The sequence below is a fragment of the Mytilus galloprovincialis genome, chromosome 6, assembly GCF_965363235.1.
Source record: "Mytilus galloprovincialis chromosome 6, xbMytGall1.hap1.1, whole genome shotgun sequence".
NCBI lineage: Eukaryota > Metazoa > Mollusca > Bivalvia > Mytilida > Mytilidae > Mytilus > Mytilus galloprovincialis.
The window spans coordinates 36,817,077-36,889,165 of record NC_134843.1 but is presented as its reverse complement, the minus strand read 5'-3'; the positions used below and the strand labels follow the sequence as shown (position 1 = coordinate 36,889,165).

The 72,089-nt window shown below is 30.7% G+C and overlaps 3 protein-coding genes and 1 pseudogene across 4 annotated transcripts; 1 reads left to right on the top strand and 3 right to left on the bottom strand.

Moving 5' to 3' along the window:
- Positions 1-25,592: 25,592 nt before the first annotated feature.
- On the bottom strand, positions 25,593-32,050 carry LOC143079497 (uncharacterized). Of its 2 annotated transcripts, none has more exons than XM_076254860.1 (2): positions 31,828-32,050; positions 25,593-31,126 (listed from the first exon to the last, which is right to left on the bottom strand). In XM_076254860.1, exon 2 carries the CDS (start codon positions 31,115-31,117, stop codon positions 30,023-30,025), a length of 1,095 nt encoding a protein of 364 aa, XP_076110975.1. In that variant the 5' UTR covers positions 31,118-31,126; positions 31,828-32,050; the 3' UTR covers positions 25,593-30,022. The 2 variants fall into 2 exon arrangements, with proteins under 2 accessions (XP_076110975.1, XP_076110976.1); XM_076254861.1 differs by having other exon boundaries at positions 25,593-31,120.
- On the bottom strand, positions 28,438-29,601 carry LOC143078584 (uncharacterized). The gene has a single exon (XM_076253440.1). The coding sequence runs from the start codon at positions 29,599-29,601 to the stop codon at positions 28,438-28,440; it is 1,164 nt and encodes a 387-aa protein (XP_076109555.1).
- A 6,909-nt stretch (positions 32,051-38,959) lies between the features above and the next one.
- Positions 38,960-41,255, bottom strand: LOC143078583 (uncharacterized; annotated as a pseudogene).
- Positions 41,256-41,784: 529 nt separating this feature from the next.
- Positions 41,785-47,168, top strand: LOC143078582 (uncharacterized). The gene is made up of 5 exons (XM_076253439.1): positions 41,785-42,127; positions 42,792-42,977; positions 44,645-44,849; positions 45,910-46,052; positions 46,462-47,168. The coding sequence occupies exons 1-5, from the start codon at positions 41,785-41,787 to the stop codon at positions 47,112-47,114; spliced, it is 1,530 nt and encodes a 509-aa protein (XP_076109554.1). The 3' UTR covers positions 47,115-47,168.
- The last annotated feature ends 24,921 nt before the right edge of the window (positions 47,169-72,089 follow it).

Sequence of the window (72,089 nt, the reverse complement as noted above, 5' to 3'; positions counted from 1 at the left end):
AATTATTGTCATTTTGTTTGTCTTAATTTATTATATTTTTATACTTGGTAGTGAGATCGTCAAAAACAATTTCATAATAGATATAAAAAAAATGCATTCTAAAGCGTGAATTATTTAATAGAATATAAATCAACAAAAACTTGACATAGTTTGCTTTAATTTCAATGGGGCATATACAGTACAGCCTGTGACATCTCTTAATTATGTCCGTCCTCTTGCATGGTCAACATCCAATGGTGACCATTTATTGGGGTAGTCAATCTTGAGATGTTGGCCATTTATTGGGGTCAAAAAACATAGGTTGATGTTTTTATCTAATGATGTTACCTGTTGTATCAGGGTTGAAGTTTTCAACTTGTATGTTTCTTTAAAATTTACCTGTACAGGTAACTTAGGTTTCTTTCAAAATTGACATTTCACCTTTTCTTTGAAAATGTAGAATAAGACATTGTTTTAGTATTTGTTAATTAATATTATTTTTTTATTTTTCTGTCTTTTGAATTTATTCAAATTTATTTTTTTTTAATTTTTTTATTTGTTTTTATTCATTTTTGTATGATTTTGTTTCTTATTCTGTTAATGTCTTCTAAGTAAGAATCTTGAGAAACAAAAAGACAAAAATGTCAAAGATAAAGTTATTGACTAGCATTTAAAAGACTACAGACTTTAATTATTTTTTTTTAAAAGTAAAAAAAAATAAGTAATGTACATGAGGTTTATTGTATTTAATTGTTTATTTGCATTATTTAATGAGTTATCATTAATAATAACTATTAATCAAGCAAATGATATTTTTAAAGAAACACGAAGGAAGTAATTTGTAGCAAGCCATTTTTCTTAGGCCAAATAAAAAAAGTATGTGTGGTTCCAGTTACATCTGAAAAAAAGTTAGGGTAGGAAGGTAAGGTTTTTTTTTTTTATTTTATGTTGTTTTTTTTTTACACTATGGGAGCAACATTCTGACTTTAACAGTGCTTAATGAAAAATGACAATACAATCTTTAGGGTAGACTATCTTTAACGGTAGGGTTACTGGAACCACACATATATTTTTATTTGGCCTTAACTAAATAAAATGATCAGACAATATCAACCCTCTTATAATAAATTTTTATAACATCTATTATTATTCAGGAAAACTTCAAATATCATTATACGGTTTTAATAGGAAAAAACTATTTTTGTCTATCTGTTTTTTTTTTAATCTGAAATCAGGAGTTAACATAATGGACATGTTGAAGAGACTTATTTTCCAAAAAAATATTTAAAGAAAGAAACTGTCTTGCTTTGCCTTTTTGAAACAAATGTAAACTTATTAAATATGACATCTTCAGTTTTGCTAATATCTGTCAGTTAAAAGCCAAAATTTGACAAAATACACTTAATATATAGATGGTTATACTTTTATGGTCTTTTAATTAAATAAATTTTTTCTGTGTACATTTATATTGTTGGAAGTGCTGGACTGGTATGCTACATATTCTTGGTATTCATTTGCAAATATTTCCCTAAGCCCAGGCCTTTAAGATAAAGCTAACAATTTCAGGGACTTGAATGAATTAAGACTTTAATAAAACCCTTGATGAAAAATCAATTTAAAGAAAAATATAAGAACATTTTTTAGAATAGATTTAAGATTAAAACTTTGGTAAAAACTGTATACTCAAATGTGTCACATAGAGAGTTAGTGGTCATAATTTAGAAATAGAAAATAGTGGACAATATAAAATTCCTAGAAAAGATAGAATATGTAAACTGTGCCACTTGCTGGACAATGAAGACCATTCTTTCCTTAATTGTAAAATAAACAAAACAACTTGAGATAACCTATTTGAAAATTGTTTACCTTCTCATAATATTGTCTCTTATCCAAGAACAAAAAGTGAAAGAAATGCTAAACCTTTATTACATGAATATGTTGAAAATATTGGCTCCCTTATTAAATAATCATTATTAGAACTGAGTGAAGAAACCTAAAAAAAATCCATGTGTTTTAATTTCTTATAGAATTGTTAATTCTTTGCATTATAATTGTTTTTTTGTTTGTTTGTTTTTTTTGTCACAAACTAAATACCATATGTTTATATGACAATACAAGTATTATCAAATTTTGTCAATAGAGAAACAATGAATTGCCTAAATTTTATTTAGAATAAGTTCTAAAGACAATCTTTTACATTTGGAAAACAGTATTGAATGCAGATAAGTCTATCGACTATGATTTAAGTATAAATCATTTTGATTTAAGAAAATTAATTTGAGAAGCAACTTTTCAATAGAAAAAGGCAGGCATTGGGAAAGTTTACATTATATTAGAAGATGATATTCATTTATTCTTCACTTACCATAAAGTACATGTAAAAAATAACCTAAATTGATTAAAAAGGTATAATGTCAAAACAAATAGTCATGAGTCAAATTAAAAAAAAAAAATCAGCTATTTATTCAACTAGTTATATTATTTCATTTTAATTTTGAATTTTCTTGTCATAATCACAGTAATTAAATTTCACAAACACATACATGTATATTTTACCTGAGACACATGACCTGTAAGTTATGTAATTTTAACACTTCAATGCAGTCAAGATTTCCCTTTATCCTTGACTAGTTTTTGATTAATACCTTGTGTATTATTTAAGCGACTGGGGTATAATGATGGACATATAGGGCCACCATGGTGGACATAATATTTATGGCCACCATGAATAAGATAATGCCACAGGTAGTACTGTATATGTGCCAGTTGAAATAAATTTTGGTTTCTCTTTCTAATTAATTAAGCACTGTATTGTTTCGTTCATACAAAAGAGATTAATAGTAACATACAATATTTATATTCTAGCTAATTTGATATTTTGCGTGGCATTTTTATTCAATTTAAATTGATAGTTTGTGTTATTGTTTCGTTTTATTAGTAACGACATTTATCCTCATTTTGAAATATGCTTAAGTGGTCCTAAAATACATTTGTACTCGTGTTTTGACATTAAGTGTAGAAAATAAACAAAAAATGCAGATTTTTAACGATAAGCTTCAAATCTGAATAATGAAATACGAAAGGTTTTATTGATAAACACAAAAAGAAAAGGCAAATGTGTCTTAAAAATCAACTGATATAAAAGGTTGCATAAAACTACTTAAAGTTCACTTTGTGTCAAATATAAAGTATTTACTTTAGTATAAATTTGTATGGGTATTACTGAAAGAAATATAATTTCACAGGGCATGAACAAATTTTTAACATGCCAACTTCTAGGTTAAACTTATTTTGTTAAAACTTTCAACATAACTTTATGCAATACTGAATAGATTTCATTTGGAAATGTACTTTTACCATTGAATTGGCATTATTTGTTAGTTATTTCTAATCAACGTACAGCCCTTGCATGGTGTAAACTTCCCCCAACAAAAACGTGTATCGTGTAATGGTGTATGGTGTAAGGGGAATGATGTAAGGGTGCAACGTGCGATCGAGAATCGTGTGAATAAATGGTGTACGACATTAAAACTATGCAAAATATTGATAAGAAATAATTTTTACTTTTATACATCAGTTTATAATATGGTGATCAAAATTCATTTTTTTAGAATAAAATAATATTTTGTAGTCCCACGCTTTCTTCAAAATTAAATTGCATTATGATATAACATGTGATTGTGTGATCAAAGGTGTAATGTGTATGGTGTGATGGCACAGGGTGTATGGTGTAATGGTGTATGGTGAATGGTGGACTGCTTCATGGTGCTAGTGGGAAGTTAACACCATCCAAGGAGGTACATGTACATGTTATACACGTCCTCAATATTCTTTGTTGATTGTTTTCTATAATGTGACAATCTACGACTTCAGAACACGTGATTCGGTTAGCTACCTTATTTTCACATCAAAACAGACCAAGAGAAAACATTGACGATTATACAATATGGAAGTAAAATTATTTGTCACCAGTCACATTTTTTATATGACTTTAATAAACAATACGAAAATACCTTAAGTTTACAAACTATCTTATGAAAATAATAATACTCAGTTGTTAATGCTTGTATCCAAAATACATCTAATAAGGTGCCTTGCAAATGTATAAAACTATCTAAGAAAGCAAATTAAGTATGAAATTAACATGCATTGTTTGATTCGTTTTTTGTTTGTTTTCATGTTACTTAGTCTGTATTTGACTTTACAATATATTTGTATTGTTGTCATTGCTCAGTATATCTTTTACAGTTTATCAGGAAGATAGCATTTAATAATTATATTTGTCATAGTAAACAGTGTAATACCAGTAGTCAGCACGTTTTGTTCTGACATGAATTGTCATTGATATGGTTATATTTATAAATTTACTGTTTACAAATTTTTGAATTTTTTGAAATACAAAGGCTTTTCTACCTCAGGCATATACATGTATTACCTTTGCTGTATTTGGCAAAATTTTAGGAATTTTGGTCCTCAATGCTCTTCAACTTCGTACTTTATTTGGCTTTTTTAACTTTTTTGGACTCGAGCGTCATTGAAGAGTCTTTTGTAGACGAAACGCGCGTCTGGCGTATATACTAAATTTAGTACTGGTATCTATGATGAGTTTATTTACAACCACTGGGTCGATGCCACTGCTGGTGAAGATTTATTTCCCCGAGGGTATCACAAGCCCAGTAGTCAGCACGTTTTGTGCTGACATGAATTGTCATTGATATGGTTACATTTATCAATTAACTGTTTACAAATTTTTGAATTTTTTAAAATACTTACTAGGCTTTTCTACCTCAGGCATAGATTACCTTAGCTGTATTTGGCAAAACTTTTGGGAATTTTGGTCCTCAATGCTCTTCAACCTCGTACTTTATTTGGCCTTTTTAACTTTTTAGGATTCGAGCGTCACTGATGAGTCTTTTGTAGACGAAACGCGCGTCTGGCGTATATATTAAATTTAGTCCTGGTATCTATGATGAGTTTATTTACAACCACTGGGTCGATGACACTGCTGGTGGAGATTTATTTCCCCGAGGGTATCACAAGCCCAGTAGTCAGCACGTTTTGTGGTGACATGAATTGTCATTGATATGGTTATATTTATAAATTTACTGTTTACAAATTTTTGAATTTTTTGAAATACAAAGGCTTTTATACCTCAGGCATATATTACCTTTGCTGTATTTGGCAAAACTTTTAGGAATTTCGGTCCTCAATGCTCTTCAACTTCGTACTTTATTTGGCTTTTTTAACTTTTTTGGACTCGAGCGTCATTGAAGAGTCTTTTGTAGACGAAATGCGCGTCTGGCGTATATACTAAATTTATTCCTGGTATCTATGATGAGTTTATTTACAACCACTGGGTCGATGCCACTGCTGGTGAAGATTTTTTTCACCGAGGGTATCACAAGCCCAGTAGTCAGCACGTTTTGTGCTGACATGAATTGTCATTGATATGGTTATATTTATAAATTTACTGTTTACAAATTTTTGAATTTTTTGAAATACTAAGGCTTTTCTACCTCAGGCATAGATTACCTTAGCTGTATTTGGCAAAACTTTTAGGAATTTTGGTCCTCAATGCTCTTCAACTTCGTACTTTATTTGGCTTTTTTAACTTTTTTGGATTCGATCGTCACTGAAGAGTCTTTTGTAGACGAAACGCGCGTCTGGCGTATATACTAAATTTAGTCCTGGTATCTATGATCAGTTTATTTATATACATGTTCAAAATACCACAATGACGCTTACGCATTTGGTGCACACATTGGTGTGTTAGTGCTGGCAAACTATACTAAAAACTACATCATGGTAAAACTAATGACTCAACATAGATATAAATTGTTTTCAATAAGTCCAAACTAATCAACATATATCTTATGGTAATAAGTTTGAGAAATGAGTTAAAAGTATCAATGTACATAACAAGAATAAGCTTTACAAAGAATAATCAATAAGCAACTGTCACACGGTTTACAAAATGAAAATAATATGTTATATAAAAGTTCTTGCATCCGACGGGCTTTTCTGTATTTATTTTCGTCAGTTAAATTGTCTTTTAAAGAACAGAAGGACACAAAACAGTGTAGGGTCATTTAATATACTGACTGTCAACGTGAAAACTAATGGAAAGTCCATAGGAAATTAGAGTATAACTTATTTACATTTCGACAACACAATAAAAGATTAAATACATCACCATACAAATCTAAATATAAAGACAGTTTCCACATGTTGAACAAGATCTGCTTACCCTCTAAAGCACCTGCATTTAATCCCGATTTTTGTTTTAATGTGACAAAGTTTATGTTGTTCAGTCTAAAATTTTCTATGTAATACATCTTGGCGTAATAGGTATACACATTGGTGCATTTGGTGTTCTATAACGGTGTCAACCTACAGCCATAGAAAATAAAACATATGTTACAGTATAATACCAAAATGTTCCCTGGTGAGATTGACCCTTGTAATCAGTTGCATTGAGACACAAAAGGTTACCAGATGTTTTTTTTATTTTTTTCAGAACAAAATTGTGCCTAACCAATACATTGTATGTCAAGCTTTAACATCTTCTGGTTTATCCTTCGTTTCACTTTTCAATGACTGAACACGTCAATGGTATGTGTTACTCATATTCAACTTAACTTCAAGATAGGGTTTTATGAATACGGATTCAAATGAAGTTGAATTATTGACTTGTAAGCAAATAATATATTTGTGATGTTTTTATTTACCTTATTTTTACAAAATTTAATCTAACTGACTGCTAACTGCTTGTCATTGTTTCATCATTCAGTGCTTACTAACTAGATAAAGGAAGATGTGGTGTGAGTGCCAATGAGACAAATTTCCATCCAAATAACAATTTTAAAAAAGTAAACCATTATAGGTCAATGTACGGCCTTCAACACGGAGCCTTGGCTCACACCGAACAACAAGCTATAAAGGGCCCCAAAATTACTAGTGTAAAACCATTCAAACGGGAAAAACAACGGTCTAATCTATATAAAATAAAAAAAAACGAGAAACGAGAAACACGTATAAATTACATAAACAAACTACAACTACTGTACATCAAATTCCTGACTTAGGACAGGTGCAAACATGTTTGAAACACAACACAAGCATTTCATAGTGCCCTTATCAGTATACGTGCAACACGATTATAGTTATATGCTGTAAGTTAGTAAGTGATCATTTTCCCTTTAGAAATCTACTGTTAGCGTTTTTATTGAATGAGACTGTCTTTATTTCTGTAAAACGTGGTTACTGTAAACAATAAATGTACGCATTGATATGAATAATGACCTCTAATGTATTATATTATTTCTACCAGTTTTGAAGATTACTTGAAATTATATTATGTTTACTTAACATATATCTACATTTCTTTGATTCATTTAGTATACACATATCTTGTTGCACTATGACGGAGAAATGAGATATAACTATCAGTCAAAACAACAAGAAAAGGCTTTATAAAACTCTCATCGGTCGATAAGCGACACTCACAAATCTCAATGATTTATTTAACAACGAGAAAAAACATTCAGCATATTGTGATTTAATATACTGACTGTCAACAAATGACAAATAGCAAGTCCCTAGGTAATTAGAGCATAAATGAATAAGAAAATGTAGTATGAGTGAACTTTCGAAATGATTTAGCAAAACATCAATATAAATCAAATGAAAAACTAATTCTAAATTTGATGATAGGATAGACTGGTCCCCTTTGAATATTTGGAAATGTTTTACTGCCTTTTACTCTTTTCATACTTTTTCTGTATGCATTATTAAAAGAAAACATAATATGTTATATAACTTTATTCTCTAGCGACGTGTTTTTGTATTCTTCGATATTCAAATAACAAAATGTCTACGTAAACTTCGTTATTTGTACGGTTGAATTTTGTTCCCATTTGTGACAACTTAAATCAATGTAGATGTGCATGCATGAAGGGTCTGAATGTAGTAGACGCTTGAAAAAAGTGTGTTATCTGTAAATCACCGGAGTTAACAATTAATTTTCTTTGTGCATCACAGCGTGTGATAATCCTAGAACTAAAACAAAACTGCAAAAATATAGTACCTTACGTGACTTCTGTCCTTGACTTCAGTATAGCGTTAGACTTATCAATTTGAACGGGGACAAATGTTGATATGATTATAACTGTCTACAAAATGTATGCAAATCTATAAAGCTTGAAACTATTGAACAGAAATACCAATAGATTCTGAAATGGGATGTAAATGTTACCTTCTATGTTTTAGCTCTTTATGAATGACTTTCACTTAGCTTAGGGTACTACTAGCTAATCATAAGTGTCTAGCCATTTCAAAATTATTTTGAAAGCTTATTAGTATTTTGTGTTGATACATAACTGTTCCAATTTGAAACAACTGAAGCAAGCGGAACAATAAGAGATATTATAATTGCAAATTTGGTCATTGCTGACAAACCTTTTTCGCTATTTATAGTTTATTGGTGTTCACGTATCAAATTGATTACAAAGGGACAAAAGGACAACTTAATTCAAGAGTCTATGTGCTGACTGCTGAAATAACATTTCCTCACTCAAGTCTGAGTCATACATATAATTTTTATTAAATAAACTATTACGCATATTCATTTCGATTGTTTCATCCGTGTTTAGACATACTCTGTGGTCAAAAAGAAATATTTCATTCTTGTTCATTAGAGCTGTATAATTTAGAAGTATTGACTTGTGTGCACTAGTTTAAGACACCATTGATAATGAAAAATGTTACAAATTACATAGAAGGATTGTAAACAACAAGCTAAGAATTGGTACAGTATTGTTATCTTTATAAACCCGACACTTCAATAACAGTTCAGTATACATTCGTTAGAAAGCCATGAAATAAAATTGAGAATGGAAATGGGGAATGTGTCAAAGAGACAACAACCCGACCAAATAAAAAACAACAGCAGAGGGTCACCAACAGGTCTTCAATTTAGCGAGAAATTCCCGCACCCGGAGGCGTCCCTCAGCTGGCCCCTAGACAAATATATACTAGTCCAGTGATAATTAACGCCGAACTAATTTCCAAATTGTACACAAGAAACTAAAATTAAAATAATACAAGACTAACAAAAGCCAGAGGCTCCTGACTTGGGACAGGCGCAAAAATGCGGCGGGGTTAAACATGTTTGTGAGATCTCAACCCTCCCCCTATACCTCTAACCAATGTAGAAAAGTAAACGCATAACAATACGCACATTAAAATTCAGTTCAAGAGAAGTCCGAGTCTGATGTCAGAAGATGTAACCAAAGAAAATAAACAAAATGACAATAATACATTAATAACAACAGACTACTAGCAGCTCCAGACTTCAATTAAACTGACTGAAAGATTATGATTTCATCATATGAACATCAGGCACAATCGTTCCCGTTAGGGGTTTAGTATCATACCATCATAACATATATGAGAAGAACATAACCCGTGTCATGCCAATAACTGTTTTTAGAATAAATGTGTTTAGTTCCGATGCAAAGACCTTATCAGTGACTCAATATTAACGCCAAAATATGCAATCTTTAATGACTTGACAACAGTATCGTAATTATATCCTTTCTTAATAAGTCTATTCAAATGTTTTGTAAGTTTCTGAGGTGAATACTGACACCTTTGTGCTTTATAAAGAATATTTCCATAAAAAATTGGATGTGAAATACCTGAACGTATTAGAAGTCTGCATGTTGAGCTATATTTACGAATGATGTCTTTATACCGATGATAAAATTTAGTAAATGTTTTGACTAGTTTGTGATATCGAAAACTCTGGTGTAATAATTTTTCAGTAATACATAAATTTCTCTCGTTAAAATCTAAAACATTGTTACATACACGACCGAATCGTACAAGTTGAGATATATAAACACCGTAAGATGGTGACAAGGGAAGTACAGTTTTACTTTATTTTATCATATATTTAGTACAAAATACAGCAATTTTGTATATCTGATAAAGGTACTTTTTTCCAGTCTGTATCACCTACCCTGTATCGTATACCCCGTATCGCATGGCTAAACCCGTATCGCATACCCCGTATCGCATAGCAAAACCCGTATCGCATACCTGGTGTGACGTCATAATTAGAATGACGTCAACGTTTGATCTATGACGTCCAGTATTTCCTGACATGGGAAAAAATGAATTCCCCCCAAAAAATAAGATGTAGAAATATTTTAAGTTATACATAACGGTTTATTTGGTTATAATTTTCGTGAAGTTTGTTTTCATTACCTGATAGATTAAATACAAATACAAAATGTTCACGATTTTAATTTGGTAACAATAGATAGCAAACTTTTCAAGAAATTTTTTTCTTGCTGTTCACCTCGTCAGACAATAGAAATGATCATGAATAATATAATCGCCAAAAAAAAAAACAACAAAACTTTAAACATTTCTACATCTTATGATATGTATTTGATAGATATTAATTTTAGTTGAAATAAAAGGACAGTATCGTTAGTAGTGCATTTTAATACATGGTCTAACGTATATTGAGAATGTAATAAGGTTATAGGGGACATTACGATTTGTATTTTAAACAAATAAGGAAGTCTATGTAAAAAAAAACAAGTCAGCTGGAAAAATACAGGAAAATCATAATGTTCTTTTCTAGCTTTTTATTTCAGGCGATTAAAAAAAGGACATACCAAGAATCCGATTGTATTAAAGTATATGATAAACAGAATATTACATGGCAAAATCCGTATCGCATGCTGTATCACCACTCGACCAATATCAGCCCTCGGGACCTTCGGCCCTCGGGACTGATATTGGTTTCTCGTGGTGATACAGCATGCGATACGGATTTTGCCATGTATTATTCTATATGTATTTAAGTCTGTCATGTTCTACCATTTACCATTTTTATTGGTACATATTTCCATAATTGTATGTATTTGAAACAAAACACAAGGACCTGATATGTTAAATGGATATAGTAAGCTCATTTAAAGTTAGTGTGGTTTGGTATTTTTCAACCAACTTTCAAACATATGTTTTTGAGCACGACAAGGTAAATCCAGAAACCGCAACTTAAAAAAAAATAAAACGTGCAATACGGACCTGCGAAATGTTTTTAAGCAGTATGGAAAACGTATTTCACAAAAAGAAACCATCCGATTCAAAGCGTAATGATGGAAAAAGACTGAGTAAGATTTTCTTAAATATATCGGTCAAAATCATGATAAAAATCTGATTTTTTTGCAATAATTCTTTCCGTTTCTAATATATTAATAAACAAAAAACAAAAAAAATCACTCCAGTTATGTTCATGTTCCGCTATATTGACAATGTCTTCTTATTGAATAATACAAAGTTGAGTGACTACGTTGAACGTTTACTGAGATGAAAGACACAATTGATACATCTGCTTCATATTTTGGTTTCATTCTAGAAATCAACAATTTGGTCGGTGGAGATTTTTTAAACTAGTTATCAAAAGAGAAGATTTAAATTTTCCCATTGTGAACTTTCCACTACTCCGTAGAAACAGTCTAAAAGGGCCTACATATGGAGCATACGTTATTAGGGTTATAATTCAGTCCAGAACTGACTGGGTTTCTTGATAGAGAACTGCTGCTTGAAAACCTATGGAACATACCTGTAATAGCCCATAACTCTTTTTCTCTATTGTGACATCAGAAAATACGATTTATGCATTGATGAACTAGGACTGGTTACCCTCCCGGAGACATTGGTATCAATACAGGTTGGTTGGTTTGTTGGGAGGGGGGATGTGTTAAACATTATTGATACGTTTTGGTATGTAATTATTGTTTGTCTTATCACTTTTAACTGGGATTGTCATGTTATTATTTGTTTTCCTTCGACCTTCCGATTTTTCCTTTAAAATTGTTATCATTTTTGTTAGTTATCGACAGATACGAAATGTTTAGTTTCAAAGGAGTTTATTGCCACTTACCTTTGATAAATTTTAAACGAATGTCAAGCTTAAAAAAGAACAATTTATTATAATTGTAAACCTTCATTACATTTAAAATCATATGTTTAATTCAACATTTACTGTTGATATTTGTCATCAAATCGTTATTCACAAACTTCAACTAAAAGTTACACATGTTAAGATAATTTACTTTGTTCCATGATAATGTATGGACTAACTTTCGTCCCGAACACGAAGACATTATAAAAGCCTGGCAATCTTTATAAACAAGAGATGCCTACGTTGGTATAACAATAAACGTTTAGTGGAAATACAATTGAAAATAACAACTAAAAACACGTTTCAAATTCATTTGTTGGTTTTCATGATGATATCTGGATTAACCTTCGTTTAAAACGCGAAGAAATCAAAAATGCCTTATTATTCATAACATGTATAGTATGTAGTTGAAATGAAATTGGATATGACACATATAAATTTGAATGCCACATTCGTGTAATCATTAAGGAAAACTAAGTTATATATTTATGCAAATATCAATCTTATTGTTCCCACCTAATTAATTTGTTGTATATGTAAATAAATTCTTCAAACTAAATTTTTGTCATGGTGGGTTAATGACGACAGCAATCTAAAACGGTATCCATATTACACATTCTTGAGAGTAGTTTTATTGGTACCTTATGATCCTTTACTTTTACATTAAAGTTCCCTTTATGTCAGTTGACTGCCATCATTACGTTAGCAGATACAGCTTTACAATGTTATAACAAAAAAATTTAGTCCTCTATAGGATTTGTTTCTTTATTATTTCTAATGAACGTGACTGTCCATAAGTGTTTTACTGTTTAACTTCAGCAAGTTACTAATGTTTTTACGAGTCTCGTGCTGATGAAAGGTGCTTCTTGTGTACTTAATTGTAAGCCTAAAATCTGTGATGACATTTGTGGTCTATGAAAATTATAGCTGGGAACTTGTTTTGTAGAAGACAAGTAATTATTATTATGTTCCACCTTTCGTATTTGTTTTTGTGTTTCTTTAGACAACAGTACAAACACTAAAAATTTAGTTTGTAAGAAGTCCTAGTACGATATCAGAATAGTTGACTGATCTTTAAGTTATCCCGTCATGAAAATTTGTCTGAGTTAGGATTGTTATTTCGGGTGCTGCTGTATACAAACCAGAATACGCCTACCCTGTCGACTTTTTGTATATAGCTAAATCTCGTTCCCTTTGGACTTCACGCAATTCTCTAACATTTTGTTGTTTATTTGATTTGTATATATGTTAAACATATGTTTACGACATTTGACTTTTTTATTTATTTTCATATTAAGGGATTATTATAGATTCAGATTTACGATTACAACTTATATAACATTCACTGATCCTAAAGGGACATTGTTTATTGATAAGAACATACACTGTTGCAACATTCAAGATAGAAATGGAAATGGGGAATGTGCCAAAGAGACAACAACCCGACCATAAAGTAGACAACAGCAGAAGGTCACCAACAGGTCTTCAATCAACGAGAAAGAGCTTATTTGTAACAATTTACATTTGAAAAAGTGTCGTAAAAATTACATTTGAAATACAAGATAATGTTTTCCTCATCTGAAGAGGTTGGCATATAGCATGTTGAAATTGATGACTTTCTATCATTTTGTAGGCATCTCTGATTGGAGTAACATTCGGATTTTCGAAAAAATACATTTTAAATAACGACAGTATACAACACTTATAATTTCTGCTTTAAACAATTAAGGTAACGTTAAGTTGATGAACAAATTGATTGTTTTTTGCTGTATTTCTGGTTGCAAATATTTGAGGCATATTCAGGACAAGAGGAGAAGTTGGATAGATGTGGACGAAATTATCATCATACATCCCTTGTTTTGGACATGATCGTTAATATGTAAAATTCTGTTTAAATAATTATATGTGTACAAGAATCATGTCGATGAATATTTTATACTTACGTTACAGAATCGGCCTTTTTTATTTATTTTTTTTTGTGTTCTGTTTTTCTGATTTCATTTGAGGAATCCACGTTCATCTATATATCTTTTTATGTTTTCCAAACAGGATCAATAATTGTAAGTGTACTGTAACGAAAATACATAATTATGTTTACTTTATTATGTGTATATCATGTATTGTATTATCATAGTTTAACTATATCTTAATTTATATAGTTTCTATGTTTGTTGTCGAAGGCGTCAGATTTTGGAAGTTGATATGGACTGGTGTACTTTTCAATATGTTTTTGTAAATATAGTTAATTTTCTTCTGTATTATCCTAAGCTTGCAAGAGATAATTTGGTGTCATAATGATTGTCTTTTAACGAATAGTTCGTCAGAATACATTTTCTATCTATATAGATTATTATCTCCTGTGACAACATACCAGATTTTAAATAATGCATTATTTCCCGAGAGTGGTATAACATTGAAGGCCGTAATTTTCAGGATTATAACGAATCTAACGACATAATTCTATAACAAATACATTGCATAATACAACAGCATCGTAATTATAGAATTGTTAAATAAACTCATCAAAGATACCAGGATTGAAGATTTGTATTAGCGCCTGACACGAGCTTCATCTGTAAAAGACTCATCAGTGACGCTTGAAAAAAAAAATAAAGTACGAAGTTAAAGAAGACTGAGAACAAAAATTACCTAGAAGTTATACTAAATACAATTAAGGCAATCTATTCATGAGGAATATGGTTTGTAAACAAACGATTAAAAAAAATTCATCAGGCAGAAACAAAACGATTTATCGAACGGTAAATTTAGGTATGTAATTCAGATTCCTAGTTTCCAATTGTTGTTTGTTTTGATACCATATACCATAATGACAGTATGTTGTTCGTTGATTTACATTCGAAACGGTTAGTAAAATTCTTTTTGTTTTATGTATCGTATGAAAGATTGTAAAATTCGAGATTTCTAACGATGTAATAAATCAAAACTGATCATATATGTAATGAAATTTTTTCAAAGATACCAGGCTTATAATTTCATAGCTGTATAAATTTTTTGTTCTCATGTTTAAAATATAAATCATGAAAATGCAATATCGAAGAACGACCAACTCAGCAGATAAGACCCAGCAGACACACAGTTTCTGACTGTTCCTATTAAGTTGTAGTTATAAAAAGAGCCAGCTATAAGAATTCTTTTGAAAGTGATGAAATTAAAACCCTTTGATTATTGTGTGTCCTCTGTTTATTGTTGGTAAACAATGTTACATATATACATGCAATTCACTAACTTAAATCAATGTTTGCTGGGTGTTTTACTTGTAATGAAATGAACGAATTCATTGATACTAATTGTGCAATGTCGTGTTACAGTAAATGGTTTTCAAAATACAGAATTTCAAAGTCGGATATTGATTGTGTAAGGCAAACAGTTGATTCGAAATCGGGGTAAAAATGTATAAACAATGCTTCAAAAGTGTTGCAATTAGAAGCATGCTTACCATTTTGTAAACATTGCTTTAAATTTATTGCTATTTTAGTGGGTTTTTTTTTGTATTATTTGAAACTGGTTTCAAACTCATGTTCGAGTTATGTTGATGATTATGCTATTTTTTTTTATTGGAGTGTATCGTTCCATTCTTATAGATCAAAGGAGTTTTTAGATTTGTGTAGTTTCTATCCGAGGCTAGGTTAAGAGGAGATTGGTCGCCAACAAACATGCTGAACTCTGCCGTTTTATTTATGTCCCTGGTTGTTTGTATGCACTTTTTGTATTTTTTAGTATAAAACAGGACGTTGGTTTTCTCCTGTGTGTGTTGTACATGTTGTCATGCCTGAGCCGTATATATATTACTATGATGTAGTGTTTGTGGTCATCGTTGAAGGCTACACGTCACCAGTAGTTATTTAAATCATCTTTATATTGTATTTGATGGATATTTGTATCATTGACAAGTTACACACTCAAAATGGAATTTATATTCATAATGTTCTCTATCAATGAATTTAATGCGAATCTGACCGAGTGAATAAATGTTTCGATAAGCCAAACGTTGATCGAATTATCACTCGAATCTATTTGGAATATTATACTTGAAGATTGTCATTATACCATTTTATTCCATTAATTTTTATATTCATCTACACTAGATTCATTTAAAGTGTTAATCGTAAAATGCTCTGAAAGAGTTGCATTATACATTTTGAAAATTAAAATAATTGAATTGCATGAATATAATTTACAATGGGGTAAAATGATAAAATTTTAATACAGTCAATTAATTAAAAATGGAATATTTGTAACGATTTTATCAAAGTAATTTAGCGGGAAAAACAGGAAGAACCCTTAAACATTTCTATAGGGTTGAAAATAAAGTATTAATCATTCTTTCAAATTCAATATGTAATTTTGAAATTAAATTTAGTCTAGAAATAGCTTACGATGTTATAGATTAAGATTAATCTAAAAGATAGACTTGATAAATATGGTAGTGCAAAATATTGCTATTGTTCTGTTTATTGGATTAGTAATGTTAGAAAAGGACATTGCCGTCATGTCGTCATTAAGTGGGAAACACAATATTAAAAGGGAGAAATTGAAGATATACAATATTCAATTTTAAGTTTAAGGTGTTAGTTTAAATAGCGTTATGTAGGCGGTTCTAGAATAACATAATTATTTAGATATCCATTGATTGCAACAAAAAAAACATTCACATATAAATTATTCTACATATTTCCTGCATGAATTTGTCGTTAGACATAAATTCTGAAAACAGAAACATGTATTTTACTTTCAAAGACATGATTTTATTGCCATTGTTATATGTTGTGTTTTACATTGTAGTATTAAATAAGGAGAATGTTACGAATCTTCTGACACTATATATCAAATGACGTAGATGTTAGTAATTAAAGGTCACTATACGTCTTCAACAATGAACAAAATTCAGTAGTAAGCAAGCTTTGAAATGCAACCACATGCCACATTTAACAAAAATATAAACAAATAAACTAAAAACAAGTTTTAAGTAAGCAGAAACCAAATTAAAGTAATTATGGTAAAAAATACAACCAACAATGGTTGAATTACAGGCTTTCGACTTGGAAAAGACTCAAAAACAATGTGGCGGGATTAAACGTATTTGAAAATCGGGCAACCCGCATCAATATCTGTATCACAAACTTGATTCATCTGAGTGATACTACGCAGCAACAAATTTATCAAAAATCGCTAAAGACTCAAATTGATGATTTGAGGAGCCTTGCAAATTTTAGAACAAATCAAAAAGCCAATAATTACTACTGACACAATAATTGTACCCAAAACAGTTATCAAATTTAATGTAAATACCTCGATAAAACAACACTAAACGATATAATTACAAAGTAAAAGTGACAAATTGTTATGATAATTTTATTCAAAAGATCACTGAGCTGACATAGATCGTATCTAAAGATACGGGCTCTACAAACAACATTACCGTTAAAAGTAGATTGCGAGTTTAACTGTGTTTTAATAGATGTTTCTACAGGTATAGCAGGTATAACAAAAACTTCTAAACTAAATGTTGGTATCTATAAAATAATATGTTGAGGGTTTTATGTCATTGATCAAAATACACCGGCTATTGCTCTCTTATGGATTTTTTATTCAAATTTTTAAAACTTATATATCGCCGTCGGAGACTTTCCATCCAGTAGATTATTGTTCTACAGTTATCAATAGTGAACACATATTAATTTAAATTTGTTGAAGATCATGATAATTACTCGCCACTAGGAGGTGTTTCTTTTGCTTAAAGTAATGCGTAAATAAAACCTTCTGATTAATCATTATACCATACTGAAAAAAAGAGATATTTATAATTGATAACATGCATAGGCATTTAATACATATATACTATCACCTGTAAATGTTTTAATGAAGTCTGTCTTCCATTTATCATTAATAATTGTCATTAAAATCATCTAAATCGCAGAAACTAGTCATGAATGGATTGTTTAATAGATTAACAAGCAGCACGAGGAATCTTAAAGTAAAAACATCGTACATCTCGAACTGACCCACGTTTCCTGTCGTCTGCATTTATTAGGCTTAGCAAGCATCGGTTAAAAATCTGAATGACAAAGGGGAAGGGGTTACCAGTGGACATATGTAAACAGAAAAAAATCTAACGACCCTTTTATCGTCATGGTAACCTTTACAGTAGCATCCTTTTAAAATCATGAGTAATTCCAATGGATGTTATTAGATTTTTGTTGAAATAGAAAGCAAACCGTGAAACTAAAATGCTAAAGTATCGAATTAACCGACGTATACATACTACATATACATAGTTATGTTAAAAAAATAACACCAGTATATCGAATATATATTTACGAAGATTGGACGTCACAAGTTAAAGCCGAGGGTCAAAGTAAACAGACTTCATTATATATTTGTGAAGCTCAATATTGCATATGAATTAAAGAAACATGAATACAATTATCATGACTACAAAATGTGAAATAGAAAAGCAAGAAGACTGAGTTACAAGAAAGTTATGTAAAAGGTTTTGTCGTATTTACTTTTGTGTGTCATAAGAAGCTTCCTGCATGTATTCGCCTTAATACGAATAAAAGAACAATCGACAAGTGTTGATGCAATTATAATAGAGACGGAAAGAATACGGACTGGTAGTTAATTATAGATTATTTAGAACAAGGTCGTCTACGAGTGATTTAAGTAACAAAACGATTTTTCTCTTATAACAATACTCTTTGGCCAGTAATTTGTCCCATCCTGTTTCCTGTGCTGCGTAGAGGAAATCAGGATTACACGTATCGACTGACCTTTATTGATGTTTCAATAACTTCGTCACTAACCCATTTTTATGTTGCATGTCCAATAGGCCTTTAAAACGAGGAATTATCATGCCTAAACATGACAATCTTTATTCCTGTCGTTTTCGTGCCAATTGGATGTGATTATTATACAAGATGACGAAGACAAATGTATTTTGTTCCAGACGTTTTCACAAATAACTGTCCCAGAAACAGTAAAAATCTATATGTCTCGGTGCATGGTACATGTGGTACATGTATGTAACAAAAAAGAACAAAAAAAAAGATGAATCGACATTGTTCAAATTGTTTGCGATATCAATTTATATTGTGTTTGTTTTGCTGTAATAAGATTAAACAAAGCTCATTGAACATAGACTTGTTTCCATAATAATTATTGGTTAATAATATTTAAGGAATTCGTTGCAAATAATCTTATCTCAGTTTTAATAGAAGTAGTCCAATTAAGTCGACACAATAAGTTTTGAAGATTGTTGTTGAATCTCCTCGGGTATTTCAATGATAGTCTTTTCAATGTTGAAGGAAGCAGGTCTTAGTCGTTACTGGTTGACCCCAACTTGACTGATCGGCAAATGATCGGTGACGAATTTTCGACTAATCGATAACCAATCGTTGATCAATGACCAATATAATCTGTTATTTTATTTTGCTAATATCCCTTAATTACGTATAAATTTGTAGGGAGTGCACGACTGATCTGTTAAAGGTCAGACTATTTGTCTGGTTCGGTTGAAACGTCTTCCTACTGGCATTTAAAAACTCTCTCAGTATAGATGCAGAAGGAGATGTACGATAAACAACAATAAGACAATAACCATACAATAAAAATACAAATATATAAATAGAGGACAAACATACAATATTCAATATTCAATACAGCTGTGCAAACAATATTTCAAGCTCTAGATCTGCCTTTAGCTCACACCGTTATAAATAATAATTGCCATTAAACTTTAAATAGGGCATACATAAATGACAACTGATTCATGACCTACAGCTACATTACAACGTATCTTGTCGTTTTAGATCCTCGCTAATATCGACAATTTGATAACAAAACCGTACATCAAAAAATCATGATTATTGACAACAGTGATAAAGAAATCTTTTGTTTAAGTATCATCAATGATGTCAGTGATTGAAAATACCAGGCTTAATATGTTATACGATAGACGTGCTTTTCGTCTGCCAAGAACTCATCATTGATACTAGAACAAAGATAAATTAGTAAAACTATAATACAAATTTGATATACATCCCTCAAAGTTATACATTGTATATCATGGATATATAAATATGAGATAAAGGCAGAAGGCTGTATACAAATTAGAGAGACATGTTTGTGAAATTTATAAATTGGTCATTTCTCACACGGAAATAATCAAAATATGCCGATTTAGTGTTGCTATATTTGCTTAATTATTATTTTCGAATAGATAGCGTTCTCCTGAGTATCTATTCTGTTTCTATATATATTTTTTTCTAATGAGGACAGTCTGTTCGTTAATGTATGAGACACTTTGGTTTAAAGCATTACTTCTTGATAAATTCTAAAGCAGGGATGATATATTTCTTTCGGAGAATCTGATGACATTAATATATAAATATTACCTACACTAAAGCTGTTAACATATTTGTGTATAAGAAATTATCCTATAATTCAATTTGCAATTGAATAAAACCATGTGTCTGTCTTATTCAATTTGAATACGAAATTTACTTCATTGCCATTTTAGCAGGTACATGGTTTTCGTCAAAATTTGGCATTCAAATTTATGTTACTGATATTTTGAACTTATAACTACGAAGCTAGTAAACCATTAAATCTATTATCTATTTTGCAATAAACAAGACAACAAAATTTTATTTATTGACCTGTAGTATGTGTCAATCTTCCATCAAGGATTGTAAGAAGTAACTTCGGGCAATTAGATAAAAAAGAACATCTTCATTTTGCATTTCATAAATCTGTCAACATTTTTGTTTTAAAAGTATATAAATCCAATACAAATCCAATTTTTTAAAGAAACAGTATGCTTTTATTTCAACTTAACATTTTCATCGGAAAATGCATGTATCAAGTCATGGCTCTCTCTATATTGCTTTTTTACAAACGGACATTGATAAGGGAGTTACAAGACATTTATAGATATTATTAATTCATCTCCTCTTCGATAGTCCGTGAAAGATAGAGAGAAAGTTTAACATAGTGCATAATATATAAATTATATTGTCTAGGTAAAAACGGAATACTATCAATATTAACGGTAACTCTTGATGTGACTGTGAATTCGTGAAAAAACTATCGTGACTAGTTATATGTGATAAAAATTGGAATTAAAATGGGAAATATGTCAAAGAGACAACAACCCGACCAATGAGGAACTGATAGCCGAATGGTCGTCAACGCAGTGAGAAAATCTCATACCCGGAGGTGGGCCTCAGCAGTCCCTAAAATAAATTTGTGTAATAGTTCAGTAAAAATGGACGTCGTCATACTAACTTCCTATGAATCACATGTCGCATGCTCATACTAAATAGTGTTACAGAAGTGTAACGAGGTGATTAGCCTTTGAAGGTTAGATATAATAATATGAATTGTTATAATCATACGATCCGTTTGTATGAGTGTTAATTAGATTTTGAATTTAACTCGAGAAGGATGTAAACAAGAAACAAGAAAACATAATTATATCCATCTATCAGAGTACTTTGCCAATCTTCTACTTGGATCATTGATGGAATAAACAAATGATGTCACCAAAGCTAACTTAAAAGCTCTAAAATGTCTTAATAAAAGGCGAAAAACAAACAACAAATGCTTTTTCACGTTACGATCTCGATGTTGCTTGCTTTATTTAGGTGCTTTGTTCCTTGTATCGAACAACTAAACTGCATTATATATTTAATTATTAGAAATATTGCCTCATATAGTTTATATCCACAATCCCTCTTTCCAAAGAATGATTACCTTGTCAGAATATTTAAATAAAACTATTACAAACAATGATCATTGTACTTTCTTGAATCTATATATCTATTTGTACTTCTAGATTAATTCTTAAATTTACAATAAAACAGATGATTTTGCATTTCTCTTGCCAATTCCCTTTTTCAAGACGGATACGTTTCGTTTGCAGCATTGTATAGTGTATATATCTCTATACTCGTGTATGAAACAACGTTTTTATATTAATGAATGAATTTTCTGTATTACTGAACAAAACATAACACCAGGATGTTTGATTTCACAAGCTTTTACTAAATTTTATCATCCTTACAAGGACAGTATGTGTTTATATAAATCAATGTGTATATTACATCCATATTTATGGTATTGTTCTATACAAAGCACAACAAAGTGTTCACTATAATCTACAGATACTCAATTATACAGTTAAAAAATCCACGAGAAGGATAAACCTCTCACATATTTAGGGAGAAAGAGAGTTTTAATAGTGCATGATATATAGCATGTTATTTCCTATAAAACTGGGTTACAATAAAATCGAAGGTTACCGCAGCCTTTGATATGACTGCAAATCCATATTTCGAGTGCATTCAAATTGTAATAATTCATGCATGTAACGAGTTGATTAGCCTTTGAATATTGGATGTAATAATACATTATGTGCTAATGAAACCATCTGTTTTTTCGTGAATATAAACAATATTTGGAATTAAACTTGATCAGGAACTATTCATTTTAATTACATGTGTTTACTAGAAGTTAAATTAAATAGAATGTACAAAGTAACATTTTTAACACAATTCAATAATTTCAAATTAATCTCAAAATTTGAATATTGCGTTTAGTACCGTCTGTTACAAATATTTTTTTTTTTTTCAAGAGATTATATGTAGATGAAGAGTAGAACATTTTCAATCGTTTATTAAATAGTCAAAAGTAAAATCACAAACATACTGAACTCTGAGGAAAATTGTCCTATTCCTGACTTGGTACAGACTTTTTCTTATTTAGAAAATGGTGGATTATGAAATTATAACAAACAAAAAAATATTTTAGAACAAATACTTAAACATGTTAAGTTTGATGGTTCAATTAATTTCACAAATAATGCAATGAATTTGCAGCTCCTTTTTCGCAGTTGGAGATTGTGGCGTATTCAGTATTCAATATTAGAGTGAAAGCAAATCAGACTTTCCTAAAGGTGCCAGTAGACCAAATGTTGTTTTTGTTTAGCTTGAGTTATAATTCCTTTTCTTCAAAATAACCAGCTGGTAAATAAAATTGGTGTCTTATTTGGTGAAAACATTTGTAAGTATAAAACAGATGTTATAAAAATATTCCTCGCATATAACTCAGAGTGATGGACTTTTTTTCATGAGAAACAATCAGTATCAGTCATACGACTATTTACATATTTGTAGCCGTGTTTTTTTTTAACAAGGGTGTTGACCAATAGAGTATAACAAACTAGGGGTTTGAAAACTTACGCAATCCGTTGTTTGATTGTTAGATTATGAATAATATTATGTTTTGAAATCAGAAAACGTGACCTTCACATTTTATATGCAAAAACATATGAATAATCGATTGAGCAAAATTGACAATCTTTTGGACATCAGGGATTGTTCTGTAAATTTTTAAAACGTATACTTTATACTTCTACGTATTATTTAGTTAACATGTACATTCAGCAACCAAAAAAAACCCAGATAAAGTCATCATTTCCAAACTAATTTTCTTTTGTTTTGAATAGTAAAACTGATTTTTCAGAAGATAAAAATACCAAATGTTTGCTTACATGTAAAAACAATATGTATGTTTAATGTATAAAGTAATGTTGATACCGTATATCTTACAATCAAAAGACGAAGGAAGCATTCTCCAAAATTCGTCGTAACATATATCGACATCGACTTTTAGATTCATCATGGAGTAAGCGCTTCGAACACACTATATTTATAAGATACTACATTTATTAACTAGCACTGTTCGACTTGAACAGAGCTTTTTAAGATCCCAGGTAGCAGATGTTTGATACATTTTCTTTATTCTAAGCACAATGGTTTTCATATGATATACTATTGCTTGCTCATAATTTTTCAAAACATTAGGCTTCGATGTCCATTGTATATCTTTCACACTAAAAATGCACTAGAGCACAATCTATTGAAATGAAGTCAAACGATAATTTATAAGGGAACCTGTCTTACAACAATAATGTATTGACGTACTTTCATCGAGCACTACTGCTTTAAAATTTGGCAGCAAAACAAGCCTACTATAATGAATAATATATTAATTGCTTATTTTATTACAGAAATCCATTGATGCGATAGTTATTTATTGTAATGAACTTTTCAAAACTTCAAAACTTGATATGACTTTTGCAAATAAAACTATTTTCTTTATAGTTTGAATATTTGTTATCATAAAACTATAGATATATATCTACTAATATTTACATGAAACAAATGCATATCGTATATTTTTGAGATAAAAAGCTTTTGAAGTCTTCAAAATAGTTACTTATAATTTATGCTGATTAAGACCTGTTATATTCACAGTTCGTTCTTAAAACACTTTTATAAAAGTTTAACTCTTATTTACCTATAAATGGGTTTCTCTGAATTGATTGTATTATGATTTTTATACTGAAATTATGAGTAACAATAAGTCTTATGATAATGTTCATCCACTCAATTTCTGAAATCAGTAAACTATTTATCTTAGGAAAAATCGAGAAGACCACAATAAAATAGCAAAACAACTGAACTCCAAGGGAAATTCAAAATGGAAAGTATTTTTAATAAATCATGTAAATGGCAAACTGAAAAATTAAATACGAGTGGATAATAATACTGTCAGCACTTTAACGAATAAATGTCGCAACATTTGTATCAAGAAACTGGTATGTATGAAGTTTTTATCTCATACTGACAGTTCTATAAGAAAACGTAATTTTATTTTATCTGCTGGTTTACTGAAAGGCTTACTGTGCTGGAAAATTGTAAAATTAGAAGCAATATATATATATTCTATTATTTCAGAACGAATAAAGAAACAAAGTACGTTCATTCATAAAGTACTAGAATGAGGGACAAATCTTCGTGTACTAAAAAGGAAGAATAAATCTTCAACTTTGTAATTGTTTGGCTTTATAAATATTTTGATATGAGCGTCACTGATGAGTCTTATGTAGACGAAACGCGCGTCTGGCGTACTAAATTATAATCCTGGTACCTTTGATAACTAATTAATACTGTACATTTACAATTGTAATACTGTACTCATAGATTTTCAATACAGTACTTTTTGAATAACATACTGTACTTTTAGAATTGCAACAATGATCTTTTAGAATAGCAATAATGTACTTTAGGATTTGAAATTTCAATGGAGGCAAGTAAGATGTAGTACTGTAATTAATGCTTTTGCAATAATTGTGACTGGTAGTGTTTTCTATGTCTTGGTTTTTAGACCTGTGTTGTAAATTTAAAACGTTAGTTCAACCTTTTTATTGTAATTAATCGTTTCACCTGAATAAAGTATAAATTACTATCAGCATAGAAATGGGATTAGTTAGAAATTATTGTCCTGGGAAAAGAGAAAATGGACTTTTCATCAATTGAATTACGGATAAATAATTTCTAACGGTTTATATTACAAAGCATATTTGTTTCACCAACAGCGTGGTACTACTGTAAAAAATCTGTTTATATTTACGTTCAACTACTGTTGTGCTTTGTAGGTTGCTTTGTCATGTTAAAAGCGTGGGTCGCAAAGCTCGGTGATTTGAGGAAATTACAGGAAGCAAACAATGATTATCCTCGAGGCCCAAAACATAACAAATAGATAATAAGGTTTTGGCAGTATTTGGCCACAGCTTTATCTTGAATAAAATATAACATATATGATATATAATATGTATTTAAATTGGCAATCTTGCTCTGAAATATATTTATCAATGTCTGTATTTAATATATATGTAAATTATAATGTGGCTACCGCAAATTATGGCAAACCACTAATATAAATATATTTAAGTAATATGTCTGGTACGAGAAGTTGACTGATGAGCCCTGGTAATCAGAGGCTATCATTACTGTTCACTGAATATATGAATGTTAAATCCAGCGCAGCGAAATGTGCCAAATGTGCTCTGCCAATGTCCACTTTTACATCTACATTGTGTTCACTAGTTGTCTCCTACTCTCCCATCTCAGTACCATTAGCAGAATTAAGCTGAAATATAAACTTAAAAGCAGTATCTGGTTTCTTACTTCCATTCAGAACAAATACACATGTAACACAAAATTAATTTACATTGGGAGGGTGGTGGGTTTTTTAAGAAGATTATTTTCTCGTCCAATTTTCGTCTGCTGCAATCTTGCCGACGTATTTCGAAAAGACCAAAGCGAGGTTGCGATCAAACTAATAAACACAAATGTTAAATACCCAACAGTGAACCACCACCTGCCCAAATTAAAATCTTCGAGTTTGTACCCAATGGATAACGGGCTTTAAAATTGTAGATTTTAAATCCTTTTATCCTCGAGGCCCAAAACATAACAAATAGATAATAAGGTTTTGGCAGTATTTGGCCACAGCTTTATCTTGAATAAAATATAACATATATGATATATAATATGTATTTAAATTGGCAATCTTGCTCTGAAATATATTTATCAATGTCTGTATTTAATATATATGTAAATTATAATGTGGCTACCGCAAATTATGGCAAACCACTAATATAAATATATTTAAGTAATATGTCTGGTACGAGAAGTTGACTGATGAGCCCTGGTAATCAGAGGCTATCATTACTGTTCACTGAATATATGAATGTTAAATCCAGCGCAGCGAAATGTGCCAAATTGTCCGATAAGATCAGGGTAACAACTTGATCTGATTGGACAACCGCCACTGAAAAGAGGGGGTGTAGCTGCGCGAAGCTGTGCCAAATACAATTTAATATATTAACTTTCAAGTTACTTCCTAGTAACTTACTTGAAACGTCAGATATAAAATGTTAACATAACAGTTGTATCTATTTACAGTCGGGGAAGGTTAAATTAATGTCAAGATTCCTGATGATCATTTCTAATCCTCCCTGGAGGGTATTCAAAAAAATGTTATTTCCCAAAGACGTCAAATGCACTCCATCTTTCATTAAGAATAATTCATTAGCCTTTATATCAGGGTAACGGAGGTAACAACCATCTGTTTTGGTTAAAAATGATGCTATAGAGGTATTAACCCTCATTCTACATTTTTCCATGGCATTAATATTGTCAGAGTAACGCCAACTTGATCTCGGAATAATTTGAGACCAGACAAAAACTGTGTCCAACATCAGTTGACGCATCCAACTGAACTGTTTCTTTATTAGTTCACAAAGAGTTTTTGAACTTTTTTCCCCTATATCATTGCCTCCAATATGTAAAACTAATATAGTTGGCGGATCTTCATATTTTAACATGGTTCTTATTTGTTGTTTCATGTCCAGCACTTTACCTCCACATTTTCCCTGCCACCAAATATTTACTCCCATCCTCTGCAGCCCCAAGTTTACCCCTCCCGGTCTTCCTCTGGCTTCCCCAAAGGCATGCTTAATAATCGAGGATCCAACGATCCAAACTGTAGCATGTCCTGCAATTCTTAGAAAGCAATTATTACTTGCTTATATTGATGCAGGACATACCATTTATTTACATAATACAATATTATTTAAATGCCAGCTCAAGACTGCATTACAAAATAAGCAAATATAGAAACATATTTACACAAATAAATGTACATATATGATGTTCAGGCATTTAAATCCTAATGTAACGCAAAAAGGCCTGTGACTTCCAACGTCCCATTTCTTTAATTTGTTCATCAGAAATACCTTCTAATGCACATGTAGTTGCCATGCCAATTCTAAAGGAATGGGACTTAAATCCATTGTTTTCTATACCAATTACTGACAGAGACCTTTTTAATAATGCTGAAAACTGGTATCTTGTAAGGGGGGATCCATCAAAATGACAAAATAAAGGTCCCAGATAAGGTGGGCGAACTTTAATAAAATTAGCCATTATTTGTACTGGACATACATTTTTGTTTTTCTGCTTAGAAATAACGATTGTTGTTCCAGAACCAAACTGATCAGTTTTAGATGACGTCAATAAAACCTCTAATCTTGCATCACAAAGCTTTATATTTTCAAATTTTACAGTATGCATCTGCTTATTTTTACAATCAACTGTTATTTCACCTACTCTCATAAAACCATGAAAGGCTAGCGAAAATGAAGCCATAAACAGTTTTGTCTCATACCCGTTTTTGCAAATCACCGCCAGTGACCTCAATAATTTTTCCAATATATCTCTCGTTATGGGTAATCTAGTGTCCTTTTGATTTGGGCCCCCCCAACCTTTTTATTCCTTCAATCAATTTTCTGACAACAAATTTCTGTGTATTGTCTTCTAAATTGTTGATTTTATTAAAGTAACTTAAGCCTGAAATATAGCCAGATACTGTTGAGTGGGACAATTTCTTTCTAAACATATAAACAATGAATGATGTCAAGTCATCAAGCGGAATAGGCCAGACATCAGAAAAACCATGCTTTTCTCTGAATTTAACAAATATGTCCATGCTATGCAAATATGCTTTCTGTGTACTGGGTGCTAATGAATTTATAAGTAAATGATTCATTTCAGTTCTGAAATCATCGACAGGAATTCTTGTGGGATTGCTGCTGGAGAACTGTCTGCATTCGGGACCAAGTCCATAAAACGTTGTTCCTGAAATCGAGAAAGAGCATCTGCGATTGCATTATGCTCACCCTCAATATGTTGTGCCCTAAATTGTATGTTATTGTTCATAGTGAGAAAAACTAGTTGTCTTATCAATATCATAACTCTCTTTGATTTTGATGTTCTTTTGTTCACAATGCTTACTAATGCCTGATTATCTATTCTCAACAGAATCTTTTTATTTCTAAATGAACGACCCCATATCATGAACGACAGCACGATGGGAATAAGCTCCAAACATGTTATATCCAATAAAATGCTAGTATCAGCCCAACTACTTGGCCACTGGTATTGTACCCAGTGACCTTGAAAATAAGCTCCACAACCTAATAAAACATTACCTGCACTATCAGTGAATAATTCCAGACTTTCATTAGTCGACCAAAATCTATCAGGAAAATAACACTGACCATTGAATTGATCTAGAAAATTTAGCCAAACTCTAGCATCTGCTTTGACCTCTGAATTCAATCTGACAGTATAATAAGGCTTTCCATTCTTAACTGAAGCTATCAAATCGTAAAAACGACGAATAAAAGCACGGGCTGATATAATAGCCCTTGAACAAAATGCCATTAAACCAGTAATTGATTCAAGTTCCTTCAGTGCCATTTTCTTTTTCGACAAGACCTGATCAAGCATAAATTTAAGTTTATCCAGTTTTTCAGGGGGGATTCTAACCAACATAAGTACTGTGTCAATTTCAAGGCCTAAAAATGTGATACATGTGGTAGGACCTACTGTTTTATTCTCTGCTAGTGGAACACCTAGCTGCCTACATACTTCATTAAAAGTGTCCATCAAAATGGTACAATTATCCGTTGAACTTTCACCAGCAAAGAAAAAGTCATCCAAATAGTGGTCTAAAGTCTCAATGCCAGCTTTCAATGCAACTGTTTTATGCAAAAAAGTGGCAAATTTTTCAAAGAGGGCACATGATATAGAACAGCCTTCAGGCAGACATTTATTAATATAATATTTCCCATCAAAGAAAATTCCCAGAAGGTCAAAATCAGCTGGGTGAACCAATAAAATTCTAAAGGCCTGACTAATGTCCATTTTTGCGCAAAGCACGTTATTTCCTAATTCAGAGATCATCCCAACCACTTTATCAAAAGAAGAATACTTTACTTTACAAATTTCTGGATCAATGAAATCATTCACACTCCAGTTTAGAGGATATGACAAGTGAGTTATAAGACGCCATCCACCGTCATTTTTTGAAACTACCCCAATAGGAGATATTCTTAAAGTTGAAATTGGTATTTTTGAAAAGGGGCCCAACATTCTACCAAGATGCACTTCTTTTTGTAATTTTAAATTCGTTTCAGTTTTGTGAACTTCTGCCGAAATGAGATTGCTTGCAAAACTCGAGATCCTTGGACCAGTATAGTTTAATCTAAACCCCTCTATAAATCCCAATAATAACATTGCTGCATCAGTTTTGTTTTCATAATTTGACAGTAATTCTCTTAAAGATTTAATTTTGCCTGGGGTTTTGCCTTTGTCCCATAAATGCTCCAGGAGAACGGAATCTTGTGTTATTTTGCATTTGCCTAGGTGCAAAGGGTTGAAAATTAGATGCTGTTTTTTGTGGTGCTTGAGGCCGGGCTGATCTGAATCTCTGAACAATCCCAGGTGACTGAGGATTATTAGAGTTAGTCACTTTGCTATTAGTGCAATATATAACCGGATGTACCCCACTGCATTTTAAACAAGCATGTTTGTATGTGCAATATTGTTGGGTGCACGTCCCATTATAATTATATGCATAGCATTTAAGAAAATTGTTTGTTGGTTTTTGTGCAATATTGAACTCTGGCCCATTAATTGGACCTGCTGGTTGCATATACAATAACCATAGCTCAGTGTCTATGACAGACCAGGATCCAGCAGGCTCCTGTGATCTACGTAGTCTAAACTGTTCATCATACAATTTCCATCCTAAACCTGCATAGCGTTTAGCCCCTAACCTGACAGTTTGCATATACTTCAACAGTTCTTGGAACTGAGATGTATGTATAGTACAATAAATACTGATATATATTAAAAAGGCATCCGTCCATATACCTATTGTGTTAATTTTTGTATCCTGTTGCTTAGGTTGTAATATAATCTGTCCCTGATTAAATGTAAGTGTTTGATTCACTCCTGTTATGTTTTGTGAATTATTTAACAAACTGCCCATATCTACATATTCCCCATTTATTACTTTTTGTTTGACATTTTGCGATACGTTTCGCGCTATGTCATCTGACGCCTTAACCGTTTCAATGGGTAAGGCATAACCTGTGTTAATTAGGGGTTGGTGTAATGTTGTATTACCTGGAGCAGGGTAAATTGTTTCTGCTGGCAGTGTTGCTGGGATCATTATTGGACTGTGTGGTAGTACATTAGTTGTCACTGTGTTTGAGCCGAGCTGTACAGGTGGTGTTTCACTTGTTCTAGGTAATCTATCTGCAATATTAGCAGTCGCCTCTTCCTGTTGCTGTTTCGACTTCTTTGCAGCAGCCGCTGCGCCTCCATTATTTGCCCTGCTTGTCGGCACCCTTTTTCTGCCGGACCTCCTATACATGATCTGAAACTTAAAGTGTATGTGTTATCTTCATTCAAATACATGTGCTTTACCTTATATATATATATAAAATATTAAAAGTGAATATCCAAAAACATACGTATTTCACAAAATCTCTCTCCGATTATATGCCTATAGTTTGCTCTTTCGTGTTATTCTCAGGATATATAAACTAAGAATCAATTACTACTTACTAAAATGATTGTTTTGCCATTTGTGCAAATCCGAAACATACGAGTTTATCAAAGCCGGTTCCGGTTTTTATGCCCACCGTTAACCGGAAGTTTGTCATTACAAGTTTGTCAATAAATAGAGTCGAAACACTCAACTTTTTGCTCATTTTTGTCCTGTATTTAGATGAACTAATTTATCGACTGCATCAATTTATATGCTGACAATAAGCTATTTCAAAATTTCATTGTGAAAATATTTGGTTGATTTGAAAACCCCTTAAATCACTAAAGTACGGCAATAACAGTTATAAATTCCTTCACATTTTCAAATTGCATAAAAATATAATGTCTAACACAATCTTGGTTTGATTTATTTTTGGCTGTGACCGTTTACTTAAATTCGACATTCATTTGCACATTAAATTTTTGTATGTTTTTAAATGTCGTTTTTAACTAAAATTTCAAGACATCGGGATTAAATCGATATCAATCCGTCTTTATCGTATATCAAAATAAACTTATAGCCCTTTATCAAACCTATTTCAGGTGTTATTTCAACTTTTTTAAGAAGATTATTTTCTCGTCCAATTTTCGTCTGCTGCAATCTTGCCGACGTATTTCGAAAAGACCAAAGCGAGGTTGCGATCAAACTAATAAACACAAATGTTAAATACCCAACAGTGAACCACCACCTGCCCAAATTAAAATCTTCGAGTTTGTACCCAATGGATAACGGGCTTTAAAATTGTAGATTTTAAATCCTTTTCGCGACAGGCTAATAACCTTTTTAAAGTATTGTTTCCAGTTTACTGACCATATGAAATTAAAGGAAATTAAAACGTTAATAGCTTATATTGCTTAAGATATCAAGCTTTTAAATTATCTTTAACATTGCAATATATGAATAGTTAATGAAACACACGAGGAAAATAAGGTTTTCAATGTTCCTGATATCCGTACAAAATAATTGATTGACTTCATCAACTGTTTCTATTTTTTGTTGTAATGATTGTTTTACAACATTGTCCTAAAACATGTATTGGTAACTGAGATTAGAAGTATGTTTATATAGCGCTAGGAGCAAGAACAATGCTTTGGCGTTTTGTTTTTTTTTTATTTGGGATGTAGACAGCACGTTCGGTCAGAATGGACACGTTCAAGGACTCGTATTGGCAATCTTTACGCGTCAGAACCCTCTACATCATTTTTAATGTATAAAACAAAAAACGAAAAACAAATTTGATATACAGAAACAAACGACAAAAACGTGCTCATGGCCTGCGACAGGCACATTCAGAATGTGGCTGGAACCTAACATCTATAATAAAAAAAATACATTGTACAGATTTGAGAATACTTGCAGCTACTAAAAGCTATTATAGTCACAATAGAGTAAAAATTGTTTCTCATCCTCTAGTATTTTACATTTATAGCAAAGTCGTTCCTCTCTTGGAATTTTAAAATATCTCCCCTTTTCAATCAAGGGGGAGTGATCACTTATTCTAAATTTAGTGATTAATCTCCTTATCTGAAAATTTGATGTATTTAGATAAGGTTCTAGTTTGTAATCTTTTTTAAGTTTTTTGTAAAGATAAAAAAAAACATCATCAATGTTTTCAAATTCAGTTTGAAGTAAATCTTCATATCTATTTTTCATTTTTAACTTTATATCGTTTTTTATTCTATTTACATCTTTTATGTCCTTACAAGTAGAAAGAATATTAAGGTCAACATTAGTCTCTTCAACAATATTTTTGGCATATGTATACTATGAATAAGTTCCTGTCAAATCTAGAGACTGTGCTAGAGAAAAAGCTTCCTTTATCAATGGATTAATATTATTATTGTAAAGTTTAGCTAACTATAAAAGGGTTTGTGTTTTAATAAAACACTCTATAGGCAATCTCCCTAATACAACTCTTGCTCCTAAATTGGATGCATTTTTTCTTATTCATAGAGTAGATTTACAAAATTTAAGATGCATATTTTCAATAGGGGTTTTGTCTGTAAAATCAAGTTGATTAATTTGTTTTCCTGAAGATAAGGCTCTGATTTTGGCTCTATGAAAAGAAATATATGTATCCAAATATGTTACTTCTGAATTATAGGTCATAATTGGTTTTACTAAAGAATTAAAAAGATTATTTGCTACTTTTATAGATATATAATGATTTAGTATAGGATTTTATTGCAAAAAATACTTTGTTTGCCTTTTTTGTCAGCTCTAAAGTACTTTGTGATAATTTCCATTACATTTTATCAACATTCCCAAAAATTAATATTCTGTTACACTCTCTATAGCTTTCATTGCACATAACAACGCAGCATAAGACCAAACTAAACAAAAACAGTTGAATAAAAAACCAAATAAGATGTGGCAACTCTCCATTCAAATCACAATGTGTAAAACGTAATCAAATATAGTTAAGAAAAGTTCATATGTGACATTTAGGGGTTTTGATGTGGATGGCAGCAAGTTGAAAGTCTCTTTTTAATTTATTACCAAGCCTTCCGCAATTTGTATATTGTTAAGGACAGTATGTTGACCGTTTTATGTTTTGCCGTTTCAGCCTCAACACATTTTAATTTATTCATTAAAGATACAATACTAGAATTGTAAATAACGAGAAGTGTTTGCCTTTTGTTTCACACTATTGAAAGCTATAAACCATAGAATATCCTAAGGTTGGTTGGAATATAATGATATTGTATTATGATAAATGTTCCAATAGAGTCCGGATGACTGTCAATAACAAAGTTAGTCAGTATATAAGGTTGACCAATAAACCAATTCAATACTGACAAGATGACAGCTGCGGTCTGATAAAAGAATTATTGTTTTTTCAATACCCCCGTAACGTTGATTGGAATCTGTAGTCATTTAATTTGTTATGCCATTACTTTAAGAAGATATTGTAATGGAAACATATTTGAGTAGTGAACATGTTGTTTGTTCGTCTATCCCCTCACCGAGAAACAATATGACGTCATCAGGTGAAATCTGACTGTTATGTTATAAAAGATTGAGAAAATTAACATAGATAACAATGAGCAATGATATACATTTTGCATGATTTAAGAAAGTCAGGTCCAGTCATTTGTATGGTTCTTGTGGTGTAATTTAACTACACGTTTATGACCCTTTGTCTGTCATTTAAGAAATCCACGATTATTAATATAAAGCACACATACACTCGTCATATATTTGTTAATATCAACAGAACATCTGGAGAACCCCGTTTGCCGAGACTTGTTACACATGTATGTTATGGATACAGACAAATGCATTTAACACTCAGTAAATATGAGGATAACTATTTAGACAATAATAGTGCATTGACTTGACATATCAACGATATAAAGATGAGGCTTAGAAACCGGGATATGCGAGGCTCTGCCGAGCTTTTTCCCCGTTTCGTGCCGAATCCTTATATCGTTGATATGTCAAGTCAATGCACTATTATTGTCTTTATACTGCAATCTAATAAAAACATTTTTAATTGCCGTTTAATGTGTAAATGCTATCATTTGATTTAAATATTGGGAAATTTCCCCCTTTTATAAAAAAGGCCTCATATCATGCAGACGGAGAAATATACAACACGATGAAAGGTCCATCGATGGTAAACGAATTTGTTTCAGAATAAGCCAAAGATCAACAATAAGCATAAAACATAATGATTTATAGTTTACAGACCAAAAATATCAACAAGTGAAACATTTATATAACAATTGCAAAAGAAATAAGTTTTAGTCGTTAAACGCATCGTTGTTTACATTGAAAACAAGAACAGGTTGAATAGGTCGTATGAATAATTAATTATGAATTCGGCAATTTCTATTTAAATTTTCATTAGGAAAAGTGACATCGTGTCAGTGACTTTATATGACATAGAAATATACGGTCAACGCATTTTCACTGCTCAAATAGAACGAGTGCAGTATTAATGGACAATAACAGTGCATTGACTTGACATATCAACGATATAAGGATGAGGCTTAGAAACGGGGAAATGCGAGGCTGTGCAGAGCAAGATTCTGTTTTGTTTATTGTTCATTTAAATTTATGTAACATATCCGCACATGATTTTATTTGATTAAATTGCACAATAATTGTGAAAAAAATCAGTTCCATTTTTAATAGTTAACTCAGAAGTCAATCCTGCGATCAATTACTATTTCGTTAAAAGTCTAAAAAAGGAGAACAATACTGAATATGTTGTTGCGTTTCGAATATTCCTGAACTCTTACTTTAAAAAAATCTAAAACCGGATTAAGTTGTCTAACAGATTCCAAAACATTAACACGTTATAATAAATTAAACCACCTTCAAGTTGTTGATTAAATATAAAGTCATTACGTCCAGTTTTTTTGGACATACGGACAAAATTATAAAATCCAGTATCTTCATAAAGTATAATAGCATGTTGCAGATATACATCCATTTTAATTTTACGCTAGACTTTATAATTAAAACAACAAGACCAAGTAGAGTCTGTCTAAATCAAACAATATTCATTATGTCCAATTAAAGTATGTAAAATAAATGTATATATATATATATATATATATGATACAGGTATTTAAACTGGTATTTGTTAAGATGTCACATTGATAAATCAAATAGGAGTCAACGAAAATTTGGTATTCCTTGTAAAACGAAGATTTTGTGTACATATTTCATAACAAATATCAATAGAAATTAGTTTGTTTCTTAAGAAAATACGTCATCAAATGTAAAATCTGTCTTTTATGGAGGCTCGCTACTCAGTTTCAAAATAACAAGCTTTTCTAGTGTAAATATTGATTGGGGATTAATAAAGGAATCGAAAAAGCAAAAACAAAGATATAAAGGTCAGTGTGCTTGTTTTCCATTGAAATTTTGGCGAGAAAATGTTCTCTCTTGATTTTTCATAGCTTTATCATTTACAAGTTTAAGTTCTCAAAAATTATTTAAAAAATAACAACGAATTTATTGCTGCATTGAAGACCTGTTGGTAACCTTCTGCTGTTGTCTTTTCTATGGTCGGGTTGTTGTCTCTTTGGCACATTCCCCATTTCCATTCTCAATTCTATCTTCCGATTACATTCATTATTCATAAAAGACTATCCTAATTTTTCATACTGAGGAAATAACTTTACTTGTAGAACCAATCCGTTAATTGATACAATTTGCATGCATTTTTGTTTCTTTTTTCTTGAAGTTGCATTTGAGATATGTTTAACAATATAGATGAACTTTTACTCGACATTAATGCTATAATGACAAATGAATGATGTGTTATTATATTAAAATTATGGTAATACAAGAAAATGTTTAAAATAAAGGATATTTTTGAATATGACCCGTCCAATAAAATAATACTTTAATTTGAACAGCGGTATACTGCTGTTGCCTTTATTTAATAATAAAAATATCTATTCTATTTTTATTACAAAAAATTAAAAAATACGTACAATAATTTTATGCTTCCGGCTCGATTTTAATGATTTACCTTCATAAGGAACGCTTAAATCTGAATATTTCAAGGCCGATGATGTATAAGAATCAAAACAGTAACTGGTTGAGGATATATGATAAAAATTTCTAAACAATAGACAAATCCGTCTAAGGTAAACTTAACATTACCTGAGGAATTGAAACCCTCGTTTCCTCATAATTCAAAAATCTAGAAACGGACAATTTTAAAAAGTTTTTTTTAATCATGTCTGTACCGAACTACAGACTACTGAGCTGTTGATATCATTGGGAACTGATAGCCCACTAACAGAGGTATCCACCTACACAGCAACTATCGCATAGATACTATTTCTGTACTAAAAATTTGTAGTACTGGAAATCTTCTGTTAAATACAAGTACATAAATATTACAATAATTTTAAAGTAAAGAAATAGTACTAAATATTTAAAGTAAATTTCCAGTACTACATAGTTTTAGTACAGAAAAAGTACCTATGCAAAAGTAGTTGTGTAGTGGTGTAAGAACTGTACGTTTTAAACATTTGAAGCTGAATCGGCGGACCATTCCGTATCAACAAAGAAGACATAGATTCACCAAAGTTGTTTATGTGTTCATATTGTAAGGTGTTTTATATGAAGTGTTTTATTAACTGTTATTTGTTTATATTTTCATTGATTTTCGTAATTTTTCTATTATTGTCATGCTATTGGCAGTATATCTGACGTTTTGATTCGTTATTGCTTAATGTTTTCTTCTCTTTATGCCTCAGAATCTCATTCATGTCCAGTACAGGATGTTTATTCAATATTGTCGACATCGCGATATCTACAATGTTAACACGACATCGTGTTAACATTGTTTACATTGTTGGAACCCTGATATAATGTTTACATCGTTGACATCGCGATGTATGCAATGTTAACACGATGTTGTGTTAGGATCGTTTATATTGTTTGAACTCTTATATAGTGTTTACATCGTTTACATTGTTAACATCGCGATGTATACAATGTTAACACGATGTTATGTCAACATCGTATACATTGTTTGAACCTTTATATATTGTTAACATCGTTGACATCGTTAACATCGCGATGTATACAATGTCAACACGATGTTATGTTAACATCGTATACATTGTTTGAACCCTTGTATATTGTTTACATTGTTGACATCGTTTACATCGCGATGTATACAATGTTAACACGATGTTATGTCAACATCGTATACATTGTTTGAACCCTTATATATTGTTTACATCGTTGACATTGTTGACATCGCGATGTATACAATGTTAACACGATGTTATGTCAACATCGTATACATTGTTTGAACCCTTATGTAGTGTTGACATCGTTTACATCGTTAACATCGCGATGTATACAATGTTAACACGATGTTATGTTAACATCGTATACATTGTTTGAACCCTTATATATTGTTTACATCGTTGACATTGTTAACATCGCGATGTGTACAATGTCAACACGATATTGTGTTGACATCGTATACATTGTTTGACCCCTTATGTATTGTTTACATCGTTGACATCGTTGCGATGTATACAATCTTGAAAACATATTGTGTTTACATTGTTTACATCGCGATGTGTACAATGTTAATACGATGTCGTGTCAACAACGTTTACATTGTTGAACTCTTATATAGTGTTTATATCGTTGACATCGTTAACATCGCGATGTATACAATGTTAACACGATGTTGTGTCAACATCGTATATATTGTTTGAACACTTATATATTGTTAACATCGTTGACATCATTAACATCGCTATGTATACAATGTCAACACGATATCGTGTTAACATTGTTAACATTGTTTGAAATTTTATATATTGTTTGCATCGTTGACATTGTTAACATTGCCATGCATAGAAATATGAAACCATGTTTGGTGTACATTGTTTACATATTGATATTTACAATGTTAACACAATAGCATTGGTTGTTGTTTAAAAGAAACATATAAATGCACACTGTATACATGTAATTTACAAACTTTATTGAATAAAATTAAAGGAATAAAAAAACTTTTTGTAGACATGTAAAACTGATTTTTAAAATAATTACTGATATTATTTTGTTTTAATTATGTTGTAAAGTGAAATGAAAACTTGGTACTGGTAAAATAAATAAGAAGAGATAATACGTTATTTGTAAGTATTGTCATTTGAATAAGGTACAGTACTAACACTTTGACTTTTTTCTGTTTCTAACAAGTCGGTCCATATTAAACATTAAAGACAGTTTTAACATGAACAAATTATCTTTTCCATGTGACATATGTTTAGTAGTATATTTATATTTTGCCACGAATTGAAAGGTTTGTTCACATGCTTCTGTGTTTATGTTTTTAAATTGGTCATCTGTGTACGGGTTTACATTACGTCGACACCACTTATCAACATGGTTGGCGAAATGCTTTTTATCCACCACTATTCTTAAGGTTGTCAGAAATTGCGAATACTGGCTTTTATCTACTCTAACTGGATTGATGATGATTTTTTTTAAATGACAGGCATCATCATATGCTAACAGGTTCGGGAAATGTAATAATTCCTTTACCAACCAAACTAAAACATATAAACTTGAGTTAACGATTCACATCCGTACAATCCTTTCATTCCATTTATAATTCCACAATTATATACTGATGCACAAATTCCGGAGGTTTTACAATTTTTTAAAGGACCTTTTGCCTTTAAAGTTTTGCAATCTGTACTATCTTCTTCATTGTCAAAGTCTTTTGCAACCTTAAAATATTTAAGAATAATTATTACAATTTTAGTAAATAAGTGTAATTAATAAAAGCACAATTGTGTTTATGTATAAATTAAAATGAAAATGGGAAAAAGGGATGTATCAAAATAATTGTATTAATTATTCTATCTGGTAACGTAACAAACACATATATTACAACTGGGAGGAGAAAGAATAATTTTACTACAACGAAAGAATGGTATGAAGCAATTTTAAAACTTGAAATTTCGTACAATGCTGGTGTAAAAATATATATATATATTATAATAATATATATATATATTAAATTTGTCGCTGGTATCTTAACAGAACTGAAAACAATGTGTTTGGCATATGATATAAGTATAATTATTATATGATTTGAATATATAATTTAGTTTCTTTTAATTACAAACCTGCATGTTTACAATTATCAGTATGGAATGATGATGACCACTTCTTAGAAAATCCTTTCCACAGTTTGTCGACGTGAAATTCTAACAATGCTTCTATTTCATCTGATTTTATAAACTCAATTTCTTCAACAATTTGATGCTCGGTAAACATTTCAATGATTGTTTTTGTATACCAAGCTTCACTCAAACGTCTTCTGTCAAGAATTTCAGTTGAATTTGAAGAGTCCATCCATTCACAACCCAAAAATTCATCATTATAAGCATAGGCTATACTTTCGAACGAAGCTGCTTTTCTGTATCTAGATTGAAAAAAGTTAGATATATTTAACAATGTGGTTTTATCAAAGGCGTATATTCATGTTTTAATAATAATATATTTTGACCTTTGGTTGGGTGACTGTTTGTTATTTCGAAGATTTAACGTTTTTATTTTTAAGGATGTTTGCTTGTTATGTTTTGGAATTTTTTTCAGACTTCTGGTAATTTTTGGTGTTATCCATTTATGCCTTTAAAATTCAGCTCATAGACCAATTTCTTTTATATGTATGAAAATAAGCCATAATTATGTTAAAGTTTTATAAATCCTCGTTATCTTTTAATATTTGTTGAAAACTTTAACTTGTTAAGGTTAAAGCTATGTCACTGGTGTTAACGTTATGATCGTAACTGCGTTTACGATCATCCCAATATGGCGAACACAAATATATGAAAATTTTATAAGGCTGATTTCTCCTGCTATGTTGAATCGAGAGAAAAAGTTTTGCCAAAATTTTAATAGCTATAGATTTGGAAAACAAGACCAGTGACTTTATATTTTTATGTACACATGTACTTAAAAAAGATAGAGTTTAGACGCCAGCTTATATTCAAAACCTCGGGAAGTGTTTTTAACTTATACTTTTAAAATAATTTATACTATTAGTGAGGGGATTTTGAAATAATAAAAAAACAAATGATAAAAATGATAACATTAGAAAGATGGAAAAAGTACCCTTTTAAGGACAGTATATAAACAGTTTTAATATGCAAAGAAATGAATGACATGCGGTACATGTATACCAGAATTATATTATGCGATCTGGTTTGCAAATTTTTGCTAATAACACAATACACGAAAAATTTAAAAGAAAAACGTATTTTCTTAATAGGTAAATAATAACTTACAAATCGATGTCCACTATATTCAGAAACTCCTTTGAAAAAACTGTGTCACATGTTGACATAAAGTAGTCCAATGTCAAAGCATCTTTGTAATATAATTCCTGCCCTTTTACTTTTGTATTGCGCTTGTAGAGTGTGTGGCATTTGTTGCATTTGATTTCATGCATGAATCCAGTTACGGATTTGAATCTGGAACGGTAGACTGTACAAGCTTTTGATGCAACTGTTTTTAAAATACCACAGCATTTTGTAATCGGCGGAAAAATATTTACAATACCAACATTACATATTCCCCCTTTAATATAATTACTGCATTCTTCTTCTGCTGATTCAGATGATACATCGCTAATATTGTCTTGGAACCGTGGTAGTATTGTTTCTAAAGTTTGTCCAGCTATTTCTGTCACAGAATATGCATGATTGTTTGTATTATTTAGAAAATTAGTTATATGCTGATATCTATCTTTTAGTCCAAACGGTAAAATTTTGATGAATTCTGTTATTCTTTTCACATCTTCAACTTTGGTAAGCGGTTTTAATTTATCTTTTAAATCCATTTCAAAACACGTCAACTGTACAAAACATGTAATGACGTACTTTTTCCGCGAAAACGTTTAATTTCGTTTAGAATGACTTCCAACGTAACGTTGCCTTTAGTAACGCTACCAAAGCAAATGTAAACGGCAACTCTCAAAAATGGCTGCCTTTATATACAAAGAAAGAGTTAACCAACGCTACCAGCTAAAGATTACAGACCCTTTTGACGAACTGACAAATTGCACTTTAAAGAATTTAGCAACTGTCAACAGTGTTCCAGTTGAATACATAATTACGCCGTTTATTACAGCAGTTTCTAATTTTTTAAATAAATCAGAAATTAATTCGTGGGGTAGTTGGTACGAGCCTTCTATTATATACTCTTCCACTGTCGGCTTTACTGGAACGAACAAAACAGCAGCAATGGATGCCATAAGAAATGAAATAATGGACGTGGAATCTGCAAATGGTGTTGCTGAGGTGCAATCAAGAATAAACCAATGTAAGTAATTAACAAAACTAAAAATTACTATACTTTTCATTTTTTTTAATTTGAAATGTATGCATACATAGCTGAACCACACTAAGACAGCATACCAGTAATATGTTTATAACAGCTTAATGAATTAAAAATGAATATATGTATCCTTGCCACTGGCATATATTAAAGTGCAACAGCATGCATATCCATAATTATAGTGTTAGTGGAATAATGTGAATGAAATACCTGCTACTGGACCACCATTAATTTATTTTTAACAGAGAGAAAAAAACTCTTTACAAGGATACGTTTAGAATATTTGACAGAAATAATAATATGCTTGAAATATTTGCTACTGGACCATCTTGAACCAATTTTTAGCAGATAGAAATGAACTGTTTTTAAGGATACCTTTAGAAAAGTGTTTATAAATACAAAATAAACGTTAAATTGTTGCAAAAACCTATTTGATTTACAAATTGGAGTCAGTGAAACTAATTATGGAGAATGACCTGTACATATTTACTCGGATATAAGTTTTACTTTGCTACATGTAACATTTCAATTTGATTTATTTTTTATAAATTATATCTAAAAGTTATATTTTTAAGCTACGACTAGTTCAACATTGCTGAAATAAGCATATATAAATATAGTATACAGTTCTATTCTATATTCTTTTTAGCTGCAACTGTTGAATCATTACTGAAGCAACTAAACAATGACAGTCGACAAATACAGCTTTGGGATGAGTTGAAAACATGGCAAAGCAGTTTAGGGTTATATAAAACTGGAGCAGCTTCTGATTATGATACAACTATATACTTAACAGCATATAATGGAGGAACTTTGAAAAGACAGACTTGTAACAGTAAGTGATTATTAATTTATTTTAAAAAATATATGTTTATACTGGAACACATTTGCGCCAGGCAGTTTGTGCCTTAATTTAACTGTTTTTTTTATGTATAAGCCTTATTTTTATTACGGTTTTTGAAGGACATCGGTGACCTAGTAATAAAAGTAGTTCCTTCTGTAATCACTAGCTAGTTAACACTTGGATTGCGATTTTGAACACCTCTTATGTGGTGCACTTTACTTTAATCTTAATCAACTAGTATTGTTACTTTTTTACTGAAGGTTGGTGGTTTACTCCGGACACTCCACGCTTCGAAATAGCCTACATGCGGTTTTTGCTGGTTAATATTAAAATTTTCCTCCTTTTTCAAACCAGATAGATAAATATTTAGTATAAATAGTATAGATAAAGTAGTTACTTCTATAATCACTAGCTAGTTAACACCTGGAATGCAATTTTGAACCCCTCTTATGTGGGTGCACTTTACTTTAATCTTAATCGACTAGTATTGTTACTTTTTACTGAAGGTTGGTGGTTTTCTCCGGGCACTCCACGCTACGAAATAGCCTACATGCGGTTTTTGCCGGTTAATATTAAAATTGGATATTGTTAGTTTGATGAATGAGCATGCAAGCAAGCTTATCAGATACTAAATGATAACGATGATCAAATTTGGATATTTCTTTTTAAAGTTGACTTTTTGTGTGGGGTTCAAATAAAAAAGAAAACGTGGTATGATTGCCAATGAGACAACTATCCACAGAAGACCAAAATGACACAAAAATTAACAACTATAATTTACCGTATGGCCTTCAACAATGAGCAAAGCCCATACCTCATAGTTAGCTATACAAGGCCCGATAAGACAATGTAAAACAATTCAAACGGGAAAACTAACGGCCATAATTATGTAAAAAAAATGTACGAAAAACAAATATGTAACACATATAAACAAACGACAACCACTGAATTGCTCCAGACACAGACTGTTTTAAAGGCTAATTTAGAAAGTACAAATACTACATTCTAATATTAAATTAAAAATATTTTCTTTGTGGTACTATTTTTTAGGAGTTACTGCTAAATGGAATCAGTCTGTTTTTTAGTTGTATTGATAATTTTATACGCGGCCTGTTAACATTTTTACGGAACGTGTTATGTTATACAATGTCCGGCGTTTACATGTCCGTCTGGCGTAAACATGTCGCACCATGACTTGAGAACCATATATTCAAATATGATGAAACTTATTATAGTTGTTTATTATGATGGTTAAACGATCTGTATGTTTTTTGTTGAAATAAGATTAAAATCTTTTGAGTTATTTGACTTTGTGACTAAAAGAAAGATGTTCATTTTTTACTTGTCCCGCAGTACTGCTAAAATTATGTATGATTATTGCTTAAAACTTTACACACTTCTTAATTATATTAATGTAAAGATCTGTATACTTTTTGGTGACTATTTAAAATGTTATGTCAAAGTTATTTATTTTGTTGTAAACAAAAAGGTGGGAGGGGTACATGTTGCACTAGAAAACATTGAAAAAAATTTTTATAATTGTTACTAATGTATATGTATCTTTATTGACAACTTTAAATCTAATTTTGATAAATAGAAAGTTTAAGTTATTAAGCTTTTAAATTTATGATAAATAAAAAGTTTTATTTTAATTGAAGGTAATATTTGTATCATGAAGCCGGTTGTTAACATTTGTGGAATGGCACATCCTGGGGAAATATGCAAATGTCTGGATGAAGAAAGAAAGAATTCCAATAGTAATGATGGCTTATATAGTCGATTTCTTATGTGTATGCCACAGCCTGAATTTAGAGATGCTAATCTTACTGACGATAAATTTACTGATGCACCAAGCATTTCAAGGTAAAGTGTGTTATTTACTAAAATACTGTTCACTGGAATTATATTTATAAAGAGTTTACACGTAATTTGAATTTGATTGTCATTAACTAATCCGGATTAGTTTAATTTAACGTTTTACATTCTAACGTTAATTTTTAATTTGAATTGCAAAGCGCGTAAAATTTGCCCTACTGTTCTAACGACGTTAACGTTAACTTGAAGCTTGAAAAATAGCTTAAAAGTAAAGTTACATATAAAAAAGAATAGTGTGTTTACCTGATTATTGAATTTGATTCGCATTTGATTCGAATTTAAGGTTGATTAAGGTTGAAAATATAATAAAATGGATGTGTCACCGTGCTATTTTGGAAGCTACGATGCATTGAAAATTGCCTAAATTTGCTTAGAATGATAATGTAAAAACACATTTTTGTGCAAAAGAAATCTGTGACATGATTTTGAAATAAGTTGTGAAAAGATAGGTTTTATAATATGTTTTAAGAAAATAAATATAAAACAATTGTGTTACCGAACTTGTTTTTTTTGCTACAAGTTAAAAATTTTTAAAAAATCCCTATTAAACCAGTATAATTTTATTACAAAAAGAGTTATCTTCCCTTAAATGGCTTAGTTGAAAAAAAAACAATTATTCTAAAACACAAATGTTTAATATTTTTTAACCATTTTTGATAATGAAATACATCAGCAAGTTTTTTTAATAGAAATAAATAGTTAATCCAATAAAATTGCACATCTGTCTACAAATTTGCAGATTTGGGCAGATAACTAGACTTACACAATACTGCGTAAGTACACTCCAAGATGATGGTATACTATGAATTTACATTAATGTACGTGTGCACTAGGCATTAATTTACAATTTCAAAATGATAATGGAAAATGCTTGAGTCTGAAAGTGCAGTTATCTGTCAACACAATTCAATACTGCATAATGGTTCAGATATTTAAGATTGTATTGCATTTATACTTACAAAATTGTATTATTATTTTTTTAGAAACTGTATGATATTAATTTGATGTATTTTTATTAATATTTTTTATTTTTATGTTATGATTTCAGATTATTGTATGTAGTTGATAAATTACGTAAGCAAAAGAAAGTATACATATATGACACAGAGGCAAAACAGGTGGCTATAAGATATTACAATGAACAACAACAATATTTGAGAGAAAATCACAGCAGTGATACATACACTTCTGGTAAGTTTAAAATGGTGCATATAATTATATTTTATTTAGGCTGTAAAGAAGATATGGTATGATTGCCAATGAGACAACTATCCACAAAAGACCAAAATGACACAGACATTAACAACTATAGGTCACCGTTTGTGTTACAGTACGGTTTTATTGAAAATATTTATTAATGTTTATTTATAGTAAATTTGTTGGATTTTAGGTTTAAGGTTAACAGTTAGATAATGAAAAAAAACATGATATATATTACGTTTAATGAAGTTTGATATACACACAATATGAAAGTTACATATATATATACAATTATTGAAAATGTTGCATTCATATTTTAGAATATAAAGCAGCAATTTAATATAGGTAGGCAATTAAAATTAATAATAACTTAATTCGCTGTAATTTTTATTTGGTTTAGGGATGCTAGGTAAATTAAAAGGCCACACACAGCGCTTAGCAATGATTCTTCAAGCAACAGAAAATGCTACCATTGCACTACATACAGCAGGGGAAGCTAAGAACCTAGCAATTACACCAGATTTTGTATCAACAATGAAAGAAGCTTTAGACAGCAATTTAAATACTAAGGAAGAATTGATTCAAATAAATTTGCAAAATGCCGAGAAATCTATAGAACTCTCGCAATACTTTTTAAAACATAAAAAGTTGTTATCTGGCTATATTAATTTAGGATTTATAGAGCCAATGATTCAATCTCAGCTTGTTAGAAAAATTTTGCTTTACCCTGGAGGATTAGTACCATGTAATGCTATTACTAAGAGCACTAGGTTCACCGCAGACCAAGTAAAGGCTGAAATGAAGATGATTTGTGAATTCGGACTAGGTGGAACAATACATGAAAAACCACAAGGTGGAGGTCGTTTAATGTTTATATTAAACAAAATTTCAACGAACAATTTGTCATTAGAAGAAATTATAAATATAACTAGTACACTGTCCAAAATTGGCATAAATTTTGATGATTATGAACAAGCTTTAAACAACAATGAAAATACACCACCATTGAAGAAGCTGACGACAACTAACAACAACGTGAACATTTCTGAATAGACTGATACTGTTATGTATTTGAAGCTGTAAAGACGTCAATCAGTAGTTTTACTGTTGCAAATTTAGTTTACCTGGCGCAATTACTTATACAAAACATAACATATTTGTAAGAAATATGTGATAAATTGATTTATTATTTGTTTAATAAAATATAAATTAGAAACTTTTGTATATTTTTATTGATTGAACTTTTGAATAACGAACGATACAGAATATTAGTACAGCTGTTTTAATTAAAGATTTTGGAATATAATGAGTATATGTAATTACTTGGTTGTTAAAACACGTTTTTGTGGTGACTGATGTTGATACAGGAAATAAGCATTACTAAGCAATTTAAACGCAACGTTTGAAACAATACAGTTAAGAGCTTCACTTAGGCAAAGCAAGTGATGAAAACAAATAAGAAGTATAGAGAAATGACATAAAATCATTTTTATAAAAGCGTGAACAACAGCAATACTTATGTAGGTAATTTTTTTTGCATTATTCACTGTAAAACTGTTTGTAATTGGCTTTTATGTGAACCATGTATACACAGAGGTGAAGACTTGATATACAACATTAAAAAAAATATGACACAGTATTGTAAATATTGCGATGTATACGATATTAACTAGGTAAACTGAAAGAAGTTATAAGAAGATGTGGCATAATTGCAAATGAGACAACTATTTATTTAAGTCACACATTTTATAAGTAAACCAGTACTGTCATTAACACGGAGTTTCAGTCTTTTACTGAACAGCAACCTATAAAAGGCTGAAAAACACTAGTGTAAAAACTTTAAAACAGGAAAAGCAACGGTCTAATACATGTAAAAACAAAAACGAGAAACCAGCATACGTATGAACACCTTATCAAACGACAACTACTGAAACATACGTAACATAGACTTAACATTGTTGACAGAAAGATATATAGACAAAAATTAGAAGTGGTATGATTGTAAATGAGTAAAACTTCTACTAGAGACCAAATGACACATTTATTATTATCCATAGGTAACTGTACGGCTTTTTACAATGAGCATAGTTTATTTTGCATAAAAGACGCCGACATGACAAATGGAAAACAATGTAAACTAGAAAAACTCATTACCTCATTTAAAGTAAAAGAAAGAAAAATAAGTATGTATATACTACAATAACAAGATGTTGACACTATACTATAAACATTAAGATGCATACAATGTGAACACATAGATTTTGAATGGGTTAACAACATTTATTTGATGTTGACGATGTGACCGATGTAAACAGAAAGGTAAAGATTATATAGATAAAATATAAACACGATATTGACACGATATTGTCAACATCGCAATGTATAAAATGTGAACAATGTAAACAGAAAGGTTCGAAGTATTGACTTATACGATGTGAACGATGTAAACAGAAAGGTATAGACCCTATATATACAATATAAACACGATGTATACGATGTGAACGATGTAAACAGAAAGGTATGGACTCTATATATACAAGATAAACACGATGTTGACACGATGTTGTCAACATCGCGATGTATACGATGTGAACGATGTAAACAGAAAGGTATGGATTGTATATATACAATATAAACACGATGTCAACACGATATTGTCAACATCGTGATGTATACGATGTGAACGATGTAAACAGAAAGGTATAGACTCTATATATACAATATAAACACGATGTTGACACGATATTGTCAACATCGCGATGTATACGATGTGAACGATGTAAACAGAAAGGTATAGACTGTATATATACAATATAAACACGATGTCGACACGATATTGTCAACATCGCGATGTATATGATGTGAACGATGTAAACATAAAGGTATATACCCTATATATACAATATAAACACGATGTTGACACGATGTTGTTAACATTGCGATTTATACTATGTGAACGATGTAAACAGAAAGGTATAGACTCTATATATACAATATAAACACGATGTTGACACGATATTGTCAACATCGCGATGTATAAGATGTGAACGATGTAAACAGAAAGGTATAGACTATATATACAATATAAACACGATGTTGACACGATATTGTCAACATCGCGATGTATACGATGTGAACGATGTACACAGAAAGGTACAGACTTTATATATACAATATAAACACGAGGTTGACACGATATTGTCAACATCGCGATGTATACGATGTAAACGATGTAAACAGAAAGGTATAGGCTCTACTACATATACAATATAAACACGATGTTGACACGATATTGTTAACATTGCGATGTATACGATGTGAACGATGTAAACAGAAAGGTATAGACTCTACATACACAATATAAACACGATATTACACGATATTGTAAACATTGCTAAATATGCGATGTGAACAATGTAAACAGAAAGGTATAGAACATATTGATAGGATACAATGTGAACACAATAACGACACTACAAAGTTGACATTGCGATGTTGACAATATCGACAAAACATCGTGCACTGGACATAGTTCCAGAATCTCAACTCTAATTCCGGTAAATTTAGTTAATCATATGATTAACTATCATGGTCAACTCTACAGGCTAATGTGTCTGTCAAAGTTAATAAAAACCGATTCGAACATGCAACGGAAAAAACTTCGAACATTCCTTCTCCTTACTATCTATCTAACCATGTCACAGATTCAAATAAAACTAGGAGCATCCGTTTTCTTTGTCACTTGAGATCTTGGAATAAAACTGAAAGCATCCATTCTCTTTGCCACTGATTGATATCTTGGAATATATATATAACGTTTTATTTAAGAAGGAGTTTTCTTTTTCATAATTACTTAGGAAACAGTGTTTATTTTGTTGTAAAACTGTTTCATCATGCTTTCTTTGTACATTTTAACCAAGTTCTTAGCCATGCTCATAAACTTCACATTCTGCAATCAAACGACCTACAATTACATCAAAATAATATAAGACGGCAGTGAAATTGTCGACTTCGACTTAACCTATAATAATCACATTTATTGTATGGAAGTTTTCATATCCGTTTGACCGTACGAGATCTACAAGGCAGTGAAGGTCGTTTAACACCTCCATAGTTGTTAGTCCGATTCTTTCCCACGCTTTAATTAGAAACAGAAAGGTGAGTGATACATAATAAGCAGCTTGCCTGGCTTTTTTCGTAAGGCTCGAAAAAAACCCTGGTTTTCAACTGATCTTTAGTATAGCTACACATATCAAGTATTCAAAATGCATCTGCAAATATTTTAAGATACTCCAATTACAAATCAAGTTCAGTCACATATAAAAAAAAATATAGGAGATATGATTGATTTATATGTTGACCTCTTTACATATATGTTGTTTAAGAAATGATTCATGGAGGCTTGAATATATATCATGATTTTACCACAGGTTGGCCTGTTTTGACAAGTATTTTACCACGAGCGATAGCGAGTCCAAGGAATGTATGCAAGCATTCCTAAAAGACTGAACAACGCAATTGTATTACAATCCTTCAAAACATCGCATGCTGTTCTTGTTGGTATTTTACGATCAACCATTATCTTTCTTTACAGGTTTATACATGTTATAGATAAGAGACCAGTAGTTGTTTAATTTACACGATGTTCAATTCGGGTTTTTTTTCACGCTTGATATGTCTGTCCTGAGACTTTTATTTACCAACAAAATCCATGACGTCCTTAGAGGAAGATTTATATTTGTGATATGTACACAGGATGTACCTTGTCCCAAGATATTACTGATCTTTTAGACCAAGGTTATATGTTATTCGTAATCTTTAAATGTAAGGTAGTTTGAAAATTGGACGGGATTCGTGAAATTGTTTAAATGGTTTTCCTTATAAAAATTAGGAGATGTTGTTCTATTGCCAATCAGACACCATCAACTCAATTTCAATTGAATTTGATGTAAGCAATTTAATTCAATCGTGCAGCCTGCAACAATTTGAAAAACAAATTGTATAGTCAGCTCTAAAAGGCCTTGACATGAAATTATTCAATTGCTAAATACTAACAGATTGATTTCTAATAAAATGATTTACGGAAAAATAATATATAAACCCTTTAAAGATATTTTGCTTCTCCATTTTACTTCATGAAACAGACATGAAACACTTGACTATACTGCATTAACATAGCACGAGATACATATCCTGTAACCATTGCGAAATAAGGAGATATGGAAGGATTTCAAACGAGTGAACAATCCACTAGAGTCCACACGAAACAGATGTCAGAAAACATTACCGCACAACCTTCATCTGTGGTCAATTCAACCCCATATATCAAGGTATCAAGTCTCAAGCATGAAAAACAACGACCCGATATTTTACCAAAAAAAATATTTGAAAGCAATGTGATAGTCCGTAACAAATGCCTGATTTCCAGGTTGCTGACTTTAGACAGGACGTTCAAAATATGGCAGAGTGAAAAAACAAGTTTGTTTTTTCAATCCATAGATTTTAAAAAGACAGCTTCATGAAATAGATAAGCATAAATATCTTCAAAGGGTTCATATATTGAAAACCATAAACGAAAGCAATAACATTGCCAAACCAATAATGATGATAAAAACAATACTCAGAAAAAACTGAAATTTAGTAAGACAGCTCAATAAAAAAACCCCATAAATACCGATTCTTTAGAACGGAAGAATAAACAGCAAACAAAGTCGTTAAAAATGTTCACGAACTCAAAAGATTTTCTAGTTGAAATATAAATTAAAACTGCATTTAGCTAGTGTTCTCCTTACTATTATTAAATTGTCTAAATAAAAAAATGACTAAATATGACAGATCTTATTCAAAGGAACATTATATATTATACTATTATAACTATGAAAATATGATGCCAAAATATTTTATCTTTTCTTATTAAACACTTTGCCTTATTTCAGTGGTTGTTGTTTGTTTATGTCTTATCTTTTTGTTTTTCGTTCCTTTTTTGTACATGAATAAGTTCGTTAGTTTTTTCGTTTGAATTGTTTTACATTGTCATTTCGGGGCCTTTTATAGCTTACTATGCGGTATGGGCTTTGCTCATTGTTGAAAGCCGTACGGTGACCTATAGTTCTTAATGTGTGTGTCATTTTGGTCTCTTTAGGAGATTTGTCTCATTTTCAATCATACCACACTTTTTTTAATATTAATATAAATAAAGTTAACGATATTATTATAAATCACTATTTCCTAAACCTCTGTGTAGACATTATTGTGTTGTCTACATATTGAACTCTGATTAAATCTCCGTTATTATTCCACGTGGTGCCTTAATTTTAGACATTCGAAGGTTTGTTGTTTGCGTTAAAAAAGTCATTTATATGGTATCACTATTATTAAGAAATTTACTTAGCTATCGATGTCTATTTACGCGTTATAATCTGTCTTGTTTAATTTTTTATGTGCCAATTTAGTAAGAAATCGGTTATTCCGTATCTATCTTTGATTACATCCGTAAAAACATATTTTTCATATTTTTTCATGATCCTTTTTTGCACTGAAACAACACATAAAGTTATCTTGTCGATGAACGTTTTAAGCCTTTAGTAGGTGCCCTACTAATTCTACTTTCGTAAGAATTATAGTTTTTGAACTGAATATGGAAAGCGTTTAAAATGGGCTATACCAAACTTTGCATACATGTACACTTAATGAAATAGTAGTGAGAAACAAAAGTTACTGTAAAAATATAGCCTTTTTTTTTCTTTTTGTTTTTAGTCTTTATAATTTTCTTACCTATAAAAGATAGGATACAAAATAGATTAAATCTATATCTAAGTATAAAAATATAGGAAGTATATATAAAAAAAATTATTCAAAAGGAGATAAAAAAAAAGAACAGTTGAAGGGGACAAAACAACACGAAGAGAAATAAGAAGTAAATGTCCCTGTTTCATTTTAATAGGCTATTTTGATTTGTTAACAGTAATCTTGTGTCATTCTAGAATTAACATTCTTTTAAAAATGAAATGCTACATTCATGATGACCTTTGATGAGTTTCCCCAAAAAATTGTCCAGGTATATAAAAGAAAAAAATGTCTTCATGATCATTGCAAAAAAAATGTAATAATGAGTGAGTATATTTGTTATGTATTTTTAGCAACATGTATAAGATCACCCGGCCCGTAGACAGATATGTCAAGTGTAAGTACTGAATTCTTCTTTCAGTAATTTAATGGGGATGTACATGTGTTGACCGTTCGCATATTTGCAAAATGGACTTCGGTTAACGCTTTAAATAATCGATGAATCTACGCCAGGAAGCATTCAATTCTTGTACACAAAAAATGTAATTTTATTGAAAGGGCGGACTAAAATAAGGTCAAAACCACAGGGTCATTTCAGTCGACTTATCATTTGAGATTGTTTATCTCGTCTCTAAGTATTGTAGTTTTTATCTGTGTTTATCTAAACTTACGACTTCTAGGACCCACTGTATGTTAAACGTTTCTGCGTGTTATTTATGAGATTTGCAATCCCTGCTTTCAAAAAAGAATTCAGTCAAACTACAATCATCTATCAAACTATATGCGTTCATTGATTAAACTAAAATAACGCAAATTATTATGTTAGGAGATATATACGTGGAAGTGAAATCATTTTCTCTGCCAAACATGTTATCTTCTCTGCTAAGCATGTAATCGTCTCTTAATCATTTGAGTAATGTTATGTAATTTCAAATCAATTCTTATTCCAACGCATCACGCAATGAACGGTCGCAGTTCAATCCCATTGATAAAAGTCACCATTACTCTCATTAGTGTTAATCAGGTGTTATCAATTTGAATGTTGAGAAAAGAAATAGGTCCTACTCGAAATTTTCAAGTTGATGTTTTTCGTTTTTTTTTATAAATAGATTAGACCGTTGATTATCCTGATTGAATTGTTTCACACTAGTAGTTTTGGGGCCCTTTACAGCGTGCTGTTCGGTGTGAGCCAATGCTCCGGGTTGAATGACTTACTACCTATAACTGTTTACGTTTTACACAGTGTGTCTTAGTTGGAGAGTTGTCTGATTGGAACTCATACCACATTACTTTTTAACTTTTGGCAATCATACCACATTACTTTTTGACTTTTGGCACTCATACCACATTACTTTTTGACATTGCAACGTATATTGCAATACAAATGTAATAGACGTCAAGTGTTTGTTTTTTTTTTTTTTTTTTTTTTTTTTTTTTTGTGGTCTGCATTTTTCGTAGCATAGATTAAGAATTTCTGAATTTTCAATACTTCAATCCTTTTAAGCAAGAAGTGTTGCTGTTTATTACGTCTATTATTTAGTTTTCATTTTTTTAACAGATGATAAAATGGAAAAATTGCTAACTTCCGGTTAGGGAACCTGTCAATTTGTAAAAATTAGAGGTCATCAAATCAAAAACAACATTATAGAGAAGGTTAAGGGTTTGGAATACACGATAATATACCATATTTGATAACAAATAATCATAATAATAAAATAATCAAATGCAATTACGACTAAGGTTAGCCTTCATTAACTGAATACATGTATCATTCATAAGATTATATGGTCCATGTACTTTAAACCTGTTGTTGGTATCTGCAAACATTGTCTATTTAAGTGATAAATATTATGTTTTGTTAAACAATCTCGCGGCCAAATCCCTCGAGCAATGTGTACACCTTTAATTACTCATTGGTTCTATATTGAGTTATTTTTATTATTTGTTAATTTTTGAATGAATCACTCATAAGCATTTTGTTGGGTTTATTTCGGCTGAGTATATGTTTTGTTGTTTGCTTTATTCAAATGCAAACCAAAGTATAGTGTTCAGTCTTTAATTCCAAGAAGTTAAGGTTTTTGCTGAATAGATCAGAAATGTGTTGTGTTTTATACTCAATGTATGCATGATATATCTAAATGCAAATTTAAACTGTACGCGTCTTAACCAAGTCAACATACTCTGATATTATTGATGAGAAATTTATTAAGAATTGGAATTTACATTGTAATGCAGAACATTGACATATCAGCTGTTTATTTTTCATATTTACGCAGATAGTATGTTTTACTACTTCCTGGTTTATACCCAGAAATAGATTTGAAAAGGAAACATTTTTTTTATAGAAATTACAAATAAACTTATTTGAAAAAGAAAAAAAAATCATTTCTCATATTTATTTCGTATATCTACTTTTGTTTGATTTACCTTTATCATAAGTATAAATACCTATGCGTAGACTTTATTGCCAGTCAAGCGAAGTAAAACCTCCCATAAGTAAGCGAAATTTTATTTGATCAAAAGCCATATCAACAGACAGTAAAACCCAGATAAGGTCAGGTTTGCCTGATAGAGTGTCATTTTTAGCGATGTTAAGAATAGTCATATTTCGGTTTTTTTTTTTTTTTTTTTTCCTTTTTCTTTTTTATTTTTTGGCTGAATGAGTTTGGTGGTGCTGTAAAAATTCTTTGTTGTAAAATTGGAAATTTTACAAATAAAGTATCAGTTAACATGGTGTAATGTTTAATGCTTTTACTTATACCGATGCTCTTTTAGTTGGGTTTGTTGTTCGAACAGTATGAACATATTTACATAAAGATAAACAATCAACATACGAAACGTGAAAAATATGATAGAATCGAAATCACTAAATCTAGAATGCGTTGTTTAATTTTAATTGGGCATATATATGTCCAAGTTGAAATAAATGATTGTTTCTTTTGTAACGAATTGAATACTGTATTGCTCCTTTAGCAAAAAAGAGGTTAATAGAAACATAACATATTTATTTTCTTACTAATTTTGACTTTAAATGACATTTTTTATTCTAATTGATCTTTCGTGTTATTGTCTTGTTTAATTAGAAATGATATTTATCCTCATTTCAAAATATGGTTAAGTGGTCCCAAAATACAGTTGCACTCGTTATTGACATTAAGTGACGACAATAAAAATAAAATGCAAATTTTAAACTATTAAGTGCCAGATTGAATAATGAAAAACGAAAGGTTTTATTGATAAATAAAGCAGGGCACGTGTGTCTTAATAATTGACTAACATCATAGGTTGCTTAAAGTTAACGTTATGTCAAATATAAAGTATTAACTTTGTTATTAATTTGAGTGAGTATTACTGAGGAAAATATAAATCACAAGGCATGAAAAAATCTTGAGCATGCCAACTATTAGGTTTGACTTAGAAATTTATTGTAAAACCTTTCAACATAAGTTCCTGCAAAACTAAACAGATTTCAATTGTAAATGTACTTTTATCATTGTATAAAACATTATTTGTAAAGTTATCTATAATCAACGATCGTACATTTCATGGAATAAACAGATAAAATGTATCAATTGTTTATCTAATTGAAATAATGCAAATTCCTTGTTTTCTTTATGTGTGAAATACAATTGACAAGGTTTCATGCCTTACCATTTAGAAAATTTAATAAAACAATCGATTGAAATTAATATGTATTGTTTGAATCGAGCTTTTTATCACATGTTTATGTATATGCTACATTGACATTGTTCAGTACATGCAGTATAGTTTTTACATTTTACAAGGAAATAGTTTAATTTTGATAAATAATTCTATTATATGCAATAGTAGGTAGTGTCTTACATGTTCAAAATACCACAATGACGCCGGAAACCCTGATCTTGTGAATGTAAGGGAGTTCGCTTCTCAGTTTTAAAATGAGTAACTTTTTTAAACACTAGTCTATATGGATAGGGGATTAATAAATAAAGGAATCAAAAGAGCAAAATATATGTAAGTCAATGTGCTTGCCTAGCCCGCATAGCAACATGGACAACTAAATACTGTTACTTGAAGTGATGAGCTCTGAAAATTAGTTTTTCGTTTTTCGCATATATTACAAGAAAGTAAAATAACAACAATACCGAACACTGAGGAAAATTCAAAAACAGAAATTCCTTAATCAAATGTAAAAAAGCTTAAACACAACAAACAAAAGGATTGCAACAGTTAAAATGAAGACTTGGTGCAAACATATTCTTGTGTTGAAAATTACGGATTAAACTGAAATTCGAGCGTCACTGATCAGTCTTTTGTAGACGAAACGCGCGTCTGGCGTATATATAAAATTTAGTCCTGGTATCTATGATGAGTTTATTTAAAGCTAGCTGAACCTTTCACTTGTATGACAGTCATTCAGAATTTCATCATATTGACATTGATGTGCGAACAAAACAAACAGACATATTAGGTAAAAATGTCAAAAATAGGGGTAATGCAGTCAACACTGTGTTTAAATTTTAATCACTATAAAACAACATAGAATGTACCATCAAATAAAAACAGTCGTATAGACAAAACACATAAGCAAAACCAAAGGACATCCCTTCAAAAATTTACCACAGAACAATAATCCAATAATGGGATGTATAATTACCGAGCCTAGTCAAATAGATATAATAAAATAATTGACTTAACAGTTAAAGTTTTAGTTAGCAAAGACAAATAAAAGAACAATACAACTCGCTATATAGAATGATCATAAACAATGCCAGTAATGCCATAACACGGTAGGTATAGTGTCTGGCTAGGATCGTGGTTTTTTGATGGATTTGATCGGGCTTTTTCGAGTGTGACCACTTTTTTTCGAGTGAATATGATCAAAAATGTAAACAAACAGACTTCTTTTCTAACAAGACGTGATATAGAAGCTTCAGTTTGATATACAAGGTTATACATGATATGTTTGTATTTGAGATATAAAGATAGTATCATTCTGACATTGCTTTTCGTTTAAAAAGTTAAATTTAGCCTTGAAATGCTTTTATTCTAAAATACCGAATAAAGCCATTTTCTTACACATACCAATGCAAATGTCGACGGAAATGCATACATGAAATCTATATATCCTTAGATGTACAGACACTTTACAAAACTATTGTTATTGCATTGAAAACAAAACTTTGAGACTAAATTCAGTTTTTCATGTCCGGGCTTTTTCGAGAGCAGTCCGGAATTTTTCGAGTGTGTCCTTTTTTATCGAGTGATTATACACATTTCTTATAGCTAAGAATGTTATGTGTTTCGTTTAAAAACTATAGAATAAAGGCTCAAATTAAGTACTTTCAAGGCACATGGTGTATTAACGCTTGCATTTTGTCATGAACCAAGTATCGTTCATTTGTATATATTCTTTTTCTCACATCTTATAAATTGCATATACAGTATATATCCGTGATATCAACAATCTAATGTGAGTGTTCCGGACCATATAAGTATTTGGACCTCATGGGATAACTATTACTGGATAGCAAAATGTCGACTTGGAAGATAACTTCCAAAAATGTCTTGTTGAACTGTTAAACAAGAGTTCAATTGTTTTACTAACTGATAAAAAGTCAAATAATTGATACTGGAGAACAACAGAAAACAGATATACCCAGATTAAGACAATTAATTGAAAGAAAACAGGTTTCAACTTTTATCTTGTGCTGTTTTGGGTAGCCTTTGTACTATAAAATTAATATATTTTATGTAACCGTCATTGTTATAGATAAGTTTATTGTATTTTTGAATCGGTTCTAATGTATACCTATATGGTTCCAAATTGGGTTTCCCCTGGGGCAATAATTTTTTCGCCACCTCTTTCGCCAAAATAATATATTTTTCGCCACTTTATTACTTTTTTCGCCACCTCTTTCGCCAAAATAATATATTTTTCGCCACTTTATTACTTTTTTCGCCAAGAAACATAAATATAATTTTATCTTTCGTTTAACATTTTCCTTTTTTCTACCCACACCCCACCCCTAAACCGTTAGTTTTCCTGTTTGAACGATTTTTGAACTAGTTATTCTGGGTGCCCTTTAATTGTGTAGCTTTCTGTTCGGTGTGAACCAAGGCCCAGTATTGAAGGCCGTACCTTGACCTATCATGGTTTACTTTTATAAATTGTTATTTAGATGGAGAGTTGTCTTATTGGCACTCATACCACATCTTCATATATCTATCATATGGTCCAACCATACGCGTACAGTTGACCATATGAGTATATACATATGGTCGTGACCATACGTGTATGGTCCTAATACTCATATGGAACATTAAAGTCTACAATACCATTTTTTGTTATGCAAATTTTCTGTAAAAAACCCGGACCATTTGATTAAAAACCCGGGCGATTTCACAGTTGCTCTCGAAAAAAACGGACAATAACAAACACTGATTTTTTTTATTAAATACAAGGAAATTGAGCTTTATTTTATAAAAACGTATATAGTATTCAATTTAAGATGATAGTGTTGTTAAAAACTGTTATAATTACGAAATATCCATGAATTTATCAATCGAAAAAGCCCGAACTACATTCGACAAAAATGAACCAAATCACTCGAAAAACCACGACCCTAACCGGATACTATACCTACCGTGTATACTTTTACACTAAAAGACTTATGTGTAATATTTATAAAGTTCTTGGTATCTTCCGAAGAACTTTAACGCAAAGTAACTATAAAGTTCTATAACAGCCTCGATAAGATGCATAAGGTGTCAAATTCACGATCACCAATATGACCAAAATTCTTGTTTGATTCTTAAACGTAAATCGAATAACAAAATATCCAATGTATAATGTTTCGTGTTGAAATGCATTTGTGTTCATTATGAGTTTTTCTTTGTTTCACTTTTTAATAGGGCACAGTTCTTTTAATTAAAGTTCAAATAAAGTGACAATCATTGTATGGCAAAGCAACACTTTCTGGTGTCTTGTATCAGCATACCCTAAATCGCATAAAAAAAGGTTCACGGAACATCGGATGTCCAAAATAAGTACTTCAGATCTGACAAACACGAAAATGTACCCTGTTTTTTTAAGTTTCATGCAACTTTTTATTATTTAAAATTATAAGTCAAAACATGTTTTACAATGATCACCAGTCATTCATCTTTTAATTGACCCCAATTTACCTAAATTACCTAAGTATTCTACATAGTTTGTAGAAACTATTTTGTGGTATATATCAACCACTTTTAAATGTTTATCAAATCTATAATCAACCTATAAAATAGCGATATCCAGATTGCACGAAGGGGTCATTGCAGACAAAACTTTTCCGATATTAATAAATGAAAATTAGTACACTTTTCTTGATTGTATAATATTTCATTATGAGCAAGTCATTGTTCTAAGTAATCAACAGGATAACAAAAGGACATAAGGACAACCTAATATTCAAGAGTTTCAGTGCTGACTAATGAAATTACCTTTCCTCCCCAAAGTCTGACACGTACATATTACAAGCTTAATGATGGGAATTAAGGTGCGTCATACACATTTGGTTGATTGTCACGTAATATCTGGTTCACAGATCTGTAATAGCACCTACCTCTTTTCCCCGATTGTGAAATCTGCAAATTTGATTTTTACACTAAGAAGAACAAGAGATGAATCTGCATCGATGAACAAAGAACGCGAAGACATCATGCAACTCTGAAAATCTTTATAACCAAAAGATGCTTATATCGTTAATACTAATAGCTTGTATAACGTTTAGTGGAAATGAAATGGAAAATGACAACTAAAACTTAATGTGTCGCATTTATTTGTTTGTTTTCATGTTGATATCTGGATTAACCTTTGTCTATGACTCAAAGAACTGAAATATGACATTTGTCAATTGGAATGTCACATTCGTGTTACCATGAAGGAAAATTAAGTTATATATTGATGCTAAACCAAGCTATTTATTCCCACTTGATTATGTTGATGTATATATAAATAAATTCTTTAATCTTAGTGTTTGGTATTTTGGATTAATGACAGAAGCAATCTAAAAAGGTGTCCTTTATTTTAATATTAAAGTTCCCTTTATGACAGTTGACTGCCATCATTATGTTTACTTGTACATCCTTACAATGGTGTTACGCAAATATCAAGGAGTTTTTTCTTGATTATTTCTAATAAACGTGAGTGTCCATATATGTGTTATAGTAATTTACTGGCTATTTGTGTGTTCAACTAGTTCAATCATGAAAGAATTGTACTCGAATTGAAATATGGTGCAAAGATATATCTCGGAAGTTGGTTTAGATTAAAAGGGAAATATACGTATTCAAAACCATTTTAATTCTGATTTATATAATTTGCAATAACAGTAGGAACTCGAAATATATCAATCTTAGTAGGAACTGGTCTAATAAATTAATCATTGTCTTATTGATAATGAAAACACATGTTTTAAATTCCGAAGACAAGACATAAGATGGGTTCATTTTTTGTCTTGATTTACGTGAGACATAGTGCAAATAACATCCAACTATGAAGCTCTTTCTGTTATATGCTGATGATAATGAAATTTTATATTGGCAATCTTACAGAAATGAATGTTTCAATCATACCATGAAAGGAAAGTTCGCACAACATCTTCTTGTCATTTAAAAATTTCTTGTTATGGAATTTATACTGTAACCATTAGCAGTGTTAATTATTTAGGTAAAATGATTGTTTTTAACATGTGACATCTTGCTAAAAAAAAATATAAAAATAAATTTTACAATTTGATAAGCCAGACGCCCGTTTCGTCTACATAAAATTCAAGAGGGGCACTCAAACAAAACTGTTTGATAGCTAAATAAAATACGAAAAAGCTTTATACTGTGGTTATGGGGTGTGGACATTGAATTACTGTGTATGAATGTGTATCTCATTTTAAATCAAGTCAAAAATTGAAGTATACAAGAACTAACACATACTCGTATGCATATAATTTGATAGTACTTATTAAAACGGGAATCATCTCCATAAGAAAATCAATCAATTATTATTCTTGATGCAGCCTATATGAGATTCAATTAGCCTCTTTGATATATAATTATTCATAAAGTCTGGTCAAAATAGGGTCCATTTAATATAAAACCAAACCAAAGATTAACGTCTTTAATAAATACTCAAATGAGGTACTATAGAGCAATTGTTTATTATCCGATTCGTAAAATTTTCTGACATGCCCGACGTTATGTAACCAGACAGTTTAATGTGCTTTCCTTAATTTTATAGTGTTAAATATTGGGAAACGTGTTTAGATGCATTAAACTAACATTAACTAAATTATATTTGCAAATGATACTGCTATTCATTATTTAATGTGTTTAGGGTTTGCATCATAACTATACTTTAAAGTGAATTGTTCACATAATGTTTTATATTATATTATAATTTTCATATACAAACGTTTGGAATAGTTATCAAAGGTACCAGGATTATAATTTAGTACGCCAGACGCGCGTTTCTGAAAAACACTTAGATTTTATCAGGGCATATTTGAAGCATGACTGATAAAGAAATAGTATTTATGAATATTTTCCTGTAAAGCATATTTTTGAATATCTTGTAAAACAAATATTAATTTCAATGTTTTAAAGGAGAAGGTCCGGTTAAGGCCAATATAGGCCTCAAATTTCAAGTTTATCTGACGAAAGATTTTGGACACTTTTGAATGACTTTAGTGTCTATTTTAGTTGATTCAATTAGTTTATTGAAAAACATTACCTGATTCACTAATTAAAAATGCTCCGATTCAAGCTTATATATGAGAAATCTGTCAAATATGCCAAAAAAATGTCACTTTTCAGATGTTTTTTTGTCAAAAATGAAAGTAGACGCATCTGTGTTTATCCACAACCTGTGTACATATTATCAACATATACAACTTACAATCCAATATAAGGAATGAACATAAATGCGGCCACTTCCATTTAAGACGAAAACAGTATAAAATGTAACTAACAGGCTAGAATTGTGAAGATTTCAGAAATTTAGAATGATTTAATAATGCTTGTACCCGATATATGTGCATTGTATTGTCAAAAACAGTCCATATTGTAACAGAAGCATTTAACTTTCCAATAAATAACCGAAAGTTTACATTTTATCAATTTTGTAAAGCCGCTATATTTTGGGGCCAAAATTTTCTTACTGGACCTACTCCTTTCTTCGAAATTAATGACGAGAGATCATGCAAATAGGCTACATGTAAAAACAATTTTTTTTTTATCTTAAAACAAAAACATCGACAATTTCATTGAGTTATTGGTGTATTATATTGATTTATTTATTTCTTTACTTTACTCTGTACTCTACTTTGATGGTTTAGCATGTCTTATCTGCAAAATTTAATAACATATCAACCAAAGCAAGGCAAACACTATCAGAGCATAAACTAAATATAAAAATAAGAAGATATGGCACCACAGACCATATCACAAAAACGGTTTAAAGAAAGTGTCCCATAAATAGTATATGTGTCAATATGTACTATTCTTGGTTTTTTATGTATTTCTCTGTCCTGAATATTCTTGCATTTATTTTGTTCCGTAGGCTTGACATTTACTATTGTCAATTTAGTGTTATATTTAACATTGCCATAGAAGAGCGAGATTTGGCTAGCCACAAAACCAGGTTCAATCCACCATTTTCTCTTAACATGGCCTGTACCAAGTCAGAAAAAGTGGCAGTTGTTATCTAATAGTTCGTTTATGTGTGTGTTGTATTGCCGTTTGGTTTTAGTTGCACTTCAATGTTTCTGTTGTTTCGTTGTTTTCCTCTCATGGTTTATGTGTTTTCCTCGATTTCAGTTTGTAACACGGATTTGGTTTTTTTAAATCGATTTATGTCTTTCGCACACCGGTATACGACTGTTGCCTTTATTATCCAATCAATATGGCTAACAACGGTGGCTTTATCTTTTTATAGTTCTAAAATTTTAATTTTTAAAAATGTTCTTTCTTGGGATCAGCTAGGAAAACCTAAACGTGTCGTGCTATATATGTAATGTGCTGACAGTTGATTTATTAATTCCATATGAATATACTATGGTATGAGTAGTTCATTTAAAATTATCATGTACTTACATATCAATCGACATCGCAAAATATATAAACAATGTCGATTGAATTTTCTTTTTAACTTTTTTTTTAACATAATATGCATCGAGACACAGATTTTACTGTTTCTAGCACAGTTTATTTGTGAAAACGTCTGGAACAAAATGCATTTTTATTTGTCATCTTGTATAATATTCACATCCAAATGGTACGAAAACGACAGGAACGACACGATTGTCGTGTTTAAATGATCTATTGGACATGCAACATAAAAATTAATTATCAATGAAGTTAATTAAATGTCAATAAAGGTCAGGATTTACGTGTAATTCAATTCATTCCTCTACGCAGCACAACAAAACCGGATGGCACACATTACTGACAAAAGATTGATGTTCTGTTATAGAAAAAATCGCTTTGTAACATTTAATTCACTTGTAGACGAGTATGATTTGAATAATCTATATTTTACCACCAGTCCGTTTTCTTTCCGTCACTAAACTAATCGCAACAACAATTGTCTATTGCTCTTTTATCCTTATTAAGTAGAACTTGCAGAAAGCTTCCCATGAACCACAAAAGTGTTTAAGACAAATCCTTTCACATAACGCTCTTTAAATTAAGTTCTTTTTCTTAATTAATTCACTTGTAGTCATGATAATTATATTCATGTTTCATTGAATGGAAACCAAATAACGAAATTTGCGTATATTCAGCAAAGCCCATCTGTTTTGTCCCTCGGCTTAAACTTGTGCATCAAAGTAAGTGTTATGTTATGTAATTCGACTTTAATCTGCGTACATATTTATTCGATATGCTGGTATAGTTTGAACATTGGAACATACCTATACATGTATGTGTAGTATTCATGCGTCGTTTAATTCAATCTTCAGACTTTAAGTGTTATATTATGCTTTTTTATTATAGTTATATTGTCCCGATGTATTGGGATGAAAATGTTTCCCTTACGTCAAAGACCTGAAGCCGCCATTGAACATTTCTTCATGATATTTTTTATTCGTAGATTATATTTAAAAATCAATTACAACACTAGGACTGTAGCATTGTATTGAAAAATGAGAGTTGAAGTAATTTTTTTAACTATTAGTTTTATGAAAAATGTACATCGCAGCCATTGCCTAGACATTATTTATTATAAGGATGATATATTTACTTCAGATAAGTGTTGTACCAACCCTAATAAAAAAAATGAAAAAGTAAGAATATTTTTTTGTTTCACTTACTGTCAGTACAAACTCTGGGTAGAAGTGTTGCATCGGTATGTGTATAAAAACAATAAAAGTACATGAAAGCAAAATGTCTGTAATTTAAACTAACTGATTCAATAGAATAATACGTATGACTGATGAGTATAGAATTAATCCGAGCTACTTTAATTTATAAGCAACACAGAATTAATCTTTTTTTCATACAGTCGAAGAAAGGGACATTTAATGGGGGGGGGGGAACAATTAGTAGACACTTATTTAATTTAGACGTTTGATTTCTATGTACTATAACACATACTAATTTTGTTTAATAAGCCTTGATTCTCCACAATTTTGTTATGAATTCGACCTATCTTCTGGTTTGTATAGTGAGTTAATATATCTAAAGAAATTCAGTAAAATGTGCCGTACAGATGCATCACATATCATATAAAAATAACTAATCAAAACTATTTCTTTATGGTAAATATCACATCTGAATGAAAACAGTAATGATTTAAACTGAACAAAAGCAAATAATTTCATTTCAAATACAAATTTCTGCATACATTACTTTCTGTAAAAAAGGAAATTAATATTCAATTGTATCAAGTCAGACGGAACCCAAAACTTAATCGACGTGATTAAGTATTGCTTATCAGATTGCAGCAAAAAAGATGAAAAGCAAAATGTAAAGCGAAAGCCAGCGATTCCCCGATTTGATAAGCAATTCTGTTATATAATTATTTCCTTATTCTGCTTGGTGAAAATTAATTAGTATCCGTCAAAATTATAGACAATTTTCCATGATAAACGTTAGACGGAGTTCATTAAAACATTTATGGACGACAATATGTATATTATATGTCAATGCGTACCATCAATCGTAAATATATATGTTCACTGTTAGTATAATACTAAATCAGAAGCTGGTATTTATGCAGTACTTTTTAGCAAAGGTAACACTTTTATTTGTCGAAAAATTATTCTGAACAGTAGAATTTTTTTCTATTATGGAAATTGAATTTTGCTTATTAAAAAGAAAATTATACAACATTTTAGAAATCAACACAAATATGATATTATTTTTGGTTATCCAATGATCGATTAGATATGGCCGTCGGGTCTATACGTTATTAATAATTCTTTTCCTACTGTTTGTTGAAACCCCTGAAAATTATTTCAAACACATATGGCTCACCAAAAATAATATTTCTATATATTGTATAGTAGCTGTTGTTAGCAATATCGGTGGTACACCAAACGGGCTAACGAATCAATTCTTAACAGTTACTTCTAATCGTTGGAATGATGTAGCCAAATAAAGTAGCCTAGAGGGTTTCAAAAATTGCAATAATACAACTTACCCAGATTCTTAACACGAATTCCTATTAATATCACAACTATATTATCACTAACAATTTGAATTAATATTTGTTTGGATTCAAAAGTGGGAACTGTAGTGGGTAGACTTTTCTCGATGATACAAAAGTTTTAAAAATCCAAATAATCCAGAAGAGAACAACAGTTTCAACAATTACAAAACTTTAAATTTACCAATTTATTTTAAGATACCAAAGCTGTGTTGTTTTAGAGTTTGGTAATACTTGCAGAAAAACCTATTCAAAATACTATGTCATAACCTGGTTTTAACAGTCATGTTGTATCTAGAGCTCGTAACTATAAATACGATCTATGTGAGCTCATCAATTTATCCAATAGAATTATCATCAAATGTTGTCAATTAAACAATGTGATTATTTAGTTGAATGTTGCTGTTTTTGTCGAGTTACTAACAATTATTTTAATAAAAGTAAAATTAATCAAAACATAATTGAGAATAGAACAGATTGTTGTTGTTTTTAATCATTGTTGGTTTAAGCATGTGCTTGTTAATATACATCATGCTGTTTGTTTTCTTGTTAAAATTCATTCACATTTTGTCTTGTCAGTGCCCTTTAGAGTTTGCTTTACTGTGTGAGTTTTGTTCGTTGTTGAATATGTACGTTGACCTATAGTTGACAACATCATTTGTCTTTAAAGTTAGAAGCTTCATACCAGAATGTCTTATTTTACATAACAATAATATAAATTTGTTAGGAAGAACACTCTCCTTTGGGATAAAAACACGTCTTTAAAAGTTTCTTGTTTGAGAAATAATTTCTCATGACAAATTCATGCCTGGTATAAATCGACTGATTTATTGCAAAATGTCTTTTGCTGTTGTATTCAATGCGTTTTTGAACATACTGTTTAACAACCACCCACTTTAACGCTATAGATTAAACAATCACATTTAACTCTTCAAATTGCAAGCAGCATATTTTATTTTCGTCTTCTAGCATTGTTTTTGATACTTAATTACGAAATGATGGCTATATCTCCTTATGAACTTTAAGAACATTACTATTCCAATAAAACATTTAAAAAATACTATGCATAACCATAGATTTCACTCCTATCAGCATGATCAGTTTATCTTAATCTATAACACCGTAAACTCTTTCTAGACTAAATTGAATTTCAAAATTATCCATTGAAATTAAAAAAAGAATGATTGAGTCTTTATTTTCAACCCTATAGAATTGTTTCAGGGTTCTTCCTGTTTTTCTTGCTTGATTACTTTGGTAAATTCGATACAATTATTCCATTTTTAATCAATTGATCGTAATAAGATTTTACCATATTAACCCGTTGTTTATGATATTATTGCACTTCAGTTACTTTAATTTTCAAAATGTATGATGCAACTCTTTCAGAGCTTTTAAAGATTGACAATTATAATCTATCTAGGGTAGATGAATATCAGAATTAATGGGGTAATTGGTATGAAAATCTTCAAATATAATACTCCAAATAAATTCAAGCGATAATTCAATTAACGTTTGTCTTATCAAAACATTTATCCAACTTGTCAGATTTGCATAAAATGCATTGATAGAAACAATTATTAGCATAAATTCAATTTTGAGTGTTTAGATTGTCAATGATACAACTATTTACCAGAGACAATATATATTGACGATTTAAATGACTATTGGTCATGTTCATTCTTCAACGCTGACCACCATCAATACCATATAGTAATAATATATTTACGGCTCCGGCATAAAAAAAAAGGACAGACATTCACAGGAGACAATTAACGGCCTGGTTAATGCTCAAACTACAAAACGAAGAAAAAAAAAAACAGCATAAAACATCAGGTAAACAAATAATAATTTAGAGTTCAACATGTTTGTGAGCGAGTACTCTCCTCCACAGCTGACATAGGGAACAAATTATACAAATCAGTTTAAAATTATTTTACCCATTAGAATAGAACGAAACAAATAACCAAAAATTAACATGAACACACACACACACCCACACACACACACACAAGATATATTAAAATCTACAATATTAGTTTGAAACCCATTTAGAATTTAAAAAACATATGTTTCCCAAATTAAAATATAAATATACCTATATTTTTTAAATATTCGTGTGAATTCTTTATGGCAACCGTATTAAAACATGTGTACTTATTTCTAAGCAACTGCTTACATTACACCATCAAAGTTCGACTAAAACATTTTACATTTTCAATTATATTTACAGGACACAAAGATAATTATGATGCATACCAGGAGTTCTAGTGTAACAAGACATGGATCATTAATTGTCAATGTATTCGTTCAATTATCTATAAGTGAAACACTCTGCAAGACATTGAATTAAGTTACTTAATTGAATGTGTCATATAAAACATTGTTTAAGGTCAAGTAACAGTAAATGAACGCCGTCTAGCGGATTCCGCGAAATATTGCGACGTTTTGTACGAATTACGTCCCTTTGACCAGATTTTGCAATGTTAAAATTGCACCCGGCGATTTTTCGATGGGACAATGTCAACGGTAAATTTGACGGAAAGTATGTTACTTCTATTAGAATGAACTTGTTTTTTTTTCTAAAATTAAAAATTGAAAATGAATATGAAAACAGTCATGAAGACGATCTTTAAAATAAAAATTAGGAGTTTGACTGTATATCTGCCGACCAGTTAAAACAAGTGTGAAAACTGTTGCTCACTACTATTTCTACATAATTGTGATGAGAAAAAACAGTGTAGTCTCGGAAGTATTCTAAATGTAGTATGTCAGAACTGTCCTTACAAAAACCCTATATTCACTGGGAAAAGACATCGTCTAGCAGAAAATAAGCAGAAGGGGGTGCAAGTTTGGGATATTAATACTAAAGTTAAAACATAGTATTGTACGGTGAGACTATATATCCCATATTTTGAAAATTATCACACCAGTCGGAACAAGTAAAAATATTTTCAAATTAGAGAAAAGGAAATCAACCACATAAACTAATACTGGTCATAAATTCGCCGCTGCTGTCAGTCAGTCATACATGTCATAGATGGCACTAAACTATAATGCACTTAAATTGATTAACCTTGTTCACGATTTAAACAGTTAAATATTCATACACAGTTTTAAGATCATAAAAAATTAGAAATAAACAAAAATGATGTTTCACGATCATTAATCCATCGCTACATTTTGTATTCTAACGTTGTTTTTTTTTTTTTTTTTTTTTTTGTAATGGTGTTTTCTTTCACGTCCGCAATTTCGATGTTAAAAATAGAACACAAATCTTTAAATAGATACATGTATAAATAGTATATGAAGTTTGAATGGTTTGAAGATTTATACAGGGCTTAGTATCCTAATAGTATTGATTCGTATGGTTGTCTCCTCAAAGGAAATTGTTATATATATATGGGTAAAAATTAACCGAATAAAAAAAAAATGTACCCTTGCTGAAAGTAGCATCTCAAATATAAAATAAAACTGTTCTCAATTCTATTTCACTCATAAAACTTGAAGGTTGAGAACGAGATTATATCGATCATCTCTATATCATACTACTACTATATCATGTATATATACATGTACCTACTAAAAAAAAATGCCCAATGTCGCAGACTTTCAGTACCTAAAGTAAAATTAAATCCCGTAAGTAGTCAGTACTTCAGTAAGACAGCAACCAGACAACAACACAAGGCGAAAAGAAAATTAAAAAGGAAAAGACATCTTATGATAAGCATTTGTAGAAGGGGATCGGGAGGGGGGGTTGCAGGGGTCCTGATCTCGAAATCCCGGACTTTAAAACATGAAATCCCGAGGTCCCGAATTTATAGAAATTCAAATCCCGCCATCCCGAAATTCGAAAAAAGAATGGCCGGATCCAGAAAGGATCAATCCTGAAATCCCGTGCTTAAAAACACCCGATCCCGGAGTCCCGTGAAAGGTCCCCCCCATCATTTCTGTAGATGGACTAAATAACAAAACACAATATTTCCAGTCGTGTCTCAGCATTTTTTTCGGTTTGTGGGGGGGGGGGGGTATTTTTGTATTTTTGTAGGCATATTAAACATAAATATGTACATCTGTTTTTATGTCATATCTAAACCTCCGTATGTTTGGTTTCCTTGGAAATGTTTTTACACGATGTATTTTCTAGAAAATACACTGTACTACACTGTACTACAAAGACCGTGCAATGTCTTGAGTGAAAGCGAAATTCAGAGAGAGAAGCACATTAATTTATTGTCACATATAATTAGATCTCAAAGGGAGTTGCAGAATAACGGATACTGGCGAATGTCAAAATGGAACAAAAAAGTTTGCAAAATTATAAAGAATAACAACGGAAAATAAAATACTTATTTAATACAATAGTGTAGACCATGTACAGAATTAAGAAATCATGTAATGATAGAAGAATTTTACAAAATCGTTAATTGAAGATTTTACAGAATAAGCGTTATATTTAAAGATAAAGAACATTTAGGTCCACACTTAATATGGACCCTTAAAAATCGTTGGATTATCTCGGTGTTGCTGGTCAGTAATGAATAAAAAATCACTGGTCAATTTAAAGGTTGTTGTAAGTGATGCAATATATTCTTATTTTCCTGTTCCCCTTATGTAACTTCCAGTTTTATTGAAGTTTACATCCATCAAAGCCTTAGTTTAATTTAGTTTCCTGTTATTACTACCCCCCCTTTATTTGTCGCATGTTGTGTATCATGTACTGATTCTATATATACTTCGAGCATACATATGTACACTTATGGAACAATAACCATTTAGTAAACTTTTTAAAACGTTTTTGTAGACTTGTATACAATAAATTTTATACAAAACAAAGAAGATATTAACAAAGATGTCAGTTTGTCTGCGTGTTTTACTTGTTAACTTGCAGATGTATAAATAACCACACGACACTCTTTCAAGAATTTGTAGAATCATCGTTATATATGCGATGTTAAGCAGCAGTATATGGACAGAACACGTTCTGTCGTGATATAGTACCAAAACTATCTCTCATTAGAGCAAATATTAATAAAGATCAAAGCCCTGACCACATGCAAACAGACAGCAAAGTGAAAACGTACTAGGATTCAAACTGTAGATGTTTTGCGGAATAACTATAAAGGGGGACGGTCGGACGAAAGGACGGGCGGCCAGACGGAATGACGGGCGGACAGACGTACAGGGGTAGTTGAGGGGGGCATAAAAAAATATAGCTTCAATTACATCTTTTATTGCGTCAACTTGTAGACAGTAACCCTGATGATTTCTATTTTTAAGTTTTTACCATTTTTGCGTTCATGTACTTACAATGTGTTTTGGTCTGAATTAGTAATTGTTTTAGATATGCATATTGATAATGAACATACATGTATCATTTTTTTTACAACGTATAATTTCTTTTTAAAATGTTCCATAAAAGAGGGTCTGATTGGGGTTTACGGAATACAAAATAATGGGCAAAAATTGCAGAATAAAATGCAAAAAAGAAAAAAAGAAAAAGAGTATAATGGGGTGCTAAAATATAAAGAATAAAGAATATTGGTAATACTAAATAAAAATTAATGATAATTATCCAGACT

What these genes read in the sequence shown, in the direction of transcription:
- LOC143078584 (XM_076253440.1), bottom strand. Translation starts at nt 29,601, where the DNA reads ATGGACATTAGTCAGGCCTTTAGAATTTTATTGGTTCACCCAGCTGAT.
- LOC143079497 (XM_076254860.1), bottom strand. Translation starts at nt 31,117, where the DNA reads ATGTATAGGAGGTCCGGCAGAAAAAGGGTGCCGACAAGCAGGGCAAAT.
- LOC143078582 (XM_076253439.1), top strand. Translation starts at nt 41,785, where the DNA reads ATGGCTGCCTTTATATACAAAGAAAGAGTTAACCAACGCTACCAGCTA. An exon ending in GCAATCAAGAATAAACCAAT is followed by an intron (nt 42,128 to 42,791) that starts GTAAGTAATTAA and finishes TATTCTTTTTAG; the next exon opens with CTGCAACTGTTGAATCATTA. An exon ending in CAGTGATACATACACTTCTG is followed by an intron (nt 46,053 to 46,461) that starts GTAAGTTTAAAA and finishes TATTTGGTTTAG; the next exon opens with GGATGCTAGGTAAATTAAAA.